General features: G+C 38.0%; 1 protein-coding gene across 4 annotated transcripts; it reads left to right on the forward strand.

Moving 5' to 3' along the window:
• Positions 1 to 3,857: 3,857 nt before the first annotated feature.
• LOC148051563 (uncharacterized) lies at positions 3,858 to 41,391 on the forward strand. 4 transcript variants are annotated; one of them, XM_087737590.1, is made up of 7 exons: positions 3,858 to 3,890; positions 14,251 to 14,360; positions 28,837 to 29,000; positions 33,804 to 33,908; positions 34,418 to 34,603; positions 39,876 to 40,103; positions 40,715 to 41,391. In XM_087737590.1, the coding sequence occupies exons 4-7, from the start codon at positions 33,863 to 33,865 to the stop codon at positions 40,783 to 40,785; spliced, it is 531 nt and encodes a 176-aa protein (XP_087593716.1). In that variant the 5' UTR covers positions 3,858 to 3,890; positions 14,251 to 14,360; positions 28,837 to 29,000; positions 33,804 to 33,862; the 3' UTR covers positions 40,786 to 41,391. The 4 variants fall into 4 exon arrangements, 3 of the variants coding, with proteins under 3 accessions (XP_087593716.1, XP_087593717.1, XP_087593718.1); XM_087737591.1 differs by lacking the exons at positions 3,858 to 3,890; positions 14,251 to 14,360 and adding exons at positions 24,102 to 24,166; positions 26,272 to 26,429; XR_015700045.1 differs by lacking the exon at positions 3,858 to 3,890 and having other exon boundaries at positions 34,418 to 34,551.
• Positions 41,392 to 70,769: the final 29,378 nt, after the last annotated feature.

The raw sequence follows: 70,769 nt of genomic DNA on the forward strand, positions 1-70,769 counted from the left end.
AGATTTTTACTGTCTCTTTTCCTGGCTAGATTTCTAGTGGAACTATCAGAAATATTTTATAATTTAAAAAAAAACATTCAGATATTTCTGTGTCTCTGAGCAATGCCTAATGCAAAATCCCGTTATGAAATTTAGCATGCTCTTTAAGCTCCTTTGAGTTACACCAGTGGAATTGGCCAAGTGCCCTCCGGCCACAACCACTTCTATTATGCACAATGACACCAGCTAAAAAACATGTGGAGGGTCTTCTAAATAAGAATTAAATATTCTTACATCATCTTGAGAGAAAATGTTTCAAAGTATTCCCTCTGGAACAACACCGATCCATACCGGTATTCTTGCAGCTTTGTAGCTAAATATAAACAAGCCATAGATGTGCGTGTGTGTATTTATTAATTTCTCCAAAATGTATATAATAAATGTATAGCATACCAATCTGTATATAATAATATATGTATAACATACCAATCTTGAGTCAACTTCAGAGGCACGTTTTTATACATACCCCTTATGGGATACATATTAGATGTTTTGGTGTATACCATGCTTTGTAGTGTTGGTCAGCAAATATCGCTGAGGCATGGGCAATTGGGCCGATTGGCACAAGAAACATGTTCAGTAACCGGTTGTGGATGCAATCATTGCACAACAAAATCGGGAACGCACTGATTTATAGACCGAAGTACATTGTTTTGGAGACATAAGTCTTAAAGTTTCAATCAGTGTCCCACCAGAGCTTACTGACTGCCAAAAGGTTGCTTTAAAAACTACAAAGTGTCATCAACAGCCTGGAAATTTGGATTTTAAAGTGCTGCCTTGAACAAGATGATTACCGCAGGAACCTCATCACCCACTCTCTGTCCTTGGGTGGCCTCAGTAATGATTTTGTTGATTTCCTTGTCATCAAGAAGAAAATTGTTTGCCTCTGCTTCTCCAAGAGGTAGGTGAGACATGGTAAAGGCAGACAGGTTACCATCTACAGAGATCACTGAGTTGGAGCTGAGACCACTGAAGAGAAGAATTCGTTTGCAAAGCAGAAAGGGATCCTGTACGTGCTTGGGAGCATGGCGTGCTCTGCTTTCTTGAGGTCAGAGCAAGTTTTCTTGAGCTCTTAAAATGAGCTGCTCTGGTGGTGGTAAGGTCATTTTTCTCACATCTTCTGCTCACGCTGGTGAGAAGTTACACTTATGAGCTGAAATTAGTCAGACCAAGTGAAGGAATTAATTACAAGCTGGCTCTGAGTATGCATACATTTTTAATACACTGTAAATCAAATTTTCATTATTTCAAATTGTGTTGAGAGATGATGTATTAAGTAAAAAATAAAGGAAATATAAACTTCTCCACTAACCCGTGTGGTGTAATGCAATGTACGCTGCACAAAATCTGAAGGGCACCACATGTATCACAACACAATGCCCATGTAGGATGCTCAGCTGCATTTTGCAATGTTGCCTCTTTGAAGTGTCCTGCTCTTTCATTAACAGCTGTATCACACTTGAGAAGAGCTAATGATAAAAAGATTTCCTGGCAAGTGGCTGCTTCTGTTAAATGGGGAATGTGATGTGTTTGGCATGTATAATTTAGCTAATTTGTACAAGAAACACTTAATCAGCTGTAGATTTGGTTATTGCATGATAAAGATGGCAATCCATTAATCAATTTATAGACATAAATACATTATTGTTCAAGAAAAAACCAAGGATTTAAATACCCTTGAATCAATAAATATAATTAAAACAATGGTGTGTTGCAGTCATTTATTTGATTGTCCTACAGCTGTCTGATGCATGGTGAGATTACTGAAGCACGGAACCAAACAGCCAACACTACATTTAGTTTTGTTTATTGAAATAATGAAAGGGTATTAATGATAAAGTACAAAAGTGTGTAATAGAAAGTAATGTACTGTGAAATAAAATTATGTTTGGAAATCAAGAAGAATACAATAACATTTAAAGCCTTAAATATATTTGGAAACCACTTTGTATTGTTTTAATAGAAGAATGGTTGTGATATATAGGCTATGAAAAATTATAGGAATGTGTTACGGACATATGAGTAAGATGAAATCAAATTACTTTATGAAAAAGGAAATACTGTCCTTAGGTTTTTCTTGCAGTCCTAGAACTGGAAAAAAGGGATGGAAATGACCGCATGCTCTATACTTACTGTCTCAGGTTTGCATTTTCATTTAATCAGTTTCTATATTCTATATTTTAGGAAGCCCATGACAGTGATTGTTTGTTAAACGCTAGTCAGAGGACACGCAGAGAAATATCTGTAATGGATATAATTCCAGGCTGAGAATATTTGTGGACTACCATTTTAAAAGTCCTGAAATGAATGCACATATCATGTGCTTCTAAGTTTTTCATGGACGCTTATCACAAGTGAACAAATAATTTCTCTTTCAAATGAGAGAAATAAGGTGTTTCTTAAATCTTACTTGCTTGAAACTAATAGAAAAGTAACAATACTAAATTATTGACTGATAAGACAACTGCTGTTTGCTTAATGATGGTGCAATAAAAAGATGCTTTCTTTCTACCATTCCATGTTTCAGCAAAATGGTAGGTAAATTAAAACTACACTATTGAATATGCCATGTGTTCTAATAAACTTATGGTTGAGTTTGTACTTATTAGCAAGCCTATTTATGTTCCTTTTCAGAGTACAGAGGTTGCCTGCCTGGGCTAGTGAGATCCTAAAACAGGTGCTTAAAACCACTTCCTTTTTCTGAATCTTAAAATACTGAACACTTGAACACTTGTGTGTTGCTAAAACCTGAATATTTAGCTCTTTTGAAAAACAAATAAACACCTGCTAGTAAGCCTGAAGTACTGCTTGTTACTTGTCACAAATTCACAGCAATATCGTTTGCTTTTAAAGATATATGGAACATTAAATAAAGGTCCATATTTTTAAAAGCATACTTCTCTAGTCTCAATCTCTATTTCATGCCCAAATCCAAGCACTTTAGACTATTTTAAACTTCATTTTTCAAAATAGTTTTCTCACATTCATCACTGTGATAGAATATGATCTTAAGAAATAAAAGACTAGAACTATGAAACTCTTCCCACCTTCAGAGAAATGGCTCCCATAAAAATTGCATTTGGCTGTATTTTCAGTGCAGTTGTGGTACTGATGGCAGTAATTATAATACACTCATATGATGAAGCTGTTAAAAAAGCTACAAACCTATCATGTATGGCAGTTGCCTGGAGACTGTGCGGTGGCATCATCATTGTATTTTCCATAGCTTATATTGTTCTTGTATTGTTCTTCCCCAAAATGACTGCTCAGTTTTTAATTCAGTGGAGTTTATAAGTGAGGAAAAGGGCATCTGATTTGTACAAAAAATCCTAACAAAGATGCAGTATGCATAAGCATCATTTGCAGTCTTCATGTATGCAGCACTTACAACTTGTAAATATTTCAGGTAAGAAAAACACCAAAGATTGTATATTCAGTGATCACATTATCTTCAAAAAGAAGAATACGGTTTTGGCATAGATCTTTGTAAAAGGTTGAAGGTAAAGTTATATTCATTAGCTTTGAATCCAATTATTTCCATTTCAAAAGATTTTTGTATTTTCTTTACTGTATTTCTTTTCTAAGCTGTCTTCTAGTGATGAGGAATGAAGTGAGATTAAGTCATTGGCCTGGACTTGAGGGACCTCAGCACTACCCTATGAATGCTTCCTGTATAACGTTGGAAATATTACTTCTTTTCTCTGGCTTTTTTTCAGATCATTTGCTATGAAGTCAACTTGTGTCATGACAACCACGTTCTCTAAAGTCAAAGGAGTGAGAAGAGATCTAAACCATCTATTATCTAAGAACGCCTGGCAACCTGTGTGGTCAATAGACTGTCGTTGTTCACGGTGAGTCATACACTAATTTGTATGACAATATCAATTTTTCTAATGGGGAACAACAGTCAGGTCTTACAAAGATTATTTAAGGAGCAAATTGAATAAGGCCATAGTGGCATTAGAACATTATGAGTAAAACCAGAGGCAATACATTTTCTGTGCACCAGTCATGGAAAGAGGTAGTATAGATAGAGCAAACAATATGAAAGGAACCCAGAAATATAAAATAATGGGTTGTGCATACTTTGATCTTACTGGGGCATTTAACCGTCAAAGGTTTCTGTGCACCAAAGAAAACGAAAATATTTACATCATCATCTCCTGAGGCTTTTTCCACGAGAAAAGCATTCTGGGAATAAGGCACAGGTCTCTCTCTCTCTGTTTAGCTTCCGCGAGGGCAGTAATTATGAATCTGTGTTGGAAGCAGCCACTTTTGTATGGCACAGTGGGGAGCTATAGGCTCCTTTGTGGAGTAGGGGCTGTTTGCACATTGAAAGTAACGTGTTTCTGAGTCTGCCCATACCAGAGTCGAGTATTTAAAAAGTCAAGAATTTCTTTTAGAAGGACGAAAAAATAAGCACAAAAAAACTTTCACTCTTCACATTTACATAACTTTTGTTCTGCTGGTTTTGTTAGAGTAAAAACAAACATAGACAGTGATGTCTGTTCTCTAAAGAAATTTTAATCCACAATAAAACCAGAAGCAGCAAATAGTAACCAGCAAACAAAGGGAAATAAAGGAAGTGTGTAGGCTCTGAGAAGAAAAATAGCTTATACTGCACATTAGATGAGCATTATTATGGTTCCTAACTATACTTAATGTAATTTCCCATAGTTTTATATCAATAAAGAGGGCACATTGACAAAATATTTTAAGTAATACATATAAACTTGAGATGCTCAGCTGCTGCAGGATAATTACTCAATAAATACTCAAAGAGAACAAAAGAACAATGAGAAACACAAAGAAGAAAACTGCAAACACCAGTCTGAATGGTTCAGTGGAGCTGTTTTTTGTTTGGGTATCTGGTATCTGTTTTCTCACAGGTTTAGATCTGTACCGCACTAGTCATTGATTTCCAATCTCAAGGCTTCTCAGTATTTATAGTAGTGCATCTTCCCAAGCAACGTCAAGCTTTTCTACCATCTGTGATCTTTACAGTCCTTTTTCAGTAACAGTGACTAGCCAGGGCTACTGGAACTTCTTGACACTTGGTCATAACTTGCACATTCCCATTTTCCATTCACTGACTAAACGACAAATGAGGTAAAAAGCTGATGATACAGAACAACTGCATTGTCTAATTCTGCGCTTCTGACTTGCATGCTCTCCGAGTGCTGACTTTAGCTGTACAGCTTTACTGATTTTTGACATGAATTGTATGGTCTCATTCAGGAATGGCGTGATAGGTTTAAGTATAACATAAATGAGTTCATGTTTTGATTCTGAAATGAATTCTGGGGAAACGGAAAATACTTCATGGCTCTGAGCTATAGGCCTGCTTGCTGTCAGTGCCACAATTGATGGCCCCGTCAGCAGGATAGCAGTGAAATGGTCTTTAGCAGCTTCTCAGGAAGTCCAATTTAATTAAAAGCTTATCTCTTAATACAACGCCAAGCTTCTATATGACAAAGAAGTGTTTCCCACCGCGTAAGCTTTCATAGCATTGCACTGAGCAAAATGTTGACTTCTCTCTACAGCACAGTAGAGGAAATTACTGTTTTGCCTTTGTTTTCTGTGCTGCTGCAAGAATGCGGGGTTTGAGAGAGTTTTTGTTTTCTTTCCTACATGCTTTCCAAGATAACCAGACCATGAAAATTTGAGAAATAACTTGCAATGAGTCTTATTAAACTTGCATAAATGTGATTTTTATGGAGCCTGCACCGTGACTTTCACTTATTGAAAGTAACAGTAAGAAGCTAATGTGAAAGTGCAATCAGATTAGCAGGCTCTTGCTGCAGTATGTTTTAGACCTTATGTCCAAGGAAGACTCTGGCACTCGAGTTGCTTAAGTGTTCTGATTGTAGCTTTCATTTTCAAGAAGTAGGAAAATAGCATGCAGAGCTCCTTAAAGCTTCAAAATGTGTCTAATTATTCACTAGAAGAGTAACTAATTTTTTTGGAGGAGGTTAGTAGCAGGAAAACCCAGATACTGCTATTGTATGTGTCCAACAGTTTCTAATGCTAACCATTGACATGATTTGAGAACCGCCTAAAAGGCAAGGAATCCTTTCAGACTGCAGTTTGATAATGGCAAATTTTAAAAACTGCATGAGGAAGAAAACAGAAACATCTTTCAAATATATTTTAAAAAATTTACTTCTCTGTATTTATAGCTTCTACCTTTAGATGGATCTATTTCCCACAAAGGTCATACATACGTCATGAAAGTACTTCATGAATGTACATCATGGTACATTTTACCTATTCTGTTCATTGGAGCAAATTCTCTTTGTATTATTAACAAAGCTTTGAGTAACTGCTATATTAAATGAACAAAAAATTGACCTGTAAAAAGGTAATGCACTTACCAAAGACCTTGTTCCATCTAGATCCATCAGTCCTGTAACGTTATTCCTACTATGCCCAATAGGAAAAGTGTGTAGAGTCTTCGTGACTATTGCACGATGCTAAAGTGTACCAAGGGTCAAGAGCTTTTTCATAGTATTCCCAGGCTTTCTAGGATATGTACTGTGTATCGCTACAGAGTTCTTTTTTTATTATTAGATTTGCTCATCTTCCTTTTGTTTAAAAAGGAATGCAAACTTTTCTCACTTACCTGTGTAGCTAACATATGAATTTAGTATGAAATTACAGGACAGAGAACTAATGTAAATCTACTGGTATGAAGACTGTACAAAAATATTTCAAAAAAATATTTTTACAAAAGCATGTGTGGTACTCTCTTGTAAAAGGATACATTTCCGTGTAGTAATTGTGCTCATGTTGTACATATACGACTACTGTGGTAAAAATACAGTTCAAAAATATTGTACATAATGAGCCACAGTGTTGGTTACCTTATGTTGCAGAGCTAAGGAGAGTAGAGAGAAGGGATGTGTAGCTCTTCCCTGATTTCCCCATAAACCTACTTGTTTATTACACATGGAAATCATAATAGTGACTGTAGCATCCAGATTGACAAACATGTTGGAGGAAGGTAAGGTATTCCACTTTTTCTGTAGCCTCTTGAGAGCTTTTACTCCTCCTGTCCTTAAAAAAACCACTGTATTCTTATGATCATGGAACATGCAGTTATCAAAGGAGTTATAAACAGCCTTTCCCTTGAAACTCCATTTGATAGCTTTGAAAATACCACCTCACTGCAGGAGAAAACACCAAGGGAAACAGTCTTGGATTGACTTCCTCTGAAGTAATACTTTAAAAAATAATATTCAGTCTTTAAAATTATTAGGAAAGCTAAGCATTTCCCACAGCTGTCAAAGACTTGTTAAACATTACTTGTGCTTATTCAAAGGAAAGCTGACCCAACTTTTCCTCTGAATTATTAACCTGTTCTCATAAGAGTTGTCAGATGTGAACAAGAGATGGCTGAAATAGCTCTCGGGCCAAAATTCCAGTTGAGTGAACAAGTTTGAAAATATACCATGGCAAATGCCAAACACAAGAGACTGAGGTATCATCTCAGTCTAGTCAGTGAATTTATATCAAGAGTTGACTTTGCAGTTTGGGGATTTCATTTAGCAACCCTTTGGTATCACTGCTGCAAGCTGATACCGCAACTTTCTAGAAGAAGGGACCTGAAGCAAGCCGATCCCTGCAGAGGTACCACTTTCCCCTTGACAGTGGTGGAGGAGTTTCAGCATGGCTGTATCGCCTTCCGTGAAGGAATGCCTATCAGAAACGTTCTGCACAGGAGCGGGTTTCTGAAGTCAAGGGAATGTGGTTGCTATCGAGAGTCTGCAGCAGTGAACAGCCTCCTGCCCATCCTGGCACCTCCCTTATATGATGTACCTGCCAGGTCTGGGGATGTAGTGAAGAAAATATCGTCTATGTTTTGTAACATGGACTTTCAGTTTCTCAGGGAAAGGGTAGATTTTCACAGTGTTCTCTAAAGCTCAGGACATGCTAAATAATGATATGAGGAATATCCCTCAAGGGATGGCTCTGCAGAGACATATATCATTCTCTTTCTGTGATATGTATATATTTTTTAATTTATCTTCTGATACTGTTATTATCATTTTTTTTCCCAAGAATTACTCAGTGTGGAAGCACACCTACTCTATAGAGAATTTCTTAATTTTAAGAGCTTCTCAATCTGAGTGCCTATCCAGTCTGCAGAGGATTTCTTGTAGTTAGATTTTATTGTAGTGTGATCTGTTCTTGAGTTTGTCAAGTCTTTCCCCAGAGAAGTGGGTTACCCTTACTAAATTTCCTTTAATGTTTTTTCCATTTTAGTCTGTGCTTTCATATCACTAATTCTTTGTTTCATTTCGATTCTCTCCCGCAAATCCTCTGGATCAGTATTGGAGTATATCCATGCACACACATACATGTACACACACATATGGCATGTACATGGAGATCTTAGACAAGGTGTTTAAATTGTCTTTCATCTCTCACTTTTTATCTTCTATATTTATATTATTATCTCCTAGATTATGAATTGTTCAATTTCACTTCTACTTTATTCCCTGTTGATGAGTTCCCTGTATCATAACCTATAAGAAACCAAGGCTATGAGCTTCTCTAAAGACCCTTCCTGCATAGTTATGGCACGTCCTCTTGACATCAGGAGTGAGGGATTGTCACTGCACAGGAAAGGATGGGCCATAGAGAGCCATTCAGCATCACACCTCCCCTGTACAACTGGGAAATTTGCTATTCTGGCAGCCCCTGGTGCAGCAGAGTTGGGGAGCCAGGCAGGAGAGTGGCCAGTAGCTCCAGTACTACAAGGATTCTCACAAACTCTTTGCATAAATGTATAGCAATGCAATAGTGATTTTTGTCAGCCTCTTGGTTTCGTGGATCCAGAGCCACTCTGTGTCTCCTCCGTAAGAGCTGTCACTGTCCCCACACCAGCAACCTTCTGGTCTTCCCAGTCCAGCTGCCCAAACCATGCACCAGAAGGAGCACCCAATAGTTGTTCAGTGACTGTCTGCCAGTATCGTCACTTTTGTATTCTCAAAACCTGTCAATGGCAGCTCACCACAGCAAGATACAGTACCAGCATTAAGATGGGAGAATGCTTGTTGTGCTGTCAGGCAGAGTAGAGCTCTGGGTCACAACAATCTTGTCAGCTGTGTCTACGTGCCACCAAAAATACAGTCATCAATGAAAGAAGGCAGCTTAGATGTGTTTCTCTGGATTTGTTTCAGAATGAGAATGTATGTGTTGCTTAATTGTCAATGAGAAAATCGTTCGGATCATGCTCACAAAAAAGTGCATGCATTTGAATGGTACTCAGTTGACCATTCCCACTGCAGGAAAGGAAATCATTCTTATCTGCAGTCTCAGGAGATGGCTGGGCATGGAGCTCACTCAGCGAGGTCTGGAGAAAGAATCTTGAATTATTAATATTAATAATAATGGTAAGTCATAAAATTTCTCAGAGTTTCCTCTACGTAGGTTTTGTACATTGCTTAAATTCTCAAAGTGGTTAACTATATTCAGCAAATTTGTTACCCGTCAAAGTTTTACATTCAATATTATTTTGTTAAGTATTTCAATAGAAATACAGATGAACAGTGTTTGGTTCTATTAACAAACAAAATATTGGCAAAATCCAGTTCATTAGCGTGCTTATTCCTTACACCTTACAGACAAGTGGAGCTTCTGTTCCCGCCTGAGGAGTCTGATGAAATGACTTTCTAATCCTACAGCCTATTTCATATTCATGGAGGTGATTTACAAGAAATGAGGGGAGAATCTGCACAGAGCTTTAGGAACAGCTCAGATGCAAACAGAAGCTTCTGTGTAGTAAGAAATATTAGTGATATCCTGATGTTGATCTTGAAACCTACAAATGCTCACGTATTTGGATCCTGGGGTTTAATTTGGGCTATTCCAGAGAAAGGAGCCAGACATTAAAAGTTAATCTAGTCAGAGGCTGTTTTTTCCCCACTATTGGCCCCAAGCCTAGGTTGACCTTATTTCAGTGCCATTTCTACTAAATATTCAGAGGGCAAAGAGCAGGTTTTTCTTGGCAAATGAGAAGCAGTTGTATCATTATGAAAATATTTGTGACAGCTCAAAGTACCTGGCACTTTTTGTTACTTACAGCTTAAATTTGTCATGGTACAGGTAGCTGTGGAGGATGTAACTAGTGAGAAGTAACGTTTTGGGGTGGGAGTTTGGGGGGTTCAGACTCACTGGAAAGGAGGTCTGGTCAACATGGGAGAACAGAAGCACTCATGAGTGATATCTAAAGGAGTGACATAACTTCTCCGTATGTAAAAGATATCTAAGTTTATGATCCAAGTGTGATATTGGCTGCAAAATCTGCGCCTTCTGCTTATTATTTCCTATGACTCCCAAATTCTTTATCACTACTTTCCAAAATAGTCACCCATCTAGTATGTATGTATTGCTGATATTTTTTGTCTTAGTTAAAAAAGTGATTGTCCCCAAAGACTGTCTGATCTATGCCTTTGCCTACCCTTTCAGTGCTTACCAGTCTCTCAGTAGTAAGTCTGTCAAGCCTTATGTCATCTGCAGATCTTCTTCAGTAACCTGTTAATGTTGTCTTCCAAGTAATCAGTAAATATTTAGGATAATCTTAGTGCGTGAATTGCTCTGTGGAAGACACTACTGATATCACAGGGGTTTGCCTGCCTGTATAAAGGTGTCTAGCACCACTGTAGATGCTGTAGGGTATCTGAGGGCATCTGAGATGCCTGCATGGCTACTGGCAGCTACCTACCTGCACCCTCGGAGGATGGTAGGTAGAGCCAGGTGTTTGAATCCCTCTCAGAGCAACTTGAGAGGAGATCCACTACAGGACAGAAATCCTGCTGGTGCATCGTGAAGCCCATTTGTCCTCATGCAGTTCCTCCACTACCTAATTCTGCATCTCACATCAATCCCCTCTCAGCTCCCCTGTGACTCTGATGAGGCCAAGTGATCCAAATCCATGATAGCAAGTTTTCACAGGCTTACCTCTTATTTCTAAATGACATTCACGATATTAAACATGGAAAGTTTCGTACACTGCGTGATACTGCTGAATATAATGATATGATTAAGGTGCAAATTGAGGCTCAAAATGAAGCATAGTGCTCCCAGCATGTTTAGGTAGTTCTATGTCATTATTCAGCCTGGTTGCACAGTCAAAAGTGTCTAAATGTGACTATAGGTAGAAAAAAGAAAATAAGTTTAAAGGATTGTCAAAAAAACCCAGGACAACATTGTACAACCAAGAGTGCATTTATACGTGCATCTCTGTCTGTATATGCATACCTGCACACAACAGCTGCATATTATTATCACAGTTTCTTGCTTATGAAACTAAAGCCAAATGAAAATGTATTTTTCACAACACATTACTTATTTACCCTCTCTGTGTTATTTGTATGTTGGTTTCAGTGGCTTGCTGGTTTTTGCGCTCTCCCGTAGTAGTATTACATAGCTGATTTCTAGCATTGCTCAGTATAGTTTGGATCATTACATATACCCCCAGAAAGAAATTATGGTTACTGAGGTTAAAAGTAAAATCACAGAAACATTGGCATTTCTATTAATTCTCATTATTTTGCATTGCTATTTGTAATTAAAAACCTAACTTTCCTGTTCACTAATTTCTTTTGATGAAATTCTTAGTAAAATACAGGGAAAGAAGTCCTTACTCAGAAGAACATCTTCTGGCAATATTACATATGTTTTATTCCCAATTTAGATACAGCATTATTCCTTTCTGTGAGAAATAATAAATTTTGGACAAGAACACTTACTACTTAAATATGTGGAAAAGGAACATGCAAAAAGAAATAATAAACCTAAAATAAAGCAAATTTTTTTCTCTTTTGGAAAAATCATGAACATTTGCTTATTGAACTTCTTGGCAGAATAAGAAAGCATTCAGGTAGGAGTATAATAATTCAGTTTGCAATACAAAAAATGTGATTTATTCTACTAATAAGTTAACATGCACAATATATTATATTGGTGCACTATAGCTACATGAATACAGTATTATAAGAGGGAATTTAAAAAATCTTGTTGTAATAACTTCCATATGGAAATGGTTATCCCGTAGTTACATTCAGGAGAGGAAATCAAATGCTATCTCATATTTTTAAGAGATTACATTTATTGTCTATTGACACGGTAATAGGAGGGGGGAATTTCAGGTACACTATCAGTATACTGGGGGTAAGGAGATTTTTCTTCCTTTTTTTTTTCCTTTGATTATAAACACTGGGAGAAAGGAAGGGGAGATTCTAGGAAGCCTTTAAATTTACAGTATCTTTTTTTTCTTGCCTCCCACATGGATGCAGATCTTAAAATCTGTGATCAAGAAGGTCGATGTGTTTAAATATAATTCAAATCCATATCCAGGCCTACGGAAAATCTGCTCTGTCAAAAACAGCTCAATGTCCAAGTAGGAGACCAGTGATGAGTGGCATTCATCAGGGGTCAGGATTGGGACTGGCACTGTTTAACATCTTGGTCGGCGACACGGACAGTGGGATTGAGTGTATCCTCAGCAAGTTTGCCAACAACACCAAGCTGTGTGGTGCAGCTGACACGCTGGAGAGAAGGGATGCCATCCAGAGGGACCTTGACAGGCTTGAGAGGTGGGCTTATGAAAACCTCATGAAGTTCAACAAGGCCAAATGCAAGGCCCCGCACGTGGGTCGGGGCAATCCCAAGCACGAATACAGGCTAGGCAGAGAACGGATTAAGAACAGTTCTGAGGAGAAGGACTTGGGAGTGTTAGTTGATGAAAAACTCAGCATGACCCAACAATGTGCGCTTGCAGCCCAGAAAGCCAACCGTATCCTAGGCTGCATCAAAAGAAACATGACCAGCAGGTTGAGGGAGGTGATTCTGCCCCTCTACTCCACTCTCATGAGACCCTACCTGGAATACTGAATTCAGCTCTGGAGCCCCCAACATAACAAGGATATCGACTTGTTGGAGTGAGTCTAGAGGAGGGCCACAAAGATGATCAGAGGGCTGGGGCACCTCTCCTATGTGGACAGGCTGAGAGAGTTGGCATTGTTCAGCCTGGTGAAGAGAAGGCTCCGAGGGGACTTTACAGCAGCCTTCCAGTACTTGAAGAGGGCCTACAAGAAAGCTGGAGAGGGACTTTTTACAAGGGCATGTAGCGATAGGACAAGAGGTAATGGCTTTAAACTGAAAGAGGGTAGATTTAGATTGGATATAAGGAAGAAATTCTTCACTATGAGGCTGGTGAGGCACTGGAACAGGTTGCCCAGAGCAGCTGTGGATGCCCCATCCCTGGAAGTGTTCAAGGCCAGGTTGGGTGGGGCTATGAGCAACCTGGTCTAGTGGAAGGTGTCCCTGCCCATAGCAGGGGGGTGGAACCAGATGATCTTTAAAGTCCCTTCCAACTCAAACCATTCTATGGTATGATTGTATGATAAAATTACCTGTACTCTGTGGTGCAAAATAATGTTCTTGGGTCACTTTTCAGACAGACAACTTCACACACACACACAAAGGCATATAGATATACTAGAAAACATTATACTTCCCATATTACATAAAGTAGACAGAGAGTTAATGAGCAAACATTACACGTTGACTTTCTTTGCTCCTATGTGATAAAAGCATGTCGTTTTGTTCGTAGTAGCAACAGCTAACACAAACTAAAAATGAATTTTCTTTCTCATCCCCAGTTTTTATTGAGTTTCATCTTCCTGTTTGCTGCCATGGGCTATTATTCTGTACACCTGCACTCAGCCAGAAATATAATGAAAAAGAATCAATCTCTGAAAAGAAAGTTATCACCAGCCAATAACGTTGGGCCACTTTCATGGGTCCTGCAGTGTTTCATCCAATTGCCACAATGCCTTAACATTATAAACTGAAGACAGTCTCTCAGCTGCTCTTCCAGGCAAGAACAAATACACTGTGTGCTACCCAGGTGATCTAGAATATGATATTAATACTGTGGAATTCATTAGAGCAGAATGAAACCAGTGTTAATTTGTGTATCCAGAATAGATTGTCTAAAAATTGATGGACAGGAATACCAGAAAAACATTATTTCTGAGAAAATGGGTGAGTGCTTCAGTATTCTGTGTGCATTGTCTTTTTTGTGTTCAAAGCTGCTCGTGCTCTGTTTGTGATTTTCTCAGTTTAAAATTCAAGTATTGCAGAAATGTATTGATTAGTAGCAAACTTGCAAGGCATTCACTGATAATATTTATGTTCTAGGTTTTTTGACCACATGTACAAGTATTCTGTCCCTGACTGGATGAGCGTTGCTGTTGAAATCAGTTTCGCCGTGTTGACATTCATAACTATCTATTTTAAATGATCACTCTGTAAGTAACTTCCCACATTAAATTCATTTATTTCAACAAATATTTCTGCTACTAAACTAATTTGCTTGAATGCAAATATATAGGTGGTATGGACATTTTCAAAGTAAATATAATCAGTTTTCGACTGCCTTGGGAAAGTATGTCTTGTGTAGAAGCAATATATAAAATATAACATCGCTACTAGAAGTGTATTATTTCCAGGTTTACCTCACAGTAGATCTGGAAATAACAAGTCTGCTGAGTCATCGATTCAACAGTTGCCATTGGCATGTGTTTGGATACGCTGTAATGATTGACTTGATCTCTACTCTAAATGAATCAAAACTGAACAGTAGTTTAGCATATGTAACAGCCCTGGCACAGAGTGCTTGCTGTCGGGAGGGCAGAACTGATTGTTACTTTGCAGAAGGACTTCACAATCAGAAATATTATTAAGACCTTTTTTCATTTTTTCACCCTTAAAAACTGCAATTGAAGACCATTTCAAAATTGATTGTAAAACGCTTTTGAAATCTTTTCTTTGGTGAATACGTTTCTGCCAGAACTTAATGACAAACAATTAAGACGTGTTGGAAGTGTTATCTGAGGTAGAGTTCATTTCCACCATTTCCACTGAGTCCAAGACAAATTTGTCAGCGGAAGAACCAAACATCACACCCCAAATTCTTACAGTTTAACTTCAGCCAAGTCTACTCCATGCACAGCTTCAGACACCATGGTGGTATGTCAACTTCCTCGAGAGAAATATTTGGGGAATCTGCATGTATTGGAGAGAAGCTCAGGTAAGAAATGCGTCCTGTGAGAAACATACATTTTACTTTCAGCTAAGGGTGCCTAAGCTCTCAGAAATTAGGAGCTCAGCAGGGTTAGTTATCAGGGCTTATTTGGACAGACAGCAATCTACAAGCACAGACAAAGATTTAGACAGCTGGGAAGTCAGACATAAAGAGGTTCTGCAGGTGACCAAGAGATGTAGAAAGGACTTTTCACATGCTTAAATAGGAATTGAACTCCACAGATTGACATGTGGTAGATTACTCACTGAGATGATGGCATGCTGCATTTCTGGGCTAGCAAGTGTCAGTGTCTTAAATTATTTAATTTCCCCCCAGTTAGTTATTCCACCTGTTGTCTGCTCCTATGACAGTTTGGCTGGTCTGACTGTTTGTAAATCCAGTGTGACTGGCTGTTTCTGAAATATCCCAGATGTTAAGGAAATACATTCAGGGATGAAACAAGGGAAATGAAAACTCAGTTCATGGATATGTTTAAAACCTTTGATTCATTGCATAACAGGACTGAAGAAACATTTTTTTGTGATGTTTTGGTTGTACTTCGGTTCTGGATAAAGCCAGGGCCACCTTTGTCTTGTTCTGTTTCTGAGGCTACGGATACGCACAGATCTGATGTGTAAAAACAGGCTAACACACTATCATCTCATGACATACACTTAAGCACCAAATCCCTAGGCATGCATACGGGGAAGCCTGCCTATCCAGTCCCTGGCAGGACACCAGCTCACCCAGATTAGGGAGCCTGGCTGAAGCCACTTGGCTTTGCAACCTACGCCCTGAGCTACAACGCAGTTATGATCACGTTTGCCTCTCTATGTAGATGGAGCCATCTTCCTGCAAACCTTCCTGCAATCTTCCTGCAAATCCTAGTTGCATTATGTCTGGTAAAGCTGAAAAGAGCCTTCTCCTTGGGTCATCTTCTTCGCAGGTTTATTTAGACTGACATTAGTCTAACAGGAAAAATTATATCTGATCTTCATTAAGACATTTTTGAGGACAAACTTTAAAGACAAGACCTTGCCTAATAAGAGTGTTTTCTTTTAAGTGTTGTGATTAAATGTGGTCAATTACCATCTTATTCCAAATCCGCTGATTATAAAGCCAAGAGATTATGAGAGCCAAGAACACACATTTCCTTCTGGCTGCACTGGAAATAAGTCACGTTGAAGCCAAATTAACTTTTTAACTGCACTCGTGATCTGTAAACAGGCTTTCAAAAATGAATTCCTGTGCTCCCTTCTTTTCTAGCACTCTCCACTGCAGCCTCCACCCCAGCCTTTCACAAAGCTGTACCAGCCCAGCAATTGCACTGAACTGTCTTCAGCTCAGTCCAGAGAAGCTGATTTCCACTAAATTCGTACCCCAGATTTATATCCTAACATTTGAAATGTCAGGTGGTGTTTCCCCATTGCTATAGTACACTGCAGCTGTTTTCAGAACACAGTTAGGCCAAGAACTGATTTAAATTATAGCTGTAGTGCCATCTCATGTGATTTCACTTGTGCAAATCCAAAAGCAGAGCATGTGCCAAATGGTTCCTATATAGCAGTTCCTTTATATACTTCTTGCGTAGCTGAAGTGCAGCTTTATCTAGAAGAGAGAAATTTCCACAGAGACACACAATAAAACAATTTTCAAAACCGTAAATCTGCTTAATGGTGACTACTTGTTCACTCAATAAAATGAATTGATGTTATAGTATATTTTTTGGTACAGTATTAGCAGATAAACAGCATTTTTTTTTCCAGAAGGTTGTTTAAGAAAAGGAAAGTACAGCAGAGAGCAGATGCATGTTGTGCACTTTCACTGACTCATTTATTCCTCGCTCCCTGTTGCTGCCTGTGTACTCTACCTTCCTGGGGTTCCTAATCTGGTTCAGAATTAGGATCACTTTTTTGTGGTTTTCAAAGCCAAATTGTATCATTCTTATTGAATGATCAGGAAGTGAAGTTAATCAGACATCCCTTAGGGAATATATTAATATGGCAGTTTTAGGTATTGCACCTGAAATTGCTTATCTTTTGGTCACAGTACATTAAAACGCTACTCTAGACATGCTGATTATTGAAAACTCAATTTTCGCATGTGGATACATGTTTCCTGTAGCACGTTTAGTTAACCAGTCTTCACTTTCTGTTTCTGGAAAAAAAATCTTACCTTGTTGTCAGTGTTGCAAGCCCCTGCTTGTCAAAGGATCAGCAGTAGGTAAGAAAACAGCATCCCAGGCTTTCTTGAATACTCTAAACCTGAAAACATTGTCCAAGACAGAGCAAATGGAACAACTGCAGAAGTATCACACTCCATCTAAGTAAGACAGCAGATACTGTCCATTCATATACTTCTCTCTGAGCTTATTTTCTTTTCTGAGGCTACTTAGTAATTCCTTCAGCTTAATGAGCTACCATTTGGCAATCTCTAAGCAACTTTGATTTAGTGATGTGACACTCTTAAAAACAATCTGCCGTAAATGTGCTCAGAGCTGGCTGCTGGCTCTCTGGCATGATAGCAGGTACTGACTTCAAATAAAAACACGTACTTTGTTACTGACAAGAAACTCCACGTTGTTTCTGTGTTAGTCGTACTGTATGTCAGCCTCTGTCAGTGTGGGGCTGCTTGCTGTTGTCACGTGAAATTAGCCTAACGTGTGAGATCCAGTCCAGAATTCAGAAAGGCGCTGCACAGATTGAGTACCTGGAGTAGAGTACGAAGATTTGGTAAAATTTTGGTGAAGATTCTAGAATTATCTACGTGATGATTTTCTTCAAGTAGTGTCTTACTTAAGTCTTCTAATTGCCTTTGTAAAGGTTGTCTCAATCATATGACTGAACCAAATAGAGACACAGGATCAGCAAGTTTCTTATGATAGCAGTTTAAGTTAACAAAATTCTCTTTCTTTTCTGTTCTTTTCCTTTCTTTTGATAGTTTTAAAAAATGAAATGAAAATATTCTTCCAACAACTTGGAAAAGAGAAGTTCTCTCCTTAACTTTGTACAAATGCCGGAGAACTACCCCTATACAGTGTGTATGAATAGTTGTAGAAGAATCTTCCATCTTTTATTTTTCAGTGTCTTTTTTAAGCCTATGACTCATATTTCACTCTGCGTTCTTTAGCTTAATTTTCTGCATGCTTCCTTCCCTTATCTGCTCCTTCTTCCCACATTGCTCATCTTCTCTTCAGTGCTCTTCCCTCTGTACGCCTCTCCCATACAAAATCACCCACTCTTTGCTTAAAGGTTGAATATCCTCACAGAAAGACAACTGTATATTTTAAAAATCTTTTTGAGGGGAGCTCTAAGATGGCAGAAGGGATAATACTGTTTTTCTTTTCATCCAACCACAATTCCACAATGTATCTCCCCTTGCCATTTTCCCCTCTTTAGTAAAGTCCTGTATAGTACGCTTACTTAAACGTGTAAATTTATTCACTTGTGGGGACTGACAGCAAAGGGATATTTTTAATTCAGAATGCTTTTCCAAGCAGAAGGAAAATATAAATAAGAAATTCACTCCGTGTTTCCAGTCTAATTGAATTTTCTAATCTTTTAAATATTGAAACCATACTTCTTGATGTTTGTAATTCAAGCTTCCCTTGATAATGCAGTTAAAGCAAATCTGAAAGCTTATCCTTGGGAACAAAAACTATGTTGACTTCTAAATAATGAATTTATAGTACTGAAGACTATTATGTAACAGACCCCAAAGAAGTATTATTATTTGTTTCCAGAAAGTGACGCTTCTCAACATTATTTATTGAGTTCCTCTGATACAATTGTAATCAGATTGTCCCTTTGATAAGCCTCATTCAGAAGTCAATGAAGGCAAAGGTTATGGAACAGAAAAAGAAGGAAAACAACTGAAAAAACTGGTAGAAACAACTAATCCCCTGTCCCATTATTAATTACCATTTTTTCCTCAGAAATCTGGGGCATCTACATGTGTTCCTTAGGATTAGACAACAGATCTTGCTACATTGTATTTAGGGGAAAAAAAAAAAAAACATGCATGTCTCTGTCATACAGACCCTGATGTTTAAATCTTCCTATTGCTATCCATTTTTGTGACTGCTTTTAGACTCCATTTGAAGAAAATTCTGAAGTGTGACTATTAAAACAGTCAGGTAATAATGGGGAAATAATACTCTGCTAACACTGTAAATTTCACTCTGGATATCATCTAGTGGGAGAGCAGAGTTTCAGGTACCTGTCTCCAAGCTTTAAGTGCTTTTGGTGTTAGTTACGGAGGATGTTCTTCGGACTCCATCATCAATATCAGGTCTGCATGATATTATTATCTCTGCATTGAATTCAAGGAACCCTAAAATTACTTTCTTTTCTTTACTTATGGAACTATATAATATGTGGATTCAGAGCTTTGATGAACTGCTTACTAAAATATGTTTTAAGCATGCTATAATAGGGACATATTTTTAAGTTCTTGTTGTAATTTGGGAAAAATAATGATTTAAGACAAAAATACGTTCTAGTATTGTAACAGTATAATTTTGCTTCAGTTTTGGCTAAGGAGAAACTTTCTTTTAAAAGAAAAAATAAATAACATAAGCTTAGCCAAGGAGCACCTAATCTCCATGAAATTAATAGGAATGGCACTAGAAAGCTAAATAAATATTTTTAAAAATCCCCATCATAGAAGAAATTCCTACATAAGTTTCAGTGCCAGACGAAAGCAAAACAATTGCACAGAATAGGTGTGCTCTGTTCGTTTGCTCAAAGATCTCTCCAGTGAAGTTGATTAAGGTGTATATGGTCCACTGTTTTCAGCCATGCATATAATTTTTGTATCTTGCTCTCCCCAGACTAAATATTAAGCCTATATGTTTCCTAGCAGTAAACCGTATTCATAACAGAAGAGATCAGAAACTGATTTTGCTTATGCATTTACCTGTGTGACTATCTCTATATTTTTGCTAACTGGAATAACAATAGACTGATAGTATGACATTGCTGATATTTGCTAGCATTTTCTGTAATGAAGGAGGACAGACTTTTCTGGACATTTTGTTTTATACCTAGAAAGAAATGGGTTTCTCTGGCTTCCCAGCCACACTCTTATCAGCAAGAAAGATATGGTTAAAGAATGTGTTATAATTGTTCACCTTTGTGGGAGTATGAATAACATTCATATTAGATTCCTCATGCAAAGAGTTGCCAAGAAATTCTTTGTGTTCCTGGAGATTTCAACAGTCTGCCGAGATAAGGGCCATTGATTTGATTTGTTATCTCTTGTGTACTTTGAAAGCAATCATGATTCTTAGTTTTTAATATTCTTTTTTTTCCGTGGAATATGGATAGGGCATGTCAACAAATATAAAAAATATATACAGATATATGTGTGTGTGTATTTTAAAACTTTCAGTAGTTTTTCTTAAACTCTTAGTATTTCAAAAGCTTGATCTAAAACCAAAGAAGTCATATATTCCTGGTGTTTTCAGTGGGCTTCAGACTACCTTTTCTGCTTCCTTATGTCATCTAAGTATGTGTTTTTTTCAGTGAAGGTATAGCTTTCAAAAGATCTGCAATAAGATTTAATTACTGGAAATTAATAATAACACTTAATTTCGAAAACATGACTAAGAGTCATGTTACTTCATTAAGATTGAAGAAAATATTTATATGGTTTGTTGAGCAGTGAGATAGTACTTCTCAGTCATCTGCTTACACGGGAGTAGCCCTTTAACAATATCACGTATATCTCTTGAATGAAATAATGTGTTTGTTTACTTCTGTCTTTTCAAATCCCTTTCACTGGATTTTAAATCTCTTTGCTAACTCACATTGCTATAATGGCCTTTGATAATAGTCTGTGCCTTAACTTTCCAGACTGGCACCAACTTAAAAAAGTAAACCACTAAATATCATGAGAGCCAATTAGATAATTGTAGGTAATGTGAGGCTGAGTGGATTGTAGTTTTTCAGCCAACGCTTTTGCAAAAATGCAAGTTCCATCATCCCCAAACCATTTGCAAATATAGCCAGAATTTGCCAAATACTATTCATAGACTGGAGGAAGGGACTAGAGGGGAAAGAAGGAGGAAAAGAAAGGAAAAGGAGCAGGGAAAGAAATGCTTTGCAGAAATGGCGGTTATATTCCCCTTCCAGAGTGTGCTTTGTGAGACAGGAGTTGAACGGCCCATGGCTGGCCGTGCTGGTACCTCTGGCCAGGCACAGAGGACTTCCCATCCAACCAGCACATCCCCCCGGGATGCCCCAGGGAGGACCTGGCGGTTCAGCAGAGCCTTTACCACCTCTGCTGTCAGTGAGGCACAGTTGCTCACTACGTACTAAGAAGAAGAAGGAAAAAAAAAAAAAAAAAAGGAAAAGAAAAAGAAAAAGAAGAAAGTGAACATATTACAGATGACTACACGAATGTATATAAAATGCACTTGGGAGGTGTAAGTACATCACCTTATGCCTTATTATACTCCATTGTGCCCCCACTGCAGTAATATAAAGTTACCGTGCATCTTGGCATATGAAATCTCTACCCTCTGTTGTTCTATTCCTATGAATAGATTGCTGGTTTGATAGCAGCATTTTGTATTTGGTTTCTTAGAGTATTTCTCTTTTGTTTTGCTTTAATGTTACATTTAATGTGTCTTTCATACCAAGTACATAGTGGTTTTGAAAACCTCATCACCACTCCTAACATGGTGCAATGTAATTACTCTGTTTTGTTTTGAGGGGGTTGGTTGGTTGGTTTTTTCCACCTCTGCTCATTTTTCCTGCTCCTCTGCCCCTGCCTAACAAAGATTCACTGTAATAGAAAGCAGGCTCGGTAATAACTGCCTGTTATGTTTTTGCTTAATGTACTGTGCAAAATATGACAAGGGTGAATGTTAGTAGAGGTAACAACAGTCAGAATGTTTCTTTATTCCAGCTGTTGTAGCCTCTATATGCAATAGTTAGAAAAGATGTTAAACAAACCGAGAGAGTAAGTTGTAAATCTAAAGTTCAGAAAATTCAACTCCGCTTTTTTTTTTTTTCCTGAATAGGAAAAAGAGGGTGGTGGAATGATGTAGTATCTAAGCCTTATGTGTTTAAAAAAAATTTCCAATCATTAATGTCTTAAGTTTCCTGAATATTCATAATAGAAGTAATTCTTTCAATACACACTGCAGAGAAATCTCTCTTTATTCGTGGCATATTGAAACTTGATCATGATTGCCAGCCCCTTCAGCTAGATGTTATTTAACTAAGAAACCTTTGTTTTAATTTAATTCAATTTAAAACATTTCCAGCACCCTACTAACAAACTGTACTAAAAAAACTGTTCAAGTCTGACACACATTTTACAAATTGTAGTCACTGTGAAAACATGGTTTAATTTATATAATTACTATACATTTACTTTAAATGGTAATCTGTCACAACAACACATGTATTTCTTATATTTTCTGTAAGAATATGCTATATTTCCAATCTCCATACACAACCCATAAAACAGTTGCTGTCACCCATACTCTCTCTTATTCTAGCTTTGATTCTTATACTTGAGAGTTATCTGCATGCCAATTTTTATTGCATTGCTAATCTGAATATATTCATCCTGGATGCATTCATTACCCTGGGATATCTTTAGTATTCCAAGAAAAGATGCAGCATAGTGCATATTCATTGATTCAGTTCTATAACTCTATTTGTTTATTTGTAAATTAATATATTTCAAGACTCAAATCGAGACCTGCAATGTCAGATGGAATCAAGAATCAAATAATTCCTTGGCTTCTGTTTTCACAGAAACTCCAGGTTTTCTTGTAGACCTTTGCATAAGATCTACTCTGGAAAGAAAAGCTATCTCTGTAGGTGAGAAACATACAACTATATTAGAAAAACCTGCCAAGTAGGCTGACTTAAAAGTCAGCGTCAAGTGTAAATTTAATATACAGGAGGTGACACACTTGTTATATTTAAATTAGACTCTGAGAACCTGCTTTGCAAAGTATCAAGAGCTCAGGGCAGAACAATTATCATGATCATATGCGTCTCGAGTAAGGGGTAGATATGCTTATTTTGTAAATGAACAAATGTGTGTAATTGCATAATTGCTTTAACAATAAATGTCCTGCAGGGTATCTGCATATGAAAACTTAATTATGATACATGTTTTTCTGGAAGGAATCAGAAAAAATCAGTCCAGCGTTGTGTGCAATCATGTGTGCTTTTCTAGATTTTGAAAAATGGACTGTTACTTTCACAGAAAGATAGCACAAGGCTGTTTAAAATGCCAGTTTAGAAACTAATTTATATTTCTGGATTCCCTCTGTCCTACATCTCCTATTAATAGCTATCAAGGATCCAGCCACAGTCTTCATTCCAAGTAGCACTTTTCAGCATTGCTTTCAGTTGTGCCATTGGTGCAGGGTGTTTATAGACATCCCGGTGGCAGATGATTAACATTGCTTTGCACCACGCTCCATTTCCTACCCATCTCTGACACACCACCTACCCTGCAAGCTGAGGTCACTGATCCAGCAAAGCTACTGCCTAGAATAATATCTTACACCGAGAAAACTTTTGGGTATTCACAGACTAATGAATTTAGTCCAGCCCTTGCTAGTAGCCAAAATTTTCCTTTGCTCCATGTACCAATGAAAATGTGCTAAATATATCAGCTGATATGGTTGAGCCTTGCTGTTTTCTACACTGTTGTATATATTCAGTATACATATTTGCATGTTCCCAATGCAATAGCCATATGAGCAATCTTTATGGAGTTCTTTAACAATTTATATTTCAGCACTACAGAAGAAGAATATATTTCACAGTTAACGTTGTTCATACAGTTGCCTTTGGAATCTTTAAATTCCTTCTGTGCAGGGAGAAGAAACTTTATTTTTCTAACAGGACAATAAAGTAACCTACCCAAGTGGAATATTTTAGGTTATACAGCAATACTCCTGTTTGGTGCTGAATTTTAACATTCCTTTTAAAGGTTTTCTCCTGAGATACATCAATGAGCTATTGCCTCTGCTTATCTCCTCAAGAAACTGAAAATGTAAGATATAAAATGTATTACCTCATAGGAAAATTTTCTGTGAATTGCTTTACAGTACACCTGACTCTGAGCCTCTAGTCTTGCAGTCATAACAGTCCTATTTAAAAGCTGTAGAACTATCTCTTGCCTTCTCTTCAATTTCCACACTTCCTTTTAGACATTCATAATTAACAGCAAATCTCAGATTTGATTTGATTTCTTCCTAATCCTTGCCAGAAGCTGTACGGGAGACACTCACTTCACAATCCTGCTGATCAGAGCTGGGTAAATGAGTGCTTCTAGCACGAGGACTTGTGATAATACCTCTTTGAAAAAGTTTAGAAAAGGCTTTTATTTGAGAATAAAAGACAGACAGATAGACGTTAGTCTGGGAACTTCAAAAAAGACAAGCCTATCTGCCAATCTCTAGTTCATTATGCTGCAAAAGTTGAAATGGTTTCCCTTAAGACTTACCCAGCAGAGTTAGTATTTACAGGGCATTACATGAAATAACCTGTTATGCCATGGGGAAGACATGATGGAAGGGGGAAAAAGAAGATGACTGTATAATGTCAATTTTGGGGGAAAAGCTTGCTGCTTTCCTCACAGGCAGAGAAGAGTAGGTGGAGTGTAGATCAAACCTACAAAAAAAGATCAGACTGGTTTCAAGAGTCAGGTATACATTTCTAGCTGGAGCATGCATGCAGCTGAAAAAAAAATATCTTGACCGATGTCTGTTTCATGAATATGAAGTGTTACAAAGCTGAACCTGACTTGCTCTTTGCCCTGTCACTAAAGGGGAGTATTTCCTCCTCTCAGCATATGTGGCACTTCTTGACTTTCATTAGACATGTTCTGATCTTTCCTGCGGCACCTATTAGGGACTTGCTTTGAAGATCCCAATTAAAAATTTGAAATGCTAAATTTTTCAGTACGGGTTGAAAAGGAAGGCTTATATGGAAGCTGAAAGATGGGGGAGCCTACCAGTTGCTAAGTGCCCATGTACTTAAGCCAGGGAATATTTGGGAACCGAGTCTCTGGACTTCAGCACCTAAACTCTTCTTTGTTTTTGCCCGCAGGGTCCCTAAATCCTTCAGCTAAATGATGATAAGAGATATTCCCTTGCTTCTGGGAGCTTCATGGGGATAAATACATTTAGAAAGAGCACAAACTGTCATGGACCTATGATACGAGGGGCCAGCTAGCTGTCTGTAGGGAGATATTTTGGCTGTTACATCAACGGTTTAGTTCAAGAGAGCTTTGTATCAGGCTATTGCCAGCTTCTGCGCCTGGTAACAACCAGCACAAGAAGCATTCTGAAGTATTAATAAACAGCTCTAAAACGAGCCAGAAAACAATTGTATAACTTGCACATAATTAAATAAGATTTTTTAATTTGGAGAGTTTTCATCATCCTTTTTCCTTAAGCTTTGAAGTATTTTACAAGGTGAAACTGTGGTTTAAACAGACTTTATAGTATGTATTAACAGCTATTTTGAGAAAAGAAAAGATGGAGTCAGTTTAGGTAGTTTTGAAGTGTCTTTTTTTGCTGATGATGTCTGACTGTATTTGTTTTAAAACAAAACAAACTCACACAGTAGGACAACAAAAGAAAAAAAGAAAAGAAAATGCCACTTCGGTCTGTCAGCTTCTGACTCTTGAATTTCCTTCCCCTGCAGCCTTGCTGCTGGGAAGTTACAGGCACAGCACGATGTCTTACCAGCCACTCTGAAACTCGGCAAACTTTTAGCAGCCTTAGGTTGTTTAAAGCATTGCTTTCAGGTTGCAGTCTCATGGCAGTGCTGCAAAAAGGTGGATTTATCTTTGCTGGCTAAACCGAACGTGTATTAGACAGAAGTCAGGAGAAGAAGCACAGGAAAAGGGAAGAATCAGGAGAAAAATAGCACACTAGGGAAGCAATAATAGCTAGAATCAAAGGGTCGTGCCAAGTATTGTTAGAACTAGTTAGAGCAGGTGGAGGGGGACATGCCGTTTAATTTCTGCCTCTGCATTCAGTCTGCTGGGATGCATTTCTCCATCAGACTAACAAAGGCACTGTGGTGGGGTTTTGTGTGCAGCAGATCCAGTCATTGTAGTGAAATTAATTTCTCCCGTTTGCCATACAGTCTCGGATATGCCGTCTCCAAAAGGCAGCGATAGGCCTTTCCAAAATGTTAGCCTCTCAAGAGTGATTCTCGGCGACTTCAGTGTCCAATATACCATCCCCCTTTTTAGAGAGCTGGATGTAGTCTTGCCGATCGACAGCCCAGTCAGGAACACTGGGGTGAGTTTAGATCAAAGTTTTGCAGTTTGAATCAGTAAGTCTTTTCTAACTGTTATTTCAGTGTGTGGTTACTTTTGATAGAAATTTAGAAATGGACCTTGGCACCAAATACGCATCTTTCCAGAACAAGGGGTGTAGGGTGGTTATCACCCTCTTTGTCATTGTGTGGCTAAATCAAACTTGATCTTTTGACATGGTTCAGTCTCCTCTCAACCTCTAATTATATCTGTTGTTCTCCCTTCAATCTGCAGCAATATGTTAATATCTTTTAGTAGCTGAGCCATTATGCCTAATTAAGGGATTGCAAATAAATAGGGGTGGACAGTTCCAAACATACAATAGCTGCAGATAAATAGAGAGGGACAGCTCTCAACATATGGCAATGAATGCAGCCATAAGGCCTAAAGAATGTATTTTAACTGCCAAATTTTATGAGCAGCTTCCAACTGCCTTTCATTTGGCCTCAGCTATATGTCTGACAATCATTGTAAACACAGTTTTTGTGCCATATCGTTTTTGTGCTCAGTGGCTAGAATTTATGCATGCAACATTCATTTGCGCTACAGACTGAGACTGTTCAGAGAAGAAATATTTTATGTTTGAGAGGATGCACGTTTAGTGTGGATGTTCACGTTACTATTACTTCCCAGACTAATACAAAGGTAAGCACTATGAATATCTGATACCAAGTCTCAATGCTCTCCATCTTTTTAAAGAGCCTTTACTAATAGTCTAGAAATATTATTTGACTAACCGGTCTTTATCAAATGACTATCTATTTATCAAATGAAGCTTAATAAATTGCACTTTCATGTAAAATAGCCATGATGGCATCTCAACAGAGAAGAGCCACCTTGAGAAGAACTGAATACGTATGGCCTCTTTAATAATGTAATTCCTTGTTGAATTCTTATGTAAATGAAGGGCAAGAATTGCTTCGCTGAGGCCAATTTGCAATAAAGCAAGAGAGCGGTGCAGTGGTGAGCCAGCACCTTCAAGGCCTATGTCTAGCAGCTAGGGTTATTCTGGAGACAGCGCCTTCCTGGAAATGCAGGGGAAGTATGAGATTTGGGTTTATTGCTCTGACTGTTGCTAGGGAAGGGAGACTGCCCAAGGCCAGGGGATTGGACTGGTGCTGCCAATCTGGGGAGGATGCCCCAGCCCTCCCTCCAGGCATGAGCATCCTCCCAAAGTCAGCAGCAAATGCTAAAGACCCTACAATGAGGAAAAAAGGGATCCCTTGGAAAAGATACTGTTCCTCCACCCAGTTGCCATCTCCTTTTGTACTGCCCATGTAGAAAGCTTGCCATTTCTTTCATTCTCCTACCCAAAATAAGGACGAATTTTTCTTTTGCCTTAAGTTAGATCTGATTGTTACTGTCTCTGTATGCTTATACTGCTAGTTAACTATTGAGTTTGCATTAATTTTTGATCAAAAAAGAGGGGTAACACTATTTTTTTATGAAACACATGGTTTTCAGAGTAACATCAGTGCTTAACTGCGCAAAGCAATTGTGTCACTTTATTTCATTTGAAAGGTCAATGACTTTTTTAAAACTGATTTTGTACTTTAAAACCCTTTCTGACCAAATACAAAATTAGTAAAACATGTTTTAAGGCTCTTCAAGCAGGATATACTACCCTGATGTCACCCAATTGAGCCTACTCTGCTACATAGTGTGAGTGTCACTATAAACAATCAAGAATGAAGACTGGAAAATTTAACAAGATGGTTCCAAAAAAAAATGGGTTTTAGCTACAAGACTTTTTTGCTATCAAGATTAGCAGGCTAAAGCTTCCAGGGAAAAAAAAAGGAAAAAAGCACTATGGTGTAGAGACTCTTTGTGCAAAGGGGTTTTTTTTTAAAGTTATTTTTAAGGAAAACATAAAAAAATATACTCTTTTTATGTGGAGGATCATTTCTGCAGCATTTTAATGCTAGAATTGTGGTACCTGCACACTGTGAAATGCACTCATTGCATGAAATAGTCTTTATAACTGGCAACATGTAAGGTAAATTAGTATAATAAAAGTAGATGCAGTTTCTGTAATTATACTATTGCAAATCTTAAATTCATTCAGATAAAGAGTGAATATGATCTGCATCTGTGAAACTAAGTTCAGTATTTCTCATGAAGAGAAGCTGCAACTCTAATGAAAAACTGTTAATTGGAAAAACAGAGGTTATTTTGGCTACTGTACGACAATGTGTTACCCCCTTCTTTTCAAGTGACAGAGAGAAGAAGAACCTGGGCCCTTCCTCTTTCTTGCTAAAAAAAATTATTTGCTTATGCCCTTTATAATTACCATTTCCAATTTCCACCTGTCAGCTCTAAAATGTAATCTAAATTCAGGAGTCTAAAATTCATTTCTTTCTGAGCTGTTTCTGTTCTTCCCATCGTCTCAGGGCACCACCTCAGTTAGCCTGAAGCAGAGCAAGGTACGACTGCGAGGTGCACGTGGTGATGAGAGCTCACCCAGAAACTGGAGGTCTAACCTTACACCTTTGCAGTCAGCTGGCATTTTTTGCCATGTGTTTCCGTCGTGAAGGACTGAGGATGGCATCTTACGGTAATTCACAATATAATGCTCTCCCTGGGAAAAAGTACACTTTACAGTTCATTGTCTTCAAAATAAGGATGGTTTGGGCCTTATAAATTGGTAGCTTTCATGATAACTACAAGGTTTGCTGAGTTTGAATGAAACTCTCCCCCCAGTACAGTCAATTCTAAAACTCAGGTTTCACTCTGCTTTTGTAACTGGAAAGAAAAACGGGTTATAGACATGCAGTAGCTATCACCAAGAAAGAAGTACTAACTTACTCTGCTGTCATCACTATAGATTTGGCTTTTTTTTTGTTTCATTGTAAACTACAAGCATTATTAGATGCTAAGTGTTTCTTGGCAAAGAGTTTTCATGAACATACTATTGGTGATAACGTACTTTTGCATTTTCCTTTGAGGAGATGCCACGGATTTTTCATGTCTGGCCAGTTCAGTCACATGCTATTTATGGTTTTTCCTAGCTGTTTTAACTAATATATGAAAGAAAGAAATATAAATAAATGGCAGTGGCTGGAGAAATCTATGAAAAAGGGTGGAAGATGATCTTTATGAAGGAACACACAACAAATAGCTTTATAGCTTTCTTATAATTTAAAGTATTAAAAAGTTGGGTTTGTGTTTGTTTTTTTTTCCTTAGGAAAAAACCAAAACCACACCCTGGTTGAGAGAGAGGTAGTAGGTGAGACTTATTGGTTGCCAAGCCAAATTTATTGTCATTTTGTCTTGCTACGTGCACATTAATTATGTTTCTGCATGTTATTATTTGCCTGGATATTAGTCAGTATAACTAACTATATCTTGGTTGAGTTCATCCTTTTGTCAATGATTTATTAACTATGAAGAAAACATCTGGATGACCCAAGAGGACTTTGTTAATGTAGTATGCTTTTTGCTCTTGTTTAAGAACAAAACAAAGATTAAAAAAATATAATTTGAATAATTTCTAATTTTCTTATCCATTTCTCTTAAAGTCATGGTGTTCAACTATTTGTTTCTGGAGGCTGTTGCCAATGTGATGGCTTGGAAACATCATCTTTTATACAGAGAAGCAGAGGTTGGGAGAGAGGTTTTTGAGATATACTTTTAAGCTTTTTTATCTCAGACAGTACCACAAACTATTTGCCTACCTATACTAACAACAGTTCTCAGTGTAGAGAGCATTTTCTTTAAGATGTACTTCTACTTCTTTTTATCTAAATCAACATTAAAATCCTTAAGAGTGTTGGGATTTTGGAATAAATTTGACAGAAATACAATGAGACTATCTTTTGGTCAGCTCTATAGAGGACAACTCCAGAACTCATTCTGAAATAGGTGTTTTGATTGCCAAACAATATTTATGTTTGCATGTAACCTTGGAACAGATAAATATCTCGTTATGACATAGAAATATTTAATACTTTTGGAAAATTGAATAAAATTTTTTAATTACGGAAATACATTATAGATTACATGAGAATCCATGTAACTATTTTCCTATTATGACACTATTTTAAATATATTTTTATGACACTTTGTGTCTGCATATAGTTGAGAGATTATTCTTTTCAGTTTAAGGCCTTGATTAAGATCATAAGAATAACTGACAGCTCCCCTTAGCACCTCTAGTAGATGGATCTAAGAAAATATAGGCTTTGCCACACACATCTAGAAAATTATAGCATTGCTACTCTTCAAAAGGTTATGGATGTTTTCTCATATGATATTTATTATAGTCATATCCTGAAGCGGCAATCCACGGTGCCAAGTTGACCCTCACAAATAATTGTGCTGAAAGTGATGTGTGTTTCACCTCACACTAGTCACATATAATAGTGGCAGCAGGCCAAAATGTTCAAAGGGTGTTATTTTTAACCAGATTCTGGATTTTGTTGTTTTATGTTATCATTAACAATTCATGAAGCACTTATTGAAACTAATAAACTGATTGCAAGCTAGAAAAATGAATTGATTAATATGAAATGTAAAATGGAATAGTGATGAGCTCATTTCCATTGTAAGTAATGGAAAATAAATCCAATAAGTGTCTGTTCTTTGGACTGCAAATAAAATGAACTCACCTCCAATCAGTCCATGATAGTTAGCCATAACTGGCTTATAGAGGCTTTTTAAGCCAAAGCTAACAAAGAAGTCACGTTTTGAATATAACTTGTGGCGCCTTGTGCGCCAGCCAACCCCCTTTCAAGTGGGTATGTTTAATCATGATTCTGCTTTCAGTGTGTATTACTCTACCTGGTTCATCTTAACTCAGAATTTTCTCCGCATCTTTGTATATCTTAATTCCACTTTAAGGCAGACCTGAGGCAAAGCAAGTTGTTGTAGCAGAAGGTCCTTTTTTCCCTTCGTAATGATACAGCTGGACAGAACTTCCTGCTGACCTTTGCTGATAGTCTCTTCAGTGGGAAAGCATGCAATTTTATGCATCTTTTCTGTATCATAATAATGTAGGCAAGACAAAACAGGAAGATTAATAGATCCTATCTCTGTTCAGTGACAACAGAGAAAATTAAGGGCAGAAAAGATATGTGTAGGCAGACCTAAAAAGTCCTAGAAGACAGTTCACAAGAAAATAATTCCTGATTATTGAAAATTTTGAGATGCAGACTCAGTGTGTTGCGTATTTTGAGTGTTGGTGTAACAAGAGACAATGGAATGTACAAGGGAACAAAATCATTTTGATTTACTAGCTCTTATTCTGGAAGATAAGTTCTTCCTGTGCTGAAAGTTCCTGTATTACACCAACCCCAGCAGTGTTGAAAAATAGCTACTGCATGAGTGTTTGCTGTGTAGAACTGTCTACATGAAATCGTTCCAGTTGCATTAATCTTCTGTTTGACTAGATTTTCCTCTAGAATATATTCCAAATATTTATCCTATTTATCAGTTTGTATTTGGTTTGATGCTTGGGCAGAAATTTGGGGTCATTTTTCTTGCTTCATACTAAGTTGATTGTACATAGTTCTTCATATTAGGAACCTTTTCTCGTATCATTTAACATATTTTATTTGTAGAACAGTTAATTCTCAGTTAATGACAGTCACTCTATCAGTCATGCTTAATTAAAAACAAAACAAAACAAAAAAACTGTAATGAAAATGTTTAAATATTCAAACAATTCAGTCAAATTCAGGCAGGGCTGAATCATAACCCGGCCATCCATAAGACGTTTAGATTTCTGTGTCTCTTGATTACTTATGTCGTATACAAAATAGTTCCAAACCAGTTGTTATTTCATATTTTCTTGGTCCTACATGGATTTAATCAACATTAATTATACTATAAGTCTGTCAGTGCTGACCTATTTAAATACAACAGGATGTGTTTTCAAGGCACCAGGCCAAAATTATAAGCCAACATAGGTTCCCCTTGACTCTTCCCTAAGATATGTGTATTTCCACAGAAGTGCCACTAACACGAGGTCTCCAGTGAATTGGTATCTCACTATATATGCACCTCAACTGGTCTGTACGTACCATAAACAAACGAATGACACATTGAGTGTCAGTTCATGTGGTTAGTAGATATCACACATTTTGTTGTTAAATAATATTAAATATTTAAATTTCTTCAGTTTATTCAAAAGCATGGCATATGGCCACTGAAACATTACATGGGCCACTCACTGTATGGGTTACATTTTCTAGAATTTAAAATGAAATCTGATTTCTGTGGCAAATTTAATTAACAGGCTCTTTTCTTAACTAAGAGTTGCTTTTTCTTTGGCACTTTCCTTACTGGATTCTAGTTCTTCTGATGACTCATAGAAATAATTGTGGCAGTGAGGATCACCGAATAGACACGGAGCACCATGTTTGCCAAATGCTATCCTTAAAGCAAAAAGAATTCCATATGTAACTACAAAAATTGGGCATTTCTCAAATTATAAGAGAAATACTTTGCTCCAAGGCAGCTTCATGGGGCACCATCTGGCTTCACAAATCTTCAGAAATGAGATTTTCCTTGAACAAAATTTATCCAATCAACCTCTGGGAAAACTGTATAATGTAAAAAATCCTTCATTATCGCATTCACTCAGTGCTCCTTGGTAGTCTAGGTGAGCTTGGGTGCAAAACCCAGATTCTTTTCATACTAAAAAGATATGGTTCTTGATTTCTTTGGTTAAGCAAAATGTTTTACAACTTTATTCTCCATTTCTTTCAAGGAAATAATTTCAAATGGCAAATGAATCTTTTAATGTTTTATTGAAAGATTTCTTTCAACTTCCACTGCCCTTTTGGCTAGAATGTAAGAACTCAAATTTCTGCAACCCAACTGACAGTATTTTAAATATTCCTTTTCAGGCAGTCCAGGAGGTAATGCATCTCTATTTAAGATGGATAACTGATATGAACTATGCCTTAAATGGTGATCTTTGCATTTTAAGCCACAGTCCAGAGTTTTTCCTATTAATTTATAATAAAGGCTTTGGAGCTCTAACATGAGATACTGGAAAATGGGTGACATAATATTTCAGAGCAATTTTATTCTGAGTGTAGTCAAGAATAAATCAGAATAAAGGTTCCAGATTTTTCTTCGCATAAGTGTATGTTTACCCTCAAATATCCAGTTGCAGACATTAAAGCAGTTTGCTATTAAAGTGTGAGTAGATGGCAGGATGGCTGTCACTGGATCTTCTTAAGGACGAAGGTTTTGCTTTTTAAAGTAAAAGCAATAGTGGTCAAGGTGATATCTTGACATAATACCTTGTACATTCTGATATATCATCAGTATCAACAATGAAAATATATTTTAATCTTGTATACAATGTGAAGGAAAACTTTGTGAAATGTATTTATTATTTTATCCACAGCAAAGTGTTCACTTCTGATTGAAACCATTACACTGAAATAGTACTGAAATGATACAGAAATGGAGCCTCCGGAACATCTGGCCATCGTTCACCCCTGTTGCACACGTAAGAGAAGCCAGAAAGCTCCCTCAAGGGAGGCTTCCCCAGACTGGCATCTGACAAAGAGAGCAGCAGTTTTTGCTCTCAGGACTTCTTTGCGAGTCTTCATATAGAGGAGATGATAGCCAAAATAAATATTATATAGGAAAGATGTGAAATATGAGGATTCCCAAAAATGCAAGATAAGCTGCTATATACTAATAAGTTTAGCATCTCGGCATCACCTCAGGAATTACAAAGAGAAGAAAAGAAAATTGCCTTAATCCTAAGACAGGATTGTGTTGCAGGTTCTCGTAGGAAAATGTCCATGATTTATGTTTTATACATTTTTCTTAAAAATTAGGCATTAAAATAAACCAAGGTGATCTGGAACACCTACTGTTTGAAAGAGATATAGTAAAATACAGCACCTTCTGCATTTTCAATAATTTTTAAGAGAATGCCAAATATTACTACTGAAACTTAGGTCTAATGTTATTTTTCTGTCTTCTGTTTGTTTTTTTTTTTCCAATTAGGCTTTAAACTTCCGAGGCAAACACAAATTGCAGAAAGAGAAAGAAAACAGTGTTGCTGTTATGTTCGTGTTGCTTCTGCTCCCCAATTCCAGCGAGGGTCTGTCGCTTGTTCGGCACTGGCGGTTGTTTCTATGGTAATTTGTCCTGATGCACGGAGAGGAGGGGAACGGCACCGCTCCTGCAGGAGTAAGGCTTCTCTGTGCTTCTGTCAGTGCTGTCTCTCTCAGATAATTTAACGCACAGACAGTAACTATTACAGCAATGGCACACAATTATTTTGTATTTGACATTAGTGCTTAAGTGAGATTGTGGTAGACACAGTCCTTGGCAATTATAAGAGGCTGTTTCTGTACAGAGAAGCTCACAACCTAAACAAATGAAGCAAAGAGGGAAGAAGGAGCACTCATATCTTAATTTTGCAGGTGGAAAACAAGAAGAGAACTTGTCACTTGCTCAAGATAACTTGTGAAGCCCACAGCAGTGGCAGTAACCCAGGTCTCCTCAGTCTCCGACCAATACCGTACATTTAAGATCTTTCTTCCTCATTTTCAAAATTGTTTCATAGCTGCCTGCACTAACTTTCAGATTCGAAAACCTCCAATGATGTTCCTATAGGGAAAAAAGGCTGCGTTTTTTCAGCTTTTTGCGTTTGACGTTCCAAAACATTAGGCACTCCCTAGCCCATATTCACACCCTGCTCATGCTAATGAATATCAGGATAGACTATATGCAGGTCACCTAAGTTAAACCAGTGTAAAATGTATGAGAGTTAGTCTTTTGCTACTAGGCTAGGATAACCCAGCAAGTTTTCTTAGTACCAATACACAGTTTTAATTTGATTTCATCCACCAATGCTAATAAAAGAACACTCCAAGGCGAGAATTTAAAATGATTAATTACAATACTTTAAAAGATGAAAAAGAATCTGTGTGTGTCAGTCATCCTCACGGGGCAAGGAATAATGAAAACGAAATGCACACAGGAATGAGTTTTCTATTGTCAATGATAAAAGTGATAATCGCCCCAAGTCAAAGCAAAATGACAGATGAAAGAAACCTATAGAACATCACCTAAGGGAGCTCTGAGGCCGGCGCTCAGTGCCACATATACACATGCTAGACTGATATTTAATGAAGCTCTGGTTGACTCTATAATGAATGTTGAAGGCTCTCTGGAGCATCAAACATCATTTAACACTGCTAGAAGCAAATGCTTTATTTTTGTTTGGGGTGGGGGCATATTTTAATACAGTTTTTCAGCTCTTTCAATGAATAAATTGAATTTGGAAGAGAGGGAAAAATCCCTTTATGATGCAAAGAAAATTTATTTGTATGTTGTATTTGTAACATTTTTATATATGTAAAATGGAAGAGGAGATGCAGCAGGGATAGCCTAATGTGTTAACGAGCAAAATTAGACTGGTTTTGACATCTCTGTTATTTATGCTAGCTAGGGACTAGTCTGACCCTTGTGATATAAGGAGTAGCCAATAGATTTTTAAATCATGTCTGTATGGTCTGTGGTCAAACAGCTGAAGGTGAAAAAGAAATTGAAATAGATTCTCACCCATGATTTAATACGGATGTGGTGATTGTACTGTATAAATGTATCTTCTAAAGATGTTTGGGACCGTACAACAAGACCAAGCCAGTAAATAATGGTTCAAGTTATATATTGGTAGTAGTGCTGAAGCCCATAGCACTAACAGGCAGCATTTGCTATCTGTTCTGATCTTAATCAAGTTATCTGTGTGCCTTTTGTGGCTCTCCAGAGACATTTTTTGAAGTTAACATCACTACATCAGCTTTTGTCCAGTTGATAGCCCAAATGATGCCAGATTTGTTTCTCCCCTCCCCCATTTCTTTCCAGCATACTAATTTCACTGTTGCTAGAATCAGTTTAGGCAGAATATGGTTTAATACTGCCTCATCCAGCAATTGGTATTATTTACATCTGTAAGGCTCAAAATGTGTCAACCCCCTGGAGATGTAATACTAAATTTTTATCTCTGTTTTTTGCTACCTTGTCCAGGCATGCAGTGTGTTAAAGACACAAATAAAAAGGATTCTGGGGGAAAAAAAAAAATCTTATTGACCATTGGCAAGTGTCAGCCCATCTTTATTGTAATGGGAAAAAATATACCAGTATAAAGGAAGGAACTTTGAGAGGGAGAAGGCCTTACTTGCAAACACAGGCATTTTTCTACTGTTCAGCTGTTTGAAGTAATAGGAAGAGTGGGAAGAAAGTGCTCTATTAGGTTGTTAACTTGGTCTTCAGAAAAAGCTGCAGAACTCTGCTTTATTTTGTTAATGGAAGAGAAGGTTTATAGTAATTTCTATAGTAATCATTACACCACTGGCCCTTTTAGCTAGTTATTTTGTGAATTAAAAGAAGAGTTAGTGAAAACCAACCACAATTTCAGAAAAAAAAAATAATCTAGGGGGTGACTGAGCAGAATATTTGGAATATTATATAGAAAATATGAACAAGCAAGAAAACAGCTCCTTAACATTTAAAGCCATAAAAAAATGTGTCTCTTGGGAACACATCATCAAAATTGGAAAACTCTTTTTCAATATTTATTGTCAAAATGAATAGAAAGTTACACTTTCTATTGCTTACAATTTATAAAATAATCTAATCTTGAAGGTCAGTAATCCAGTCTAATTTATTCCAAAGTGGTCAGAAATAGCAAGTTTCCCCAAATTATTCAAATATAGTGAAGAATGTTCTGGTACTCACATACATACTGTGTGGTATAGTAGCATTAAATACAATCTACACAGATCACAATTTATTAAAATTATCACGGCAGAAACGTGACTTATCTGTAGTAGGTTCCATATAGCTACAAGTGTTTGATCTATAGGAGTACTTCTGGCAGAGACGTTAAACAATGTCAGGGAAAAAATAAGGTATTAAACAGTCGGTCGTTTTTCATCATTTCCTACCTGCAAGATTTTGATATTTTGTGTTTATTGTCAAAGTTTCTAGAAAAAAAACTTGGGTCCAAGTATATTCCTGTGAGGCAAACTCTAAAGTTTTTTGTTGCTGTTGTTATAGATAAAGAAAAGCAACAAATAATGAAACTTGTCCCAGAATAAGTCTCTTGTGAAACCAGAACGAATGTTCTAGCACATTTGGGAGGCCATACCATTATTCTTTTTCAGCAATCCTAAATATGAAATACTTTTCACACATGATCAATTTAGTTTTAGACATAAAGTTTATCCAAATGAGAAAAACATGCATTTTTTAACTTCTTTCTAGTTCTAGGTGATTTCAAGAGAAAACCTATCCCCAGCTGGGCTTTTCATAGACAGGCTTGGGTTTCTTCTCCCTCTCCAAGGTATATCCATAGTTTTTTAATGTGGCATTCAGCTGAACTGCTAAGCAGATCTTCCTTCTTCACCCCAGAGAGCTTTAACTTAATGCATCCTCCGTACAATTAACTTACTGCACTTCCAGAATGTTGTATCCATGGTTCATCAAGGCACTAGCTCCTGTAAAGAAAAAAGAATTGACCAACTGTGGGGTCACTGTTTAGTTTAAAAGGAGAAAGGAAAACATTTACATGGCCTCTGTCATGACCAATGACTTAATATGTTGAGACAAACAGCGACTCCTGGTTCACAAAACCAGTGGTAGAGAAGAAAGGTCATCTTTACACATTCAAATGCTGTTTGGTCACAGTGGTCCTGGATACAGAGAAAGAAGGAAAGGGAAGGTCTAGTATCTTATCTAGTATAAATTCACCTTTCTCTAATGACAATTTTACCTGATTTGGAAGTTCAATGAAGGAGGTGCAATGGAAGTGGAGGCCAAATTTGAACCATGGGATTGGAGCACTAAGGAGAAGCAGGACAAATTGTGTGATACTCCTAGTGATCACGATGGGTGAAGAGTGCCAACAGTCTGCCGAAACAGGGTTCTGCAGATTCCACTTTTGCAGTTGCTGTAACTTTTTTGTCAGTCCTGTGACCACCATATTAACTAAAAGGAGCAACTAGAAGTACGCACCCAAAAACAACTTACTAAGCTGCTACTGTATTTTAATGTTTTTCAAGTGTTAGACAAGGGATAGGGTTAACCTATCATTTTCCCTGCCTAGACTAATTAGACATGGGTAGGAAGAGTGTCAGTAAGCATAGCTACTTGCAGTTATTTTTGTTTCTGAGCAAATCTGTGAAAGCATAAATCATGGCAGCTATATTTTATGTGTCTTTAGAATTACTTTTTCTCCCTTTACTTGTAGTTTTTTAGTTACTATTCTCACTAAATGTAGCAGCTTTATACCGCTAAGACAGTCCAGATAAAATATTATTGAATCTCCTGCCAAACCTATTAAGACTTCTCTAAGTGGATGCCAGCTCTTGAGAGGCTGAAATTTGGGTTTTTACTTACTTCAGCTAACAGTTTGCCTACTGCCCACACAGAACACACAAAAGAAAGAAAATCATCCATATTATTCTACCAGAAATTTTTTAGTATGAATTAGGTAGAAACTATTTTTAACATTCTTCTAAAAGAGGTGTAATTCCCTTCAGCAACTAATGCATAATAGCAGGACCACTGCTGGGTTTCAAAACTCCTTACACACAGGTCATCTTAAGTGCCCTACACCATCCTGAAAACTCATTAGCATTTCTAGGCATTGAACATGGTTGAAAAATGATGTAGAGTGTGCAGAAAAAATTCAGAGTAGTTGCCATAACATGGATGGTCACGGCTGGGATTGCAGCAAATTTAACTCTTCTGTACAATCACCAGACATTGGATTTCCTATTTTAAGCATAAACAATGTGAGACCTCTTCACTCCCATCCTAAGGCCAAATAATAGTCTTTCCCACAGCAGCAGCTAGGAACCGCATCATTCTGGAAACATGAATAAATTTAATTGCGAGTGAATTAGGGCAGAGCAACAAATCTCCCAGAATAGTTTCTAGGTGTTGGAGAGGTACATTTCCCGTTTACACCTGATGAGCTAACAAAGCCCCTTTCCTTTCCATCAGGCTTACTGCCCTCTGCATGTGGAAGCGTAACTCCTGCTTCAGAGAGAATATGGGATAATCAAATTAAAGAGTGCCAAGCCTTCCTTTGCGTTACTACATTATTACATATTTTTATGTACAGTGACTAGAGAAGCAAGTATGGCTTCCTTGAACATTTTAGCTGTCACTGAGGGAACTTTGCTGTGTTTCTGAGGAAACGTGGTTTGCATAAGCTAAACATAAGTGGACCAATCCAGTGTGCAGACTGAATTCAAAAACAAGAGGTCAGAAAAAACCTAGCAAAGTGTTGCCAGCATTTTAACATGGAGATCCCAGGAACAGGTAGCCTGTGATACATGATATATGTTCAAAAGCATTTAATGTCTTTTCATTTAGCCATAAACAGCCTCCTCATGCCTGGAAGTGCTCTGTATCAATAACCTTAACCCTTGTGCTGCCTCTGCAGATGAAGCCGTGAGCAGGGTTTCCTTGGAGCAGCAGAGCTGCAGGCCCATGCTCAGGCAGGACCCACCCATGAAGATGCCCGCAGCGGCTTGCAAAACACCTTCTCCCCTCCAGAGAAGTGATGCTGCTCTGAGCATGACCCCTCCTGCCTGCCAACCGATCGCCAACACCTGGAGCAGAATCAGTGAAAAGCTTTGTATGAGCCTGCCGGGAAAAATCATGCTCAAGGGTAAGTTTATTATATTCATTTCTTCTGGCATTTCACCACTTCTTCAGATTTTTTTTTTTTTTTCTTCTTTTCTGGTATTCTTCTAATGTTGTATAACTGCTGCTGGAGGCAGTGACTAAACTTACAAGTGAAAAAGCATACTTCCCAAGAGAAGATGATATGCAAAACCAATATATAATATTTGGAGTACTACTGGGAGGGGTTACAGCATATCATAATGTGTAATTTATCAACTAGGAAGAAGCAGTACGGTCTGCTCTAAATTTTTCATCTCATATATGTTATACTCTGAAGCCTTCATTTCACTTTTAAAGAACAGAGTTCATTTTAAGAAATAAAATAGATGTCCAAAGTGCAGACACTTCAGACAGACCCTCTGTTAAAGCAGGGTCAAATAATAAGCTTAAGGAAAGTGGATTTCTGCATGTATGTGTGAATTAAGGAAGCCAGAAAAATATTTGTAACACTGGCAAACCAATATAAGATTTCAAATTATAGTGATATTCAGAAAACAATGCTGTTATGTGTTTCAGTGATTGCCTCGCAGTGAGTTTCTGCATAAATTTGTTCAGTTTGTAAATAAATGTTGGCTTTTTTCTCCTCTCTAACAGCTTTTTATTCAGGCTGGGGTCATACTTTTTCCAGCAGCAGCACTAAGATTTTTGAAGAGGATATTCCGTGATCTTCAGTCACACCTGGACATCCTCTGCCATCAGATAAAGCCCTTACTGCTAGGGCAACCATGCTGCCAACAGCAGTCGTCTTCAAGGTGGAGCCGATGGACCTGGAAAACTATATTTTAATTGAGAAGAAGCTGCGGAACGAAGCTGCTGGCTGCCGTGAAGGTAATGGGGTGTCCCTGATTGTGCCGAGGTGTGTCGGCAGCCTCAGGGTTCGTGAGCTGAACTCCATCTTCATTTCACGGACCGGGAGGAACCTCAGTCATCTGTAGGCTGCAGAAAGCCCTGCTCTCTGAGAGGACAATGAAGGCAGCCCTAGGAATTTGTTTTCTAATATTCTTAATTTGGTGCATATTGAGAGAGCTGAATCACTCATATTTTAAATCAAAATCAAACATTTATTTGATGTTGCTTTTTAATTGTATTTGAATTGCAAAATGCCCCATGATACGCTTTGTGAAGAATACTGCACATTAGTATTAATATTGTTGTTAGCAACAATAGTGATCAAAGCTTGTTTCTCAAAATAGTGATGCATACTACGTTATTCAAACACAAATATAAAATTGCACGTGTAGATACATGCTCGGACTGCAGTGCATGATATTACTTGCCCCTGATAATTTCCAGAAAGAGACAAGTAAAATATGAATGGTAGCTGCAAAACCCTTACAACTTTATGATGCATTGGGAAAGAGCAGAAATACAAATGCATTGACAAAAGTTTACATTTCAGAGTAAATTGAAATAAAGTAATTTACAATCCTCCTCATCACCATTGCAAGGTGGGAAAAGATCATACTCTCACACACATACATATATATATATATATAAATTACAAAATATATATATGAGCCCTTCTAGTGGGATGTAGAGCAAGAAAAGCCTCATGAGGATCAATATTCTATGCGAATAAATTGATGCATATGAACAGAGAAGCTGTTCATTTTCAGGTCTCCCAAGGGAACAGGTTTTATTTAATTATATGACAAAAAGACCTTTCAGGATCTATGAAAAAACACTCCAAAATGTCAAATGCATAGAAGCATTCATGTTCACCTGTAATGGTAAAAGCAGCACATTCTGTAACCTTTCTAGAAACAGATTTACTAAACACATTAGCTTAATTTTACAGCACTGTAAATGTCTATTGCCCTGTACTGTTAGGGAGCTGTGCTGAACACATACTGGTGTCCTGCTATATGTCAGAATGTTGTGGGATGCTTCAGGATTTTCTATGGAAAGAAAATGGTAGGCAGGGCACATTTGGAGGATGCCAGAGGGGACAGCCAAGTCAAGGGGAATTATAAAGGGAGGCTGACCAGAATTTCTTAACTGAGGGTGTTCTTTGCAACTTGCTACTTTTAAAACAGGTAGTCTGCCCCTCCCTCCCCCCCCCCCCCCCCAAAAAAAAAACAACCCTGCGGCACATTGTGGTTTTCATCACGATAGCATCAGCTGTCTCTGAATTAGGTACCTACAGCTCCTACACAATGCCTTGAAGTAGCTAGGCATCTTAGGATAATATTATTAGAATTCAGCATGTCAAACTTGGAACTGCGAAAGAGGAGTGAATTTTTTACCACATTCCCATTCCTTTCTCTGTAACTCTTTATTATGGAGTGGGACAATCTGCAAGCGCTTCCACCCAAAACAGCCCCTTCTGGGGGGAGGAGAAATCTGCATGTTTGGATCTCCCCAGGCAGCGGAAGGGGCTGAGGGTAGCATCTAGTCCATCCTAGTCTCTGCTTTGAAGGCCACTAGCTACCACCATGGGCTTCTCCATGGGTCTGCTTTCTCAGCCCTTGAGTTGAGGCTTTCAGGTGAAAAAAGGCAGAGCAGTGCCTGGTTTGCAGGCTCCCAGGCAAGCCTTTGGGCATGGCTCAGGCACAGCAGAAGCAGAAACTCACAGGCTCCTGCACAATGCCTGAGGTTTGTGTTCCAGTTCTCTGTAATACTGAAGGCGGAGTTCTGATTTAGATTGGTAACTTTCCTTTTAGATGTTCCTGAACAACTGACAGAGGTTGGTATACAAACATATATGCAAATGGAAGTGAACCCTGGGGATATCTGACCATGGGTATAGCTATGGAAAATCCCAAGCCATATCCCCTAATTGCTGCAGCACGAGAACACAAGTAAACGTGGCTGTAGACAGAAGGAGCTCCAGTGCGTTTGCTTTGCTAAAGATGTTCTGAACCTATGGTGCCCACCACCGCTGCCTGCATTACGCCCCACCACTGCCTAATCCCAGGAGCGAGCTGAATCTAACGGTTACATTAGGTGTATGACGGATTGGAGTTTCTGTGTGTAGGAAATAGAGACATGTAGGTTATGTTACAGAATGATTAGCAGCAAATCAGAAATAACTTTGGCTTCATCATCATCCCAGGGCTGTTCTGTCCTGACTTCCCACCTGCCCCAGTTCCCATTAGAAACTAAATTGACATCTTAAACTTAAGAAATTTTATTTGACAAACATGATAAAGTATAAGTTGCATGACATAAGAGTCTGTAAATAACTTATTACGTAGGTGCTGAGGTACTGAGTCAGTGCTGAGAATCATGTTTTTTTCCTGGAGAATAGACAGACCTCAACTGTCCTTCATCTCTCTCTTTTTTTTTTTTTTTTAAATTTATATTTCTCTTAATATAACATGGAATGACAAATGTTCTTTTTCCTGTCTTATGAACAGCTAGCAGCTTCTGTTTCCTGCCTCAGTGTTTATACAAATCAGAGGAGGAGCAAATTTAACATGGCTTTAGCTTTATTACTTTAGGCTTCAGTCTTCGAGATCTCCTGTGTCATTAAGACTGTCCGCCTTGTTTTAACATATTTCTTTCTGAGTTCATACCCATGTGACGCCAAGCTAATGTGCAACTGCAGATATGCCAGTTGCTTTTGTTCTCTTCTGTTCATTGGCACTGCAAAAGTCTTTAGCATGAGGGCAAGAAAACAAAACAAACCTGTCTGACCACTCAGAAACTTTCTGGTTGTGAATATAGCTGCCAATTCTGATGCAGCCAGGGAGAAAGACAACTTCAAAATGTGTTATGTCTGGCTGGGATGAGAGCCAGATTATTAACAGGATGACTTGTTTTGTGAGAGTAAGTGAAAAATTCAATACCACCTATGCTTTCTGTCCCCTCTCTCAGTTCTGATGCCTGGTGTCTTTGAACTGATATTTGATTGTTTATGAATGTATAATAACCACATAGTGACACTAAATTGAGAGACATTATCTTCACGGTTGACATAGAGGCTCCACAACTGCCCGTTTCTCCATTTTTTTTTTAATACACTTGAATGACAAGCTGCTGATAAAAATAAATACTTTGTGACAAGGGAAGAAATATGACTTGAGGGTGTCAGTGTTGGAATGAATATCACAGAGGTCTTCCATCACAGCTGTTAAATGTGGAATGGCATCTAAAACTGCACAGCTCAATAAATGGCCATTATACAGCCTATATCTGTAATCAGGGCACCCTATCTGTAGTCTTATAGCTGTGTACATGTATGAGGGCAAAATATTTCTAATATCTGAAATTTACTGTACCTAAGCCTTGGCTTTCAGACAACAATGGATTACTTTCAAACAGGATGTCTTCCTAAATCAATTTTCTTCTTATCTTTGTTGGATTATTTTCACACTGTGTATCTAACACTCTATTATTAAGCCATACTTTCTGATTTTTGGTTTTGAATTAGTTTCATGTAGGAAATGCAAGTTTTTAAAAAATTTGCATTCTGTATGAATATTCTGTAAACAGTAAGTGTATGTGCAACAGCATGAGAGCATGCGTGGCACCATAATTCAAAAATAATGCGAGGTGACAGAGTTTGCCTTCTATTCACTATTTAGTTGTTATTTTATAAAATGGTACCTAATGATGGTACTTCCTTTGTATAAATAGCCAAGAATTCATTTCTTTCCTTCAGTGGAAAACAACGAATTCCTAGTAACGTGTAACATTTTCTACTCTGCTTTTTGTTGTCCATATCATTTCTTCCATCTTTAACAGCCCCATGCCCCCAAATCCTGAGCTTTCTTCACAGTTTGTGTTTGTTTTGAAAATACTTCCCTTTTGGTCTGATTAATTACTTTTATCTCGTGCCATAGCTTTTTATCCCTCCACTCTTTTGCTTTGATTCTATTGTTTTAATTTTTAATGAACATTTAATAATAGTTTTAGGGGTTTTTAGAAATTGCATTTTATCTTTCACAGAATTTGGAGAGACTTATATGGAATTTGCATTATTAATGCTGTTATCATTATTATTAATTCTACCTATTTACTTTTACTGGTATAGATTTTTTCATTTGAAGCATCAACTTATAAAACATTAAAAATACATTGCAATGCATGAGTGGCAAGAAAGTTAGCCTAGCTTCACTTGTAGCCAACGTATCTCTAGGGCCTTATGCTTTCCCTTTTTAAAGTTACGTACAGAAAGAAATATCACCTACATTTAGATCTTCTTTAAATGAAAGCTAATATTCCAGATGTGGAATTAACGTTTTTAATCTCATACTGCATTCTGAAATTTCAGAGTGTTGAGGCTCTAAGTTGTGGTAGCCAAAGGAAACCCTGTGGAGTGATAATAAATACCTCCAGTGGAAACCCATTAGAAATGAAAACAGAAATATAAACAGAAATCTTGCTGACCAGGTTTTTTTTCTTTTCACTTTCTACCTCCTCTTGAAGTCTGGTATTGCAAAAATACGCAAAGTATAACTGTGCTATATATTTGGTCCCAGAAGCACACTGCAAACATTTAGTTCTAAAATTACAATGATGTTTGTACCACAGACTTGTCTACTCTCTACTTTACCTCCTATGTCCTGGAACACAGGGCTTGATGGCCGCTATAAATATAAACCGTATAGTTTAACCGCAGAAGCTATTCTTATTCATATAAATGCCTAATAATTCCCTCCCGTACCCACTCGTAATTCCCTTAACTATGTCAATAGCATCCTGTGGCAGGAAGCTTACAAGTTCATTATACACTATGCCTGATCCTGGCAAACAAGAATTAGTTTAAATTTTGAAATTAAAAGGAAGGAGTAACTAAAACAAAACCCCCAAAACAAATGCAAACCAAAAATGGCTCAATCTAATACTTTGCTTATTTCCTGGTAAACAATTGTCCAGTGATTTCTTTGTGCATGGTCCTTTCTGACTTCATGCATTACAAGCTTGTTGACGCTTAAGTAGTGTTTTGGTGCTCGTGCAGGAAATTCACTACACAAAAGTCAAGTACGACCTAAATATTATTAATAATTTGTTGTGGTGTTTGGCAACATATGTTTGGCAACGAACAGGAGTAATAAGCTTTGAAGTGTATGCATGTTTTGAGAGAGGATTTTTCACAGGTGCTGAAGCTGCATGGGTCTCAGATGTTCTTAAAGATCTAAGACAACAGAATATCTCTCCAAACCATTAAAGTTTGAAAAGCAAGTGAACAGATGTTCAGTCCTTTCATTTAATATTTCAGGCAGCTGTGTAACTTTACTGTGTTGGGGCTTTTTTAAATTTTTTTCCACTTTTTTGTTCCTCCTAACATTTAAAAACTAAACTGGGTTTAAGGTCAGGCCTGATGACAGCCTGAGCAGGTTCTGACAGCTGTTTAAATGTTTGTGACATCTGCCTCAGAAGCTGGGACTCGTGTCTCGCCTCTGCCGGAGCTGCCGCAGCACAGCGTCTCTCTCATTTCTCCAGGCAACTTCCCCTGGTGAACAACTTAAGGCACAGGAGGTGGCTAAAACTTTCTGGTATTTCTGTTATGCTTTCTTAACTGCTTTGTAGACTTTTCATCAGGAACCTGGAATGGGTGAGAATATAAAGTTTAAACCATTTAAATCATGTTAGAAACTGGGAAGAAAAGCAAAAGCTTTTGAAGGTATCCCTTACAATGTCTGAGGCACATTTTGCTTCTTTTGAAGAGAGCCGTAACCACACTGCTAACAATATGTGGCTAATTTTGCAGAGGAGTCCATCGCAATATGGCATTGTCCTTTCTACACTCAAAAGCCTGCACCTAAACGACCTCTCAAACAGCATCTCCCCTTGAGGCCTGCGGCATGAGCAGACTACCACAGAAATTCTGGCAGCTTGCCGATTAATCCTTAATGTTGGGCTCACCTGTTTCTGTATTAAATTCTCAACTAAGTCTCAAGAAGGCAGACTTCAATGTAAAAACCTCATGGAGGAGTGGTAAGAGGAGGAAGGGCTGGAGAGAGCTGGCCCTTCCTTAAAACTACGTGGCTAAATGCAAACGACCTGGTGCAGAGGAAGGATTGAAAGCATCACAGAAACAATTTGGTTAAATTGTGATCTTTCGGTCTAAAATTCATTTCTTGTCTTCTTTCCATCAGCACCTACTGACAGCTTGTGTAATGCCTATATTAACTGATATTTTTCTTTCAGGGGGTTTAGCAAATTGCCACTTAAAGTTGGGGTTTGTGCTGATCATCTGCTTCTGTGTTACACTGCAGGGTAACTTTCTCAATGCGGCGTATGATTTTTTTTAGTGGAGAAACCGTTTGACTATCTATATACCTGTGTGAGTGATGTCTTACTTGCTGGGGTGTCAGAATTTGACACAGGCTAGTAGAGAGAGCTGACATTATTTATTGTAGTGTCTCATCATTCCCTATGCCTATGACCACCTGCTGCCTCATACTGCGAGGGAGCAATCAGAGGTATATCATCTGCAAGGAGAAATCATCCAGAAATATTTCTACAGTGTGAAGTGTCTAAGGAAGGACCTTATGCTACGTTTTGCTTCATGTTTTGTCCTATGAAGATTTCAGGTATGATATGGTTAAAGTTTTGCTGTCTTCTTGTTTGTTTTCCTAATGAAATATTTTATCCAATGTAATTGATTTGTTTTATCATGAGCTGGATCTTATCTGCCCCGAAACTTAGTATTTTCTGCGTGAGCCCTTGTCATCACTTTCTTCAGCACTGATAGATAAGTGTTTCACCAGAATTGATGCCATTATTACTATGTCATCAGTTATTTTCTGGATGCCTGTAAGGTTTCCAAGTAGTCTTTGTCCTTTTGTTGCAACACTTCACTAGCTGACCTTATTCCAAAAGGTAGGCAATGAAACTTGTTCCTGCCCCAGGGTGAACCGAAAGTGCACAGTTAATATCACTCTTCATCTAATCTGACTTGTCAGTATCCATCCTTCCTACTAGAATTACTTTTAGCAGACAAGTTGGCTTTGACCATTTGCTATCACAGCTTAGCCTTTCTGAGGCTGCTGGAATGTGGATACATCCAAATTCCACCATTTCTCTTTTTGGCTGATGTCATGCTGTTAGCCCACAGACTGAATATATTTGTTTTGTCTATATTCCCTTATTTCCTTAGCTGCTGCTTGTTTCCTTTGCTGCTTTCTGTCACTGCAACCGTAACTTTTACAGCTGTGCATGACAGGGATGATCGATGAATACAGAGATATATATGTGTGTGCTTCTTAAGGGATTCTGCTAACTCCTTGAAGAGTTCTGCGTCTTTGTGATCAGTATTCAGTGATGCTTCATGCGCTGGGATGTCTGCGTTGCATTATATCTTTAATTGTGGTTGAGTTACACTGGCGTTCGTGGTATTTCCATGGCAAAGGGTCAAAGACTAGCCTTTCTTCAGCCATTACCCTGTTAAGGTGACTTCCGCGTGTTTCCTGGGACTACGTTACAGCACAGGTACTTCATACAATTTCTTTACCTGGACTGGGATACAGCATTTGCTGTAAAAGGTGAACCTCAGCGCCTGTGTACATTTCCTGTACAGCGCCTCCGAGTACATTTCTTGGAGTACATTCTGCATGTGCTGTAAGGGTTGTCCTATTTTCTGATATTACACCCAGAAGAAGAGATTAGTCACATCCAAGTTCAGCCAGGGATTTGTGTTTTTTTTTCCCTGGGTAAGTTTGTTGTTTTTGAAAAGCAAGAACAGTGGTTACACATGCTGCATTTGTGACAGAAAATTTGCACAGGCTGGTGGTAGTGTCTCTACCCAGGTGTGAGGCGTGAAGGGTTTTCTGCTCTGGCTCAAAGGCCGCTGGTCCTCCTGCATGGTTTTGCGGGGTGGCTAGTGCAGGAGTCGCTGCTGATTTCAAAACGCAGTGCAGCCCTGATCTCTGCTTGGGTGGCACTGTAGCTCTGCAGATTATCTCTTTTTGCACTCCCAAATCGGCCTTCCTCAGGCACCTTCACCTAAGTGATTTATCAGTGACACCGAGCACGGTTTTATCTCTAAGCATGTCATTCTCAGTATTTTCTGACTCCCAATTTCATGCTTTTTTGCCTCAGCTCTGTTACATGCTTTTGCGTCTGCTGTTCCTCTTGGTACTGGTGAGACCAGAACTGATATCATTCAGCATTTTGGGGTTTTTTGTTTATTTGTTTGTGTTTTTCTTTTTCATGGATCACCATACTTCTAAAGCATTGTTAAGGCTCCCTCTGGACTGGGAGTATTTTCAGTTTGTTGCTTTCATAATGTGGTCTAAATCCCAGAATCTCCTGACCTAGTGAGTTTAGCAAAAATGGCTATTTTCAAGTCCTATCCCGTTTATATGCTCCTCGGGATTTTGTGCTTCTCCTTTCAGTTCTTCGCCAACCCGTTCAATGAGGGTGTGTGAAGGGGAGGCGACTTATCGCTCCTGCTGCTCTGTACTTTTTCCCTGCCCTGCTTTCTAGGTTATCTATCTGCTGTGTTTTTTGCTTGCATTCATGCATCTACAGTCCTAGAAAAAACAAAACAGAGCTGCTCTCTGACCCGCCTGTGGTCACTCTGTTACCTTCTGTTTCTCTGGAACGTGGACATCAGTATCACTAATATAAAGTCTGAACTAAAACTCTATTTTAGGGTAATAAGAATGGCTCCTACAGAGGCCCCAGCTCGGCAGCCCTTTAGCTGTTATCAGACTCGGGAGACACACAGTATCCTCACTGGGGATTATACCTAAGTACATCTAGAGAGACCGTATCAGCGTAAAAAGCTAATCCTCCTTGACCTATAGGCTACACCTCAAAGGATAACCGTGCCTCTAATGCTTAAAGCAGACATAAGCACCTCCTGGAAATTAACCTGCTTTAGATTAGGAATGATTTGATAGAGCAAATCTACATCTAGTGATGTTACATGGCGCTGAGGGTTCCTTGGTCTGCTATTAACAGGATTGTCATAAGCAGGAAAAATCCTTAAATAAATGTAAGAATGTTTCTGTGAAATAACCCTGTAAAATTGTGTTGGATTTCTTGCTGTTGGTTTTCTCCCAATGTTCCAATACTGCAGCATGCCATTAACGGAAAAATTAACATACAACAGTTGAGGCTGGAAAGACAACACAGGTGCACATAGAAACACACACTTGCCTTCTCTGATAGCATCACTTCAAAAGCACAAACTAAACAAAGTAAAGAAAAACACACAGCAAATAATGAGGAGGGGAAAAAAAAAACCCAAACACCAGAATTATTACCTTACCAATGGATCCAGGGGTTTTTTTTTAGATATAGTTAGGGTGCTCATCACCACTAAAATGTCAGGCTGGGTTTTGTATGACAGTGTGATTAATTAATTTCAAATCAATAGCTTTTTCAATTTTGAAGTATTTATGAGAGCATTTCCCAGAGTCTGGTCTATCTGCTGGTGGTCCCAGGACTATTTGCTCACTCTGCCCCTACTTACTCATTTTTAGTTGTAGATTTGTCTAAGATGTAATTAAGACCCATTACCTTCTTCCCCAACTGTAATGGATGGAAATGCCACAGATGCCGTCATTATAAGATCGTTAAAGAAACACAGTCTTCACAGGCCAGAGTGAAAGTGGTTGTGGCCCATACTAAGATGCGGTTGTTGCAGGGGTGTAGGAAGTCTGGTTCAAAGGGTCGCCTCTGAGGTAAGACAGTGAACTCATCATTTCTTCCTATCAGTCCAAGATACAGCACCCTGTGGCTTGTTAAATTGTACCCACTGTCTGTAATTCATCCTATAGTGAAGCCATTGCCATAATACTATTGACATAATACTGCAACGATGATATCTACCAAGAACTGGGTTGTCTATAGAGGCTGCACAGCGACAGAGTGCCATTCACAGTCAGTTTTATCTTCTGTAGCAGTACCATTAGACTATATATTTAAATCGCACATATGGATATTTGTACGCCTCTGGACACAGAAGTGTCACTGATTTCTGCTCTCCTATCACCCTGACCCCGAATCCTCTATGGCTATGTTCACTATTAGAACAGGATGACAGAAGAAGGGTTAACACTAATATGCAATCACATAAGTTTCTTCTTTCTTCTGTACAACTCCTGTCACCCAGTTGTTATCAATCAACTGCTAAGATAAATCAAATATTTGTAACAGTGCCACCTGGTGATAGCTACTGTAGTGTTACAGCGTGTATTTGGTACACTTCTAAAATAAACCTATTACTTTTTCTGGTTCTTGCTTATTAGTTTGTGTTCAGGAAACCCTTTAAAATGTTCAGTTTGAATTAGGTGACATTTTCCAGGTTTGCAATTAGATTTTGACTTGAGACTAATAAGTTGACTATATTTTACATAACAAATTATTTGAAATGGTTCTAGCAATTTTTTCTAAGAGTGCCAGGTATTTATAATTATATGTTAGGGGCTGTACATACATAAAAAAATATGCAAAGAGTTTTTTCCTACTCTGTGTAGCCCTAAATAAAAGCAAACACAGCTGAAGCCTCTGAATTTATCCCAACAGCCTGTATCCCGACTGTGTGAATGAGTCCCTCTAAATGATCCAGTTTCTTCAAGTCCTCAAGGCAGGGCTAAGTTCCACAGCTAAGAGCCAGGTCCAAGTCAGCAATGTCTTTCCAGGAAAATAGTGCAATTTTCCTTAGTCGCAATAATAATAGTTTGAGACATAATGTGGAATTGTATGGTTCTGAAAACCATGACTGTAATCTCAAGACAAATTAAGGGATAAGATTTCTGTGAGTAATTCAGTAGTTGATATTTGACCTTTTATTCAAAATAAATATAAAAGGAGCCTGCAAAATTGTTTTGTTCTTTTTTCTTAAAGAGTTCTGATTTTTTCGCATTTCTATTTCAATGTTCTATGGCAATCTGGAAGCAGATTTTTCTACAGTTATATTGTAAGGCAGGTATACTTAGAAAAGATTTATCTCACTTTTGGTTACTACTGGTCAATAAGTGGAATAATGTATTCACAAACGTGATTGTTAAATTCAGCAAATTGATTCAGCCATGTTTGTACCGGACTTCTTTTGCTTTTCCATGTACTTTGGAGATGCTGCCTTTTGTTACGATAAATGTTTAGGTAAGAACTATTTATGTAAGTATGAATGTATTAGCATACCAACAGAAGTGTTTATACGCAAACAAGTATATACAAACAAATATGTATATACGAAGCGCTTTTCTCCTCTTTTTACCCTTTTCCTACTCTTTTTTTCACTTACAAGAATGAAATGAGAGTTAAATCTGTAAGGCAGCAATAAATCTGATCTTTCCATATTTGCTAGTCTAAAAGCTAGCACTAATATACATATTTAAATGTGATCCAAAGTCCAGAATTTGAAAGGCTTGTTACTGTCCATGGGATTTGAATCATTTACTGGCTGAAATATTTGTTTTGTCTCAATGTGACAAAAAGTACAAACTGCAGTACTGTTCTCAAATAATAGAGGGACATTTCTGAATGGTAGATTCATGAGCCCAGGTGCTTCTTGAATAATTAGGAAAATTAAAACATTTATAGAGAATGTACAGGCAATTCGCAGACAGTCTGCTACCTGCAAAAAGACAGATAAGTGTAACAAAAATTAATAAAGTCACCATGTTGAATGCTGACGTCCAGTAACAATAGCTTAAGACTTTTTATGTCACATTTGGACAGAGCCAGTTCTATTCCTGGCATTCCTAATTACCAATTTGGAAAAAAACAGAAGGGAATTTTTGTAGTGCTGGGACATGAAGCCAGTCAGCAATAACACCATTTATTGCAAATAGATACGCAGAAATTTCAATTGGTGGTAAAAGAGCTCCGTGATGATTATCAGGACAGCTTTTCAGCTCTCCTTTTGGACAGATTTTTCCTTTGTGCATATATTAACTCACACTAGGACTTGGCGAGCTGGAAAATCCATGGATTAGGAAAGCAACCACTTAACACATGGATTTATTTACACAAAGACCACTTCAGGTGCTTTTTATGTAGGTAAAAGGTAGGGTAACGTAGTGCAAGGTCACGGTATATGAGCAAACCTCTGGAAGAGTTACTTAAACTAAGCAATAGTTTTTGAATCCAAAAATAGAAGCATTTGTCCAGCGTTAGGAAATATCAGAAAAAGGCTTTGCTTTGATATAACTGAAGTCTGGGGCCAAACTGAGCCATCATGTCAATAGGAATTGCACCTTCATATTTCGAACAGAAAGTGTTTATTATTAAATCTTTGTAAAAGTAGACATTGTACTGAAATCATCACTGAGAAACCCAGCACTATAATGGAAATACTGATGAAAACATGACCATTTTAACATGGGATGTTTTATATTAGCATGCAATCTAATTAAGTTCACATGTGATAGATGATTTCTAAATTGAGGCAATTCCCCACCCACAGAATTAACATAAATTTTTACCTCAGAGGTGAACTGAAATGAGAAGGAACTTTAAAGCTGCTAATGTGCTCAGCTATTTCCTTGCTGAACACTATCAGGAAACCAATAATAACAAAATAAACCTGGAAAACCATTCACGCATCCGGAAGTCCCTCACTATTTTGTTCTGGAAAACGCAAAATGCAGTGCTTTCCATCCTGCTTTATGTCTGTCTTGATAAGGTAAGACTATGGCTTTTTTTTTTTTTTTTTTTACTTCAGTTGTGTCACTTGCTATTAGATATTTCACTCTAGTGATTTGAAATGCATTTGGAGAAACTATTTTCTGTACATCTGTATGCATATGCTTGCACAGAGGGAAATGCATGTAAATGAGGAAGTGTTTGCACTGATTATAGCAATTAAATCAAAAATACAGAGGAGAAGAAGAATTAAACTGCATGTGACATTGCTATGAAAGGATTACAGTGTCAAAAGGGAAGGACATAAATTACAGTATGCCCACATAACTTAAGAAAAGAAAAAGCAAGCGCATTATTATTGATAGTTTCTGGTTTATACACAGATGCACAGACACATGCACAAGCACACACATATTGTAACTTATTTTACAGCTTGAAACCAGCAAATAAAATCCAAAAATACACTGTGTAAATGTGACTGCAAAAATGACTCCAGAAAGCAAATGGGCTGCTTGTGAGATTGTACTTCTGGCACTTTATACATTATTTCTGCCACCCCCCCCACCCCCCCCCGCCAAGTTATTTTACTTTGAGGACCTCTTATTTGTATCAAAGTTGTTACCAGGAAGTTAAACAATAAATATTTATGATCTGGAAACCAGGAAAATCTCAGTGTTTGACAGAAAGAGGCATCCAGTTCAAATTACTTAATTCCTGCACCTCCTGTAACTACCCACTGGCAATAACCTCAGTCTATCCGACACTAATCATCGGGAAGATATTCTTGGTTCACCTTTTTAACCTTGGCAGTAAAAGCTAAATCTTGGAGCCGACATATGTGTCCAGGTTGGGGGTCTAGTGCTGCTAAAGTCGTAGTACCTACCTGAGTTTTACTTTTTGCCGTGATTAATAACAATTATCTGAGCAATAAGAATATCATGTCTGAACATATAGGGGCCTATTTGGAGTGTAAGAGAATTCTCCTTATATTTTCAGTTGAAAGCCTTCCTCAGATTTTCTAAATGAACCTCAGCAAGACAAATGCTTTTGCAAGAAAATCATTTATCAAAAGTAAATAATGCCATTGTGATTGACACCCACTATTTAACTTATTTACTTTGTTAAAGAATCTATTTCTCATGCCTAGTATTGTGTCAGAAACCTCTGTACACCCATAGAGACTGATAAAATAGAATGTCAAATAATTGCAAGAGCAAAGTCTACTGAGCATTTCCCCATAATTCTGAAAAGAATGGCATTCACATCAGTTCTGGGTTTGATGACTGTATAATAAGAAAGCCTATTTTTAAAAATCATCAAATTTGTTTTGCAAGGGAATCAGCAAAACACATCAGCAATGACTGCTTCAGAAAAGGCTCACACTGGACAGATGAAACAGGCCAGGAAGGAGCCTCTCCGGCAAAGAGCCCCACCTTCCCCAGTGAGTAACGGAGAAAAATCTGAGCAGCAAAATCTTGCAGAAAATTATTGAAAGCAGTGTTTTCTTTTCAGTATGTCAGAGGATACACTTTAAAAGAGAAAAGAAATCATCGTGGCCTCTGTTGGCCTTTGTGGGAAGAGGGAATAACCATTGACAGTCACAGAACTATGAAACAACAATTCTTTTCAACAGTCGATCCATTTTCAAGACTCATAACATTGAGCTCACTTGCAAACTTAACATGCAAGAACAAATGGAAAATTCTGCCTCAGAATCTATCTGTGGATGAAAGAAAGAAAGAAAGAAAGGAAGAAATTCCTGATCCACCCCCATCTATTTCCATCCCAAATAGCTAAAGTAGACACAGGGAAAATTCACACTGGTCTTTCTGCTCTTTGGGTAACGATCTATATTTTGCAAAAGAAATACTTGAGAAAAAAAACATTTCCCCATTTGTAGAAAGGGATGACAAAATGTTAAATAACTATAGCTGTGCATTTTCACAGGTTACTGTGGGTGGGGTCGATACTATGGGTTTTTTTCTTCTTGAGCACCAATGCTTTTTAGTATTAGAAGCATAACCATCTGTAAGTTTTAAAGGTCGCAAAGGAGGAATATGGGCCACAGTCACAGGGAAAACTCATCTTCTACATCTAGTAGGTCTTTATGTCACTTTGGGGATCTGGGACACAAATAGCGGAGATTACTTATAGCAAAGAATGACAGCTCTAGAGCCACCCCTTCTTGCCTTAGAAGACTTAATCTCAATCTATAGCACTGAGCCCATCTAGGTGATTTAGATAAATGATGCACCAGTCTTCAGCTATTCTGTGAAAAGATAGCTATCGTATTAAGGCTTATATCATAGTTAAACATAGAGATTTTATTGAACCAAGAATTCCAGTAGTACAGGTATAATATTGAAGTTGACATATACATTAGCTTTGTGTTATTGATGTTGTGGCTTCTATTTCTTTGCACCTTGAATGTAATGTGAATATCAAACAGAAATTCAGCTGGCATCAAGTTTCCCAAATTGATCGCAAGTTAAAAATCTAAATCTTAATTTATTTTTCTAGGTTTTCTGTCTTTGTGAATAAGATAGGCTGTTCTTCAGAAAGATGTTACATAGGAAGGTGGATGTACTAACAATCTTTTTAGAGGGAAGAAAAGCAACCTAACTTTACTCATGCTTCCCAAACATGGATGGAAGCCCCTGTAATTCATAATAATCAAAACGTGATTAAAATACATCATGTTTCCTTTAAATTCTATTTCTACTTCAAATAGAGGGAGTAATAGAGCTAAAAAAAAACCCAAAAACACCTTTCTGTCCAAACTTTTTTGTACGTAGAGAAGACAGAAGGAGAAATTCAGTGTTATTGTATGGTGTATATGGATGTAAACAAAAATCCTACTGCAGCCAAACAAACAAAAGTACAGCATATCAATCATATCCTCTAACTGTTAACTGCTAAAATAAGTTATCATAGGGCAACTATGCTTATGTATATAGATATATATGCATGTATAAAATCAGACATTTAGCTATATAAACCTCAGTACAGGTTTTTCCCTCTTTAGGTATACTCCCTGTAGTGTAACTGAATAACAGTAAAATAAAATAAAGTGTCTTAATGTGTACCTGACATTGTAAGACCCTAAATTTGCTAGGAGTATTATTCATACCGAAGAAATTTGATTCCCTGGTGTCATTGGTAATAAAGTAATAATAATACCTTTGCAAAAGCTACCATATAATACCTTTGCTGGTAGTAAGTCTGTGTAGTCTCACCTACTGGTTATTCGCAAAAGCCCAGGAGTGAAAAAACAACTTGTTTAATTTATCTCCAGAAGTACAAAGAACTCCATTTATATGAATAAGAATGCATGTATAATATAAGAAGCCTCTTCCTAAACACTGAGGATATGTTTATTTTAAAATTATCTTTTCTCCTTAAAGGCCAGAAGACACACCTATATTTGAGCCAAAATGTCAAGATATGCATGTTACTTGCAAGCGAGGAGCCCCTTAGTCCCCTGGGGTAAGCAAGCTTCACAGTTTCAGATTTCTTTGCCAAAGACATCTTGAATACTACCAATTTAATACAGGAGCACTTTCCTAGGGCCCTGGACATTTGCGACACCTCGTTCTATGTTTTATAAAAACCTACCTAACATTCACATGTTGTGTTTGAAACAAGCGTGTGTTGGACTGTGACACATACCTACAAATATTCGTCATTTTCCCTGCACACTTCTGACTTGGGATAAAGGGCTTGTTCATAACGTGGAATTTTATATTCTGAGGAAGCAGAATGCGTTCGCTTTTTGTATTAGAAAATTTAAAATTCCTTTCTCATCGTAATCTGTAATCTGACATGCTTATAAATACCCTGTCACACTCTGCCTTGCACATTCCTAATCTTCTGTTGATAGTCATGTTGACTTCCATTTACACTGCTTCACTCATGCCCATTCATACTGAATCAGGCTTTGTGCTTGGTTGATCACACTGAATGAAAACCATCTTTGCCTCTCAGACTTTTATATTCATAACCATTCGTATTTCTTTATTCATAGTCTCTGCTTCACACATCCATTGTGTATTACCTCAAGATATTTCCAGACTGTGTAGCCTTGAAAATTTAAGACCTAATTTAGGGAAAAAAGCATTCATGAAACTGATATACTTAAGAAAAAAATTCCGCTTTCTAGATTTTCTTCTTTCTTGAAAAGAAAAATGGAAAGTTTTAGCGAACTGGAAAAAGTGTAGAAAAATGCTACAGTGGGATATTTGTTAGGCTGCTCACCTAGGGCCAGGTGCTGATACCCTTATAACGAATAGTTCACCCCCCTGAGTATGTATTGACTGAGCTGGTCTACTCAAAGTATGTTGCATTACTCAGTGTGGTTAACGCTGGCAAAGACTGCCACCCAAGCCTCTGGAGATTTGTAATTGAAAAATTAGTTTAAGTATGCAAGATTATATAGTCTGATTGCTAGCCTTACATTGGGGAGTGAGGGGGGGGACTTGCTTTAAGTAGAGAGATCACTTCTGCGCTAAGGAGTTTTTTGACACTTGTGGGCCAAGCATAAGATACACTATAATACAGAGGAGCTGATATTTTTGGAAGCATAGAGTTGATATAAAAATGCAAAGATAGATTCCCTCTCCCTTCCTGTCTTAATAGCACTTTCCTGGCATTCTCTGGTATTTGTGATATACTCAGAGCTGAGTGGTACCGTGCATGACAAAAGGCTCCCAAATATGATACCATATTACCTTTTTATTCATTATTTGGTTTGCTATTTGCCAGATGTATACTTCAGTTACAATGCAAAAAGAATATACTGAACATATGTGCTATATTATTAATTTATAAACTTCAATGTATTTGAGAAAAGGTTTATATGTTTTGCAACTTTGCATTTTCAGTAAAAGCATGCTACAGCTTATTTATCTTGGCTGTATTATAACCATCCATTTGTCTGTAAGATATAACAACTGCTTCGTGCAGTTGATTTTCTTCTTATATGTAGGTGGGTTTTATCTCAAATGATCCGCTTTCCATTACCAGGATTGATATATATAAAAATCTGATACAGTTCCTCAAATGGCCACAAAATTATTCTTTTTATGGAAATGACACAAAAATACTCTTCAACCTCAGTTTTAATGCTCTGATCTTCCTCTGTCATTTTATTCTTTTTATTTCCTTACAGCGTATGCCCCAGTAGATATTTCTTGCCTTTCACATCTGGATGAATCTAAAATACAGGACAACAGACTAAAAAAGGGTGTAGTCTTATTAATGGAGGTAATTTGCAAACACAGTAGGAATTTGCTCAGGTTTACAGGGTAGAAATTTTATGACTCTTCTGTGCTAGAAGCAAGGTGTTCTTAGTCATTTTGAGAAAACAAAAGAAAACAAAACATAGCCCTGCTTTGTTTTCTCAGCCAGGTAAAGGACATACTCACCATGGCTGAAATTTCTTCCTTTCATGGGGCACCAAGACAGGTACTGGCAGAAAGAAATCTCTGGCAGGAAAGGAACACCCCAGTGATGTCCCAGCATCTGCTCCAGTGGCTCCCAGTGACTGTCCGTGGTCAATGTGAATTAGGAGAAAGTGTTAGAGCAATTTTATAATCTACTGGAGGAGGCGGCTGCCATGTGAACTTCCTAAACAAGCCAGGTCAATACTGCTCCCATAAATCACAGTAAGTTAGGGGCCACTGCTGTTTAAGCTGTGCTGAATCCAGCACACAGTGTGTGGGCCCTTGTTGGTCACATACTTTCTGTTATTATGTAAGAAGAGCAAAATAACCCTGTATTGTACCATATTGAATATCCACCATTAGAAGGACTAGAGCAGTGAAATAGAGCACCATTTGGCACGTGACAATTTTAAATGCTTTTTAAAGCCTCTTAAAAATAAAACACCAGCTGCCAAGAGTCATAGTTAGGCAGCAGAGACTCAGCAGGTGTTTCAGGGAAAAACAGTGTATGCTCCTGGGGTGGCCCCTCGCCTCTTACAGAGGCACAGAAAACTCCATGGGGCAGAGGGGGGAATAAGTATATATATAAAATATATATATATTGCCAGATCCCTAGCTAGTGTAAATCAATATGGCTTAATCTGTGCCCTGACAATGTAGAAGAAAATGGAGGATCTCATCTGCTACTCTATCATACACCCATTCTTCACGGACTTGGAGTAACAGCAGTTTCATAGTCCCACAAAGTCCTTTGCTAATTGCTTGCTTAGAAGCTGAAACGGGTTTGGGGCTTAGTCTGGCTGGCGAAGAAGGGGAGGGGGTGTTGTTTGATTGCTTGGGGGTTTTCCTTCCCCCAAAGTAAAGGCTGCAAACACGAAGCTGTCTATTACGCGCTTCATAGCTTGTGTGGTTCAAAATTTTTTAACCAAATGTGTACTGTCAAACAATTTCAGCGGCTCCCAGAAGAGAGCAATATAACTAGCTGGTATGAATAATGTTTGTAAATATGAGTAATAGCGCTTCCTGAAAAACAATGTCTTTTTCTGTATATGTCTTTTTATTACCTGCAGCTCTTTCATCAGCCAACATCTGCTCTTTGATTCAAGCTCTTTCCTTTTTCCCATGCTAATAGCTGTTAACACTGAACCTGCCTGTTACAGCTCAGGCTGTAAACAGCATGGAAATAGTCAGCGTTGCTGGTGCCAAGAATCTTTAATGTAGTCCCAGACTTTAAAGGGTATGTTCAAATAAATAGGAGATCAGCCTTCTGTCATGTTTCAGCTTGACATTCCTGAGGCAGCACAAATAACCTGCTCGGTAAAGTGTAAAAAGCATTGGAGCAACAGATGAAAAGTTTGTTTTCTGTAGTTCTGCTTAGTAAAAATAGAATATATTTTCATGATTGTGCTGGTTTTGGCTGGGATAGGGTTAATTTTCTTCATAGTAGCAACTATGGGGCTACGTTTTGGATTTGTGCTGAAAACTGTTGATGATAACGCAGGGGTGATTTAGTTCCTGCTGAGCAGGGCTTACGCAGAGTCAAGGCTTTTCTGCCTCTCACCCCACCCCACCAGCGAGCAGGCTGGGGGTGCGCGAGAAGCTGGGAGGGGACACGGCTGGGACAGCTGACCCCAACTGACCAAAGGGATATCCCGTGCCATATGACGTCATGCCCAGCATAGAAAGCTGGGGCAAGAAGAAGGAAGGGGGGGACATTTGGAGTGATGGCATTTGTCTTCCCACGTAACCTTTACGTGTGATGGAGCCCTGCTTTTGTGGAGATGAGAAGTAGTGAATGAATTCCTTGTTTGCTTTGTTTGCGTGCCCAGCTTTTGCTTTACCTATTCAACTGTCTTTATCCGAACCCATGAGTTTTCTCACTTTTACTCTTCCGATTCTCTCCCCCATCCCACCGGGGGGAGTGATTGAGCGGCTGCGTGGTGCTTAGTTGCCAGCTGGGGTTAAACCACAACAATGATAAATAGCAACACACCTTCATATACGTATTTCTCTTCAATCATTAAGGCTCAGCTTCCTATTCGAATCATTGCTCAAGTGGTCATTTTCCTGAAAGGAAGACAGGGAAAAAGAAGAATCCCTTTAAGATGTATCACCAATCCAAATCCATCAATCCAAATTGCCTGTGGTACTTCACCAGCTGTGCACACTTGTTTTACCCCCCCACCCCATTGCATGCTCCACACCACCTTCTGTTTTGCAAAGCTTAGTGCTGCACCCATCCAAGCAGGCCAGATTATTCACAGTAATCGAGGTTATTCACTGTCATCTGGATTATCCAGCCTCTGGATATAAACAGTGACACTTGTGGGGCCAGTATGGCATTCAGAGAGATGTTTTCGAAGTGAGACATGAGCAGGGCAAGCTCCCGATGTAGTCTTAAGACGGTGCTATTCTTATTGCTCAAGTTCAGCTGCCGTATGGATGTTGTGTCAGAGATCAGAAGTACTAAAAATTAAATCTGCCATCTCTAAATGAGGCATTCTGGATATCCACCTGTTTGTAGAACATGAGGACGTCTCTGTATCTTTGGGTCTGTGAATTTGAATTTTGTCTAAACCGTAGTAACTTCATTAGTTTGAATCAGAGGCTCACCTTGGATGAAGTCATGCCAACAAATTCAGCAATGTGTAAATGTTTATCACCTATAGAGGTTTATTTCATAGACTAGACTTAGATCCACTCATTCATTCATCATTCAGTAATATAGGCTTTAAAGGGCACCATGAACAAAGTCTGTTTGCCAAGAAAAGACCTATTAGTATAGATTTTAGAGAACAACACACTGAGCTGAAAATTGCACTACCTGTACTTTTAACTGATAGGTGGAAAGCCATTGCTATCTCTGTTTCGCATTGCATTGTCCTGACGGGTCACGATAATCCAGTGGCTGTGGAGTAAATGATGCAGCACTGCCAGAGTCTGGATCCCAGGTGAAGAAATCGGTACCTACAGTCACACCCCTGTAGCACAGGCCTTGATCAATGTCATCATAGTTGGGCAGCAGGAATTGTAGGGAGCTCTTTTGTTCATTATCTACGGGAATGTCAGTGACTCAATATTGTAGCTAGCCTATCCGGTCAGACAGTTTTTCTTGCTGTAATGGCATAGAGTAGGCCAAACTGGATGGCAAGTAGAACACGTGCATACAAATAAATAGCTCCCCGCTGAATGCAATGGCTATTTGTGACCATGTGGGACTTTCTGGTAAGTCATTACATACCTTTATTCTGATATAGTTTACTCTGGCATTTAGGATCAACTGGCTTTTCTATTGAAGCGGATATTTTCCAGTTCTCAACTGACACAGAGTGAATGAGGTGTTGAGTTTTGTGTGCTAGAAAAATGAGTGCAATAGCATAGATGAGCTGGTTAATAGGATGCTCCTTATTCTCTAAGTATGCTCAACATCATCATTTCCAAGCAAGTATTCATTAATATTAATTAATGTATCCTCAATGCCTATGAAGTAGGAAAGTTTGATCTCCACCTCACACAAGTCACTCTAAATATTTTTCAAGCCTCAGAGCTGCAGTCTCTCTTTACTAACTCCGAAACAGTCCTTTCTCCTGCTCCAAGTTCCACTATTCTTTGGTGCCTTATTATTCTACCTTCCTTTTACTATTTTGTCTGCAGTTTATCTATTATTGTTTTGTTAATCTGATACTTGGGAATACAGCATGCTACTGAAAAGAAATGAATATATAAATATGCGTTTTATTTCTTCATTTATCAGACATTAAATACTGTATTGATATTATATTTGTAGTACTTTAGATTCTATTTCTAAATTAATTAGGCATTACTCTAGCAGGTCACTGAAAATAAATTCCATTGTGCACATTTTAGTAGAAGATATTTGACTGCTGAAGATTATGTTTCATGAGCATTCAACACATTAATTCACAGAATACCTCACTATGGAATCCTAACGTGGCATTAATGAAGTGCCTATTTCCACACAAGTACAAACAGGCCGCAGTTTATACACAGCCATAAATAGACATATCTATTTATGATGTTAACAAGAGGTGTGTATATATGTATGTATACGAAAAATCTCTTTGTACCTATACATATTTTACAATACATTTTATACATAATTTCATATATGGTATATATTATGCACACTATGCAGCAATAAATACATTACATACAGAAATAAACTCTACATATGTACATATACATAATATATACACCACACACACCTTATGCAAATGTATTCATACATATTAACATGAGTATCACTTTTCTATCACTGTTAATTAGGATTTATAGTGATAATGTTGATAGACCCTTAACAAATAAAACATGACAGGCATTGCAGTTTTGGGCAATTATACTACACCTCAGGTGGTGTTAACTGGCACTAAGCCAAATGACTGTAATCACACAAGAACGCCAATGATTTCTCTGCAATGTTTGAATTTGAATATCTTGTTGCTATTTTGAAATGCTATATGATTCATAAAAATGAGGAAGAGAAAAGTTTCTGTCCAAACTTACTGGGGATATGGTCATGGGAATGACATCAATGTCAAACAGTCAAAAAGGTTCACATGTGTTCTGAGCTGTAAGTTTTTCATTTAATTATAGCAGTATTAATAGATGTCACCATAGTTTATATCTTTTTCACTGTGAGCTGTGCAACAGAACAGATTGTCTAAAAAGCAGATGATTTTGGTTTTTTACAGGAAAAAGTAAAGTCAGACAAGATTTGGAAGAGCTCTTTCACCACATCGAAACATCTGTAACATTAGCATCAATCAGGTACAATTTCTATACAATTCTTTTTCCATTTTTGAATGTGATGCTTCTGTGCTAGTTTGCAAACTACTTTGGAAGGCTACTGCTTTTAAAAAGTACTTTAAAGTGACTTTGCAAAACATATGACTGTCCAAGACAATTTTGATATGGGGTTACATTTTTTGTAATTGTTCTGGGAAAAAGAAAAATGTCATGTGTTATACAGACCCAGTTCTACAAAAGGAACCATCATAAAGCAGAATCTCAGCAGAATGGGGATGGCTGCGAGAGCTTAAGCCTCAAAATCCCTCACAAAGTGTGTTTATCCTCACTTCCACAGTTACTTAATGGTCTTGCACATGCCCAGAAATGTACCCGTACGGCAAGGCTGGGTAAGGAAGGATCAGTCTTCCCTTTAGGCTGAGGAGCTCCAGGGATACCTGCCATCCCTCCTGATGCTGACCTTCCCTCCTGTGAGAAGTAGGTTCAGGTGTCACACGCATCTCCTAAGCTGGAAGCTGTGTTGGTTTTTGAAGAAAAGTGACTTCCTTTAAGTCACAGAGCGGGAGCACTCCCTAGCAAGTAAGACCTGTGCTACAGACTGAGTGCCAAAGCTTGCACCACGTCAGGTGTAGAATCGATCAGGCCTGCCTCTCTCCAGCTGCGTGCCCCCACTGCTGGGCTGCAGCCCCATGGCAGGGGCTGCGGTCACATTCCCGGTTGGAGACATACGCGCATCCTCTCTCACAATGTCATGTCTCTGCGTATGTCGAACCTCCTCATGCCCCTGTCGTTCCTGTTCACAGATGACAGATCACTGCACTTTCTTAGGAAAACAGCTGTATTCTAAAATCCAGCTGTAATCCTGTATATAAAACACACTGATGAAATAGCAGATTAGAACTAGGCCAACAAAGATATCAATCAAAATAGTTATTATGTGCCAATTACTTTGTTTGGTAATCAACTAATACCTAATGAATTTCCTCATAGCTGTTTCCTTTAAAGCCAATTAAATGCTTGAACAGACCTTCCATGTTTAATAAACTAATAAGAATGATTCATTTATAGCATATGCATTTTCGAATAATTACCAAGCAGCTGTTCTTATCTCCAGTATTTTTATTAAACCTCAGCAATCAGTTTTAACAATAATTCAGTATTTAAAATGCATGATTTTGAAAACTTGGTTATATTAATTTGTGTTGCTTCTTTTTAATAATTTTATGTTGCTACACACTGTGATTTGTCAACACACATAGACTTTAATTTTAGTTGCTGGTAATAAGTTAGTTAGAACTTGAAATTCCATTGTCCTGCAATACAATTATTTTCTTATCTGTAAAATGGTACCATTTGGTTAAGTACCAGACACAAACACCACAAAACCAATATTCGTTCTGCACAAGGGTTCATCCAGCCTAGTATTATTTTCTAACAGTGGAAACACCTAGAGAGAAAATTATGTTCCAGGTGCACCTCCAATTTCCCCAAGAGCCCATGCAAGATAGGCATCCACACCATCCCATACCACCCCTTCTCTGGGACTCGGCTCCCCCACACCTCTGTGTTATGGGTCTTGGTTCTTGCTTTGGAAGGGACAGCATACCTTTCATCTCAATCCACTTTCTTCTTGCCGCACCCGATTCAGCAGATCTCTGCCCTTTCCTCCACCAGCCTTTGCCCTTCCAGGCTGACCACACTAAGCCTACGCAGCTATTCAAAGTAGCGCTCGGCAGTGTGCCTGTCACCCCCACAAAACGCACAGCAATGCCCCCTGTATAGCTCAGTTTCCTTGTTTGTGAGGGGAGATCAATTGTACCTACCCACCTTTTCCAAGCGCTTTGATATGTATGAAAGAATACTAATCTGATCCACCTACACTTTCAAATGCAAAATTATTAACGCTAAAATGAAAACAATGAGCCTTAATTTATTTCTACTTCTTTGGATCATTTAATTAGTATGGTAATAAGAAAAAAAAAAAACAATATAGATTCATATAGTAGATGCTAAATGTTATATTTGTCTTGGAACTAACATTTTTAAAAGTCAGTTTGGCAAGTAAACAGGTGCGCAAAGCATGAAAATGCATAGAAAAATAACGTTACGGGCTAGGGCAATACAGGATCATAACACCAAGCACTAGAAAATGCATGTTTACTCTTTTCAGAATAAAACCTCTAGATTTGCTAGAACTAAAAATGAATATATGAGATGTTCTACTTTTTTGTAGTTCCTGAAGGCAAAGGATAGTTTTGTGTGGACACAGTGAGAAGGACTCTTAAATAAATAAATAAGAGAAAATTAAGTCACAAACAGCTCAGCTCAGGTTCCTGTCTTTTTAAAAATCAAATGAGTTTGGATAATGTGTTTTTCTTCTTGCTAGACGATCAGTGCTGTGCAATCTGTGATTTGTCCTCTGCAAGAAGGACCACTAACAGGAGCCCATTAGGTCATTGACAATCTGTTCGCAGAGAGGTTCAGTGCTGGGAACTAACCTGAGCTGACACCAGAACAGCTGTGGGCCCTGCCAAGTGGATGGCATGCACAGACCATCTCGAGCACGGACAGAAACACAGGCTTTATGTATTTCTAATCGGATTAATCCTCGTGTATAGACGTGCAAGATAACAAACATCCACACACACTTGAAAGCGCTTGCTGAGAGGCAGAATGAAGGGATGACTGACAGAAGCTAGAGCTAAAAAATAATTCAAGTTATCATTATTTTTCTTCTTTTTGCCTAAGTGAACTATGTAATGATGCAGAAAGACTAATTAAGTTAATGCACTGTCTCCAGGAATTTTCGGATACTGCAGATGCCGAAGTTTGTCCTTCGTTATACAATTTAGGATTTCAAGGATGTGTCTTATATTACAGGAGCTATCCAGTCCTTGTTATCCTAGCAAATCTGCCATTCTTAAAATATGTATTTTTGATCTTGGCAGTCAATTGTTTTTATGATTTATTTAATCAATGGCTGAACAAAATATGCTGTTTAGTGTAATTGTCAGGTTTTAAATACATGGTTAGTACAGCAGGAATGGCCTGTAGCTATAGATATGGCCTGATTTCTACTGAAAATAATTAATTTTGCAAAATAAATTCCCTCAAAATTCTTTCCTTCCCATTTTCCAAGTTTACCTCCCATTCCTTCAAACAATCTTAACGTCCTCTAACTATAAATTCATATAACTATAAAAATTATGCATACAGTCTAAGCCAGGACCCTGTTTTGTCAGTGAAAAGATACAGGAATCTTCAGGAGAAAAGTCATCCCAGCCACCTTTAACAGGTATCTTCAAGTGATACTTAACACTTCATCCCTTGATCATGCCCACTTTTCTTTGTTATGTATGCAAATTGGCCTGGCCTAAACAAATGGCTCAGAGAACAATATGGAACTTTCAGACATCAGATGAATCACTTGGTCCCTTTTCCTTCTATAACGTATGTCTGACATTTCAGGAAAAGTGGGGAGCATCTGAAACAGGTATTTATACTATTGTATGCTTTGTAACAATTATTCCCACTACTGTTTTTGGTATTTCATGGGAAATTAGGATAAATCCATTAGAGCGCACACTGAATCTTGCAGTGGATGGAGGTCTAACAAATCCAATTCTCAACTTACTTACTACTTTGGGGAAGCCTTACTTTAAAAGTTAATAAACCGGTAATATCACCAGCAACTACAGGCTAAGTACAATAGGAGCCCTGGGTTTCTTACATGCTTTCTCTAATCAAAAGAAGCAAATTATTTTTTGAGTTGTGCAAAATGTAATCTAATTGGCTGCCTAAAAGTTGTGTAGACTGAGAGAAATGTAAAATTAATCAAAATCCTGTTTTAAAAAAGGTACAAAGAATGTAATACATTGTTATTTTTCTCTAAGTGATGAAGCTCAAATCCTTCTTCCTTTTTAGAGCCCACAGTAGGGAGTAAGGGAGAGGAAAAGATGCTTGTAGTTATTACACATAGAAACACTCAAACTGATTATTTTCTTGGCTCCTGTAGCCAGCTGGCTAAACTGGGAAGGAAGCGTACTCTGTCACGCACCCCACGGTCCCTCATCTCCCAGTCATCCAGACCGAGGACTCGTCCAGACAGGCTCGGGCATCACAGTTCCTTCCACGCCTGGCATAACGAAAAGCGGGTTTAAGCACAGATCTTGCCTCAGGTTGGAGTTAAGATGCAACAGTGAAACACCCTTGGAGCTGTAAGCTGAGGAGAGTGTTTCGGTCCTCCAGTTTAGCATCTAATCTCCTCAGTCACGCAGGGGCAGTTCAGAAACATGGGAATGCCAAAAATCATCATTGCTTCTTGTCTGGTATTAATCCTAATCGTAGCCTGTCATTTCAGGAGCTCAATGAAGACTACTCATGGGTTTGTTGGGTCTTTTACACACACACACACACACTCATACACTCACACACTCACACTCACTCACTCACTCACTCACTAAATTTTTTATTCTATGTTTTTGCCAGCAAGAAGACTGAAGAAGTCACTCCATTATTTTGTGATCTTGCTTTACTACTCTTCCCTAGCATTTTTATTGGTGAAATAATAAATCACAAAACACAGAACAATGTCATCTTTGCTTAAAAACGTAGTTTAAGAACCAAAACTTCAACTTAGATCAATATGAGGGTTGTGTGTGTCCCAGGAGCGTTAGTTATTGCAGGAAGACTAAAATAAGTGCACTGTAATGAAAGAATTTGCAAACCTCAACAATTTATATAACACCAGAAGACATAATTTTTTATAAAGTTACTTGCCATTTATTAATACCACCTGACTACTTTTTAGCATTTTAAATAGCAAAGATTTCTTTTCCCTTTCCTTAAAAATGATCATCTCCCTTGAAAGGATGTCCATAATGATTGCAGTAAAATTCGTCTTCATAAGAAACAACAGGTGCAAAGCACAGTTGTGCAGTAAGAAGAAAAATGGGTTTAGGCCTTTGCACCACTTAAAATCTTTGTTTATTATTTTCTCTGGTATATGTTTAACTTGAATGTTTTATGATTGCACAGGAGATTTTCTAGCACAGAACTTCTGCAAAGCCTTGCAGAGTACTAAGATGAAACGAGTTTCATTTAAGACTATTGAATATGAGACCCCGTGAAAAATAAATCATTCTCTCCTTATTTAATCTTTTTCTTCTGTGTCTATTCACTTCATTTTTTTCTCTTCTATATCACAGGCCTGTTTCTCTAAGTAGCAGGGTAAGTCTGTATGAAGCTGGGTGTTCTCATTTTTGTGAGAGAGGCACAATACAAGCTTCAAATTCTGCTTCTTGCTCACGCCACTAGAATCAAGTGCCCTCTTAATTTCCATTGTACTTTAAGCATGGCTTTGGTTTGTCATCTGTCTTCCTTCGGTGCAGTAAGTGCTCTTTTGCCTGACATTTCCTTTGAGATTTTTTAAGCTTTTACTAAATGAATTATTACAAAACAATGAGGTTTCCAAAGTCACTGTATGGCACGACGGCTGTGTGGTGGGTTCTAGAGAGACCTGTCGATGCAATGATTTGGTAACAACAGGATTGTTTTCCTGTGTCACTGGGACTAGAAAAAGAGTTCAGCTTTCAATTTAAGCCTGTGAAAAGGCTACCTAATGACACACTTAGCAAATAGGGGAAACGGATGGAAAAAAATATAGTTTCCCTCATGCTGTGAAAATGGAAACATCCCACGCCATCAGTCTCAGTACCCCTGGGTACATTAGACAGCCCTGTGTCTAATGAAAAGGTGGGGCAGGTATCCAGGTTGTTTCTCTCTTTGTTACTTTCAAATTTCTTCAGGGTTTTTCATTTTTCAGGAGAGGAATTCCACCTTTTTCAGACCGTAAGAAATGAAATGAAACTCACTGAACCTGCGGAGCGCAAGGAGTAGTTTCTGTGGCAACGATCCCCATTTGACAGCCCTCAGGACTTGCCTTTGCCTCCCCTGACTTATTTACTGTTCAGCAGCGCAGGTAGCAGAGGCGAGATCAGCAAGTTGCACAATGATCACTCATGGTATAAAGTGCAGCAGTACAAGTATCAGAAAAGTTTATTTATGCAAAAAAAAAAAGGAAAAATAAAGGATTAAAATAACATTCAGCTGATAATACTATTAAGTCATTCCATAAGGGACTTGTAAATCAGTGAACAGACTACAACACATGCTGCTCAAATAACAATTTCGCTGGTTTGAAGCATTATGTTTAGATTTTCTTAAATTAAAAATAATGATGGCCAGACTCAATTTTCTGCTTTACCCTCTTTTAATAATGTTTTCATTCTGTATCTAGGCCAAGCACCTGCACACCTGCACTGTTACTGTTTTCTTTAATCTTACAGGTATATACACCAGAATTACACATACTATCTGATTATAAGCCTGTGTTTTGTCCATGCTCGAGATGGTTTGTGCATGCCATCCACTTGTTAAGGCCCACAGCTGTTCTGGTGTCAGCTCAGGTTAGTTCCCAGCACCGAACCTCTCTGCGAACATATTGGCAATGACCTAATGGGCTCCTGTTAGTGATCTTTCTTTCAGAGGACAAATTGCTGGTTGCAATGCTGGGTTGTTGGGTTTTTTTTTGGGGGGGGGGGGGGGGGGGGGGGCGCATGTAGACACAGACATTATCAAAGTCGGTCTGATAAATCCAGCAATCTGAGCTGAACTTTATTCAGCCTTAATTTCCTCTTAATTATTTAGAGTTGCTTCAGGTACCGTCTAAAGCAAATAAAAATAGATATTTACAGGTAGTAAATTGTGTTTCATTGGTGCCTTCCAACAAGTAGGAGGAATAGGAGTCTAATTAGTGAATTGTATCATAGCCTAAAACAATAACGATATTAAAGAATATTCCACATGAGCATGTAGCTTTAGATCATTACAAAGCTGTCCTCATTAAATAACAATGTTGGTTATTACTGAAATTGCAAAGAAATTATATG

Source organism: Nipponia nippon, unplaced genomic scaffold (assembly GCF_047370975.1).
Source record: "Nipponia nippon isolate SJK-2023a ecotype South Korea unplaced genomic scaffold, ASM4737097v1 scaffold_6, whole genome shotgun sequence".
NCBI classification, from domain to species: domain Eukaryota; kingdom Metazoa; phylum Chordata; class Aves; order Pelecaniformes; family Threskiornithidae; genus Nipponia; species Nipponia nippon.

Bases quoted from the DNA above. Each gene is read 5' to 3' on its own strand.
- LOC148051563 (XM_087737590.1), top strand. From the start codon at position 33,863: ATGGAGCCTCCGGAACATCTGGCCATCGTTCACCCCTGTTGCACAC. The intron at 34,604-39,875 runs GTAAGGCTTCTC...CTGCCTCTGCAG, and splicing joins ACGGCACCGCTCCTGCAGGA to ATGAAGCCGTGAGCAGGGTT. The intron at 40,104-40,714 runs GTAAGTTTATTA...CCTCTCTAACAG, and splicing joins GGGAAAAATCATGCTCAAGG to CTTTTTATTCAGGCTGGGGT.